We start from the raw sequence: 72,089 nt of genomic DNA on the forward strand, positions 1-72,089 counted from the left end.
TATGCTTGACATCTCTGTTATACAGATTATGACTCTGGCAAATCAGGACACCAAAATGCCCCAAGTACTGCTGAACAAGCTGCTTCTATAAATGTGGGTAATTAACAACTTGCAAGGGGTTTCACGTAAAGGTGATCAAGGGATGACAGGGACATTAGCTGCTCTGATTATACAGGATTTAAACCTCCCACTTCAAATACCACTTGCTTTTATTACGAATGCTCATAGGAAAACCCATTTAATTTGATGAACTGCTTTGGTAAGAGTTGAAAAAGTTCCAGGAAAAGACCCACTTCCCGCTTCCCACTTCCAAAAGCTTGGTAACGTGTCCTGGAATCACCCAGTGGTTCCTGCCAACAGCTGCCAAAGAGTCTTATTGAGTATCAGCAGCATAGTGAGAGTCAGAATACTTGGCTATGCAGACGGTACACTGCTTATGACGTCCATGAGGGTGGTGATAATGTGTGGCAATAACAGGAAGCTAATCCCCGCTCTCAAATTAACACATTTTAAAGTCCTTTGCTTCGTTCACACATCCACTAAGAGAATAATTCACTATGTACCCACCAAATGAGGATAGATTGAATATGAATGTCTAGATCTTTTTGTCTGAATTTGAAGAATCAAGGATACATCTGACTTCTTGAAATCTTTGAATAACATCCTAAGAAACACAAAGAGATAATTCAATATAGACTCAAATGCAAAACAATTATTAATTTATGGTATTTGTGGACCTCGTGTTTTTTTCATGTTATTGCAAAGTCCTGGTTTAGGCACATATGTTTTCCAATTTAGCTTAGCATAAGTTTGCTCTTCCCTATCTTTCTAGATGTGTCAATTGTATGCAGTCAACTTAAAAGTCCAGCATGTATGGTTAAGGATTTATTGGCAGAAATAGAGTATAATATTCATTAGTTTAAAATCAGCTGAGACTATTTGTTCTTAGAAAATATACATAGGAAGCAGGTCCTCTTCACATAGTCCGCCATGTTGGGCTGTTTCTGCAGTAGCTCAGAAGAGACAAACTAAACGCAGGCTCTTAAAAGGGCCTCTGTGTTTTACATTACCTGAAGGTCTTTGTAGGTTCAGTTAGGTACCAACAATCGTTAAGGAAAGGGTGAGTAATAATACATTCCAATTTGCAACCTCACTGGCACTAAAACCATCTCCCTGGTTCTTAAGTTTGCGCGGGGAACTTGTTAGCTCACACTATAGTGTCATATTATCACCTTGCTTCCCCCCTCAAAAGTGACAAAAATACCTGATTTTGCAGGCGTAACACAATCTGCCGCCTACAAATGAAAACTTGTCAGTGGAAAGTGTCCGTGTGGCCACGAGAGGACTTTGAGCAGGCACTCATAAATGAGAACACAAAATATTAGGCAGAGGATGTGGCAGTAATGGAGATTAACCCTTGATAAAAGCTAAGGTCGGTTTACACACTCACGCTTACATACGGAAATGATCTCATGATCCCCTGGCAGAGATCATTATGGCACACAGGGCTTTTGTTACTACAGCCTTACCTCTGGTATGACCAGCTTCTGGTGGTTAATATTAGATAACGTTCGTACACTTTATAAATATTGTTGTGGACATTACTGATTGAGTTAGCTTTATGGCACAAGTTGTCAGCACATAATAGCTGTTCCATTGTGACTCATGATTAGAAAAGGAGACATAGGTAGTCATGTTTTATTGGGGTTCTTGGGGATTTACCTTTCCTATAGTGTGCATTTTCTGCAAAGGCTAAATACTCAAAGTTCCCCCCCCCCCCCCCGCCCCCGCCCCCGCCTTAAACGCCTGCATTGGACTCCATTGTTTACTTCCGTGACATCACTGTGTAACACTTGAGCTTCTATTGTCTAGCGCTCTTGTGAAGCTGACAATTGAGCGGCCCGACCAAGTAAGGAGGCAGAGGCAGAACGTCCTGATACAACCCGGTGTGGGAATTTATTCATCGTTGGTACATGATAAACAACATCAATTTCCCCATATGACTGTCTCCAGCACTATCCCTTTTTCTCAATGAGCCTAACATGCCACCCTTTATAGGCCCAACAATTGGACTGCACCATCAAAAGGGGTGGTATATGCCGCTAAAACTGTGTAATATACCAGGCTGCTAAATGTGAAATGTGTAACTTTTTTTATTATAATTTCTGGTTTTTAATCTTTTATACTTTTTTTATGCATACTTTAAGTAACATTAGGCTGTCTTTGGCTCTTTTCTGCTGTAACAATGTAAATGTATTCTGATTCTGATCTAATTGATATGTTTTTGTCACAGTTTGTTTCCCTATATTGCAACACTTGTTTTGTTTAAGATTATTTCTCCTTTTTTTACAGACATCCCCAACCAGTGGCGGCGCCAGAGCATTTTTGTTGGGTAATCTATGGTAGGGCTAACCCATACAGTGGTGGTGCGCAAGTCAGTATTTGCAATGTAATTACATACACGCTATATCGCCCCCCTTGACAGTGAAACGCCACGCGTGAGGTTTAGATTATTTCCCTGTCTCAATCAAAATGGAACTGTATGAAATAAAACGGCACATTTGTCTTGAAGTAAATAAAAAGGGATCACTGTGAACGTGATGTATGATAGTACACGTTGAAGATCCAATGGGGATACTGAATGGCGGTTTCGATTGATCTCAATCAATAAGGCATGACGCAGATCCAACGTTGCGTTGCTCTGATTGGCTGTAGGTCTATTCAAATTGCATTCGGAGGCATTTTGATCTGACCGCGGCCGCGCTGATATTATAACGCCAGAGAATTTCCACACCTTTAGTGTATAAAAATCCCCCACTACTTAGACTATTCTTTGCACCCCTCTTCTAGCATAAGCCCGAATGGTCTCAACCATATTGTATCAGTAACGTGCACTTGTTGTTACAGCAGGATCAGTTTGTGTGCTGTGGACACGACCCGTATATTTTCGCAATCCGTGTTCTCAACATTTAGCATTTTGCTTATTATTTAATTGAATTTGCATTACTTTTCATGGTGGGGCTAAGGTGGGGCTAAGCCATTTCTTGGTATGGCTGTAGCCTACCCCAGCCATACCCTGACGCCGCCACTGTCCCCAACCATAGTGGAATGCTGTTGTAAAGGATTGCATTGATCCGTGCATCAATACCTTCACCCAGCTTTGAGGCCTCCAATGAATGAAATCATCTTGTGGCTGGGAAAAATGTGAAAAAATAAATCTCACAAAGAGTGACTTTCTGGTGTAATCATTATAATATCAAAGACAAGCACTTTTAGTAACAATATATAAAATCATTCAGCAGCAGAGGTTGGGGTGAAAACAGCATTTCTCATCACATCTCCTCTTCATCCCATCTCCTTTCATCATATCCAGATCTTCAGCATCATCACCAATGTCTAGACCCCGGGGGGTTCCCTATATGCTCACGGCTGCATTTCCCCCTTTAGATATACGATTTCAGGATCGGGGTCTAATCGCCAAAGACTTAACATTTATCATATGGCATGTGTCAATAAATGTTCTTTAAACAAAATGAAGTCTCTCCTGAATTAACTGTCTGGACCCCATCCTCAACTTTTTTTCAAACCATAACATGCCTTCAGAGGGCTTTCCTGTTGATCATGTTTGGTGGATTTTTTTAATAGAATCATTGTAATCAATATTATATTACCTTTTAATCTATATAAATTGTATTAAAAATTGTTGTCACTATTTTTTTTCTACTATGCCAGCCATCAGAGGTATACATTTTGTAACATCTCTTTTAGGTTTCATTTCTTATATTTGTGAATTTCTATATGAAATGCTAATTTCTACCTGAAATGCTTATGTATTTTTAATTACATTTCCGTAGAGCTTTGACTTTTTCAGCTGCATAAATATTATAACTCTAGATGGTTTTGTTCAGCATTGCCAGCTTCACTGTTGAGCTTTATGTTGTGCCCAGCATTCTCCTGTGCTCAGAAATCAAAATGTGGATAAGCATAAAACAACACTAAAATAAACACTACAATACAACTTGTTATTTGACATACACAAGGTTGTTCATTTGTGTGTATAAATATACAACACAGGCTATATACATATATATATATACATATACAAGTATAATTAATACAACTGTTAATTTGATTAGAGCTTTGACACATATATCTTTATTTATGTATAAGTATGACGACTTCCTCGGGCGATATCATATGGTATAGCTAATTCATCTGGGTCAAAACGTGTTGTGCCCACATGCAAAGGTTGTAAACTCTGGTTTATCCCTGCGTGGTATTATAGTAATAGCAAACAGCAACGTTCAACTCCTTTAATGGTATATTGCAAGTGCAATAAGAAGCTACAGGGACGTTAATCTACGTCGGTAGATCTACTCATGTAGTACTGAACACGTCACATCACATGAACGTGCCGGGCGGCGCGGTCCCGTGGGTTAGATGCACGTTCATAATGCAGAGGGAAATAACTCTCAGAATAACGTTATTAGCACATTTTTACAACTTGAGGAACGAATGTTTTTAATAAGGGCTATACAAGTGTTCATACTGGGTAGTTTATTTAGTTAAATTAAAATGATCCAACGATTTACAGACCACTCTTTCCCCATGTAAGTCAATGGGAAAAAGTGTTTCCGGGCGTGGCATTGTGGCAACCAAACGGAAGTGTAGTACCGCCGTTTGGCCACCACGAATATTTTCATCTGAGTCCGGCGCACTTCCTGGGGGCTTGCCGGAGACGGAAGAACAGGTGGAGGTGAGTGTTATGATGTTAACTACTGCAGGGATGATATGACAAATATATAACAGAAATGTATATTGCTTAGTCTAAACAGTTTATAAATTACTAGAATCGCTAATCACACTTTGTTCACCCATAGGTTGGCGCGCCAATCCAGCCCCCCGACATCAAGGATTAATGTGTTCTCATAATGACGTAATCACAACAGAGCTAGCAGCTAACCAATCAGAGTAGACTGTGCTCTGGTTTCAGACAGAGGGTGAATAGAGGTGCTGCAGCACAGGACGTATGAGGAAAATAAAGAGCTTTTTGAACATTAAAGCATGGAGACATGTCACATAACTGACAGTTTAAATAACTGTTTTTGAGCAGTGTTCTTCCTGTGTTCTATCACTGTGTTCTACAGTCTCTCACTCTAGTACTACAGTCCCCTATGATGCTGCATTTAAGCCATCCCTGGAAATGAAAGTGTCTTTTCTGTGAACTTTCAAACTCTATCTTGCTCTTACCCCAAGTTTACTGTACTTATAATCTTCCTACTATTTCCTCAAAATGTAATTCTTTATTCATCGGGTTTTACTCTTTCTGAGGAAAATCTCTGTTATACTGGGCTTTGTATAACTGGGTTTTGTTTGGAACGGTATATTTTTTACTGCTATGAAATCTTGTATCGTGTTACTATAATGATTAATATTAAAAAACGATTGTAATTGGAGTTTTGTCATACTTGGGTGAAGATTAACTCATATGCCTGTGGCTGTGAGCTTTCACGGGATTAAAAAGTGTACATGATGTACTCAGAAACACAATAATAATATATACATCCAGACTTAAGTTTAAACTCCTATAATCCAAACCGCTGATAGAAAGAGAACTATATTGTGCATCATATGACTACAATATATTGTCAATGATATATATAAAAAAAGCTATGGCATATTCCATTCACAAATCTTACATAAATTATGAAGGACAGCAGCCCGAATGGATTTCTGTGGCTGCTGGAATAGAACTCATCTGTTAGGATTTGATAGGAGATAATAAGACAACACATTTCCTTCCAGCTTTTCCTAAGCCTGGGAATCAGATGGATGTGAGCATCGTGAATGATCACTAAAGACAAAATCTAATAGTGTGCTCAGACACATTTTCTTGTTCCTCTGGACGTCACTGAACATGCACAGCTGCAGCCTTTGCATGATGGCATGATTATTGTCCACTTTACGAGATCATTTTATACCAAAGCACAGTGTGGCATCAGATCTCACGCAGCCGCACCAATCTAAAAAAACTAAAACATGCACCTAAAAGGAGCTTTTTGATTTGTGTAACAATATCCATGTCAAAACAGATTAAAAGCCTTAAAAGCCATTGCTTCTTTTTCCCCCCCACTTGAATACCTTTGGAGCATATGTTTAGAGTGTGACATAGTGCAGCCTAAGCTCTTGATAGACGCAGACTTCATTTGTGTTTCAGCGGCAACTTCCGTTTAAAGCTCCTAAGAGTGGAGTTTGCCGCTAAACAGATAGCCTCCAGGGATTAGTGTTCATAATCTGCCGTTCACTGATCCTTGAAATCATACTGTCTGGGTGCTCCGAGATCAGCTTACAGTGACAGTCGCTGCTGGGGAGTGCTTTTACGATTTGGTTCGCGTGCCACACAAGCTTTATGTACAGTAGGGTCAAATGAGAAAAAAAATACATTTGTTGAAGGAGTGTCGTTTCCAATCTGAACAAGTGTCTCCTAATGGGGCAGCAACATGACACGTGACGTTCTCTCACGTATGAACTGAGCATCACTAACCTTTGTGACCTGGATGTGAAAAATCCTGAGCAGTAGTTTCCAGTGGTGGAAGAACTGCTCGTATCTTGTACTTAAGTACAATTAGAAATACCAGTGTAGGAATACTGTTACAAGTCCAACATTGCACATGTTATTTTAGAACAATTATAAAAGTATTATAATCCATAATTAGCATCCAAATATACTTTAAAGTACCAAAAGTAAAAGCACTTATGCAGATTATAATATATAACATATTTTGATTTTAACTAGTGATGCATTAAAGGCTTTCTCACAGCTGGTAAAGGTGGATTTTAATGAATTTGTATAGTTCAGTGTAGCTTGTGCATTTACTCCAGGTGTAACTAAAGTCTGATTTAAGTGTTGATTGTATTTCACATCATTAATCCAAATCTGCAAAGAAAACTAGAGGTATGTAATAAATGTAGTGGAGTAAAAGTACACGACTTAACTCTGAATTGTAGTGGGGTAGAAGTATGAAGTAGCAAAAAACTAAAATACTGAAGAACTAATATCAAACTTAAATACTTGAGTAAATATACTTAGTTACTTCATACTACTGGTAGTTTCTAACCCTGTGAATATGCTTTGTGAATGTGCATGCTGGTGCAAGGACAGACACACAAACAATTAGTTTTCTGCCGACGGGGCTTTATAATGGATAGCATTTCAAATCCAGACAGGGTCTAAATCAAACAACTGTCGCCTTTTTATACAGTCTCACGGTGTATTAAAGTTTGATTACAAAGACACTTGGGAAATCATTGGGCGCAAAATACCAGATGGTGTCGAGTCGGGGATGAGAGGAATGAACTATAGAGCCACCCGTGAAAGTTAAAAATACATGGAAATGATGTTCGTCATTGACAACAGAGTCGGTGTGATTGACTCCCATTCCTCGGAACATTAATCCTCATTATTCAGAAGGAATTTTCTCGGAAAACACTTTCAATCCGGGAAGGATTTCCTATCAGTATGTCAAGTGATTAACAAGCCATCAATGTGAGCGTTTCTTAACCAGCGTCAGAAGGTACCATTATAATTTATTATTAAGAAAATTCTAGGCATATCATCTTTAGCTATAGACAAAGCAAAAACACATACAACAGCACCGTCAGCCGGGTGCAGCAGACACACATTTTTTGGGTCGAACAAACAAAGAGAAAACAAAAATATGAATTATCAGTCTAATCATTCTGCTTGTCAAATATAAAAAGAGAAATGGAGCATGTGATATTGCTTGCATGAGGACAGTGTGGAGCCGTTTCTCATAAATAACATGGAAATGAAAATGAGTAAAAATGTCTTTCAAGGAATGTGCTATTTCTTTCTGTTCGTTTTGTAGCGTGGATATGTCACATGTGACTCCGGAAAGGAAAAGCAAGCACATACAGTAGACTGTGGGTTTGTCTACTTTACAGAAACGGAGGAAATGTTGATGGATCCCTTAAATGGTGGAATAGAGACGTCTATGCTGAGCTGGAAACTGCCAGTTTTTTCAAGTGGTCCATGAAGACCTGCAAACTGACGTCATCGGTGAGGATCGGGGCTCCTGTCTCCTGCAGATAGAGAAAGAAGAAGAGTTATTAACGCACTTTCCAGATAGATCTTTTTGTGACAACTCTGATCCTGTGCTTGTTTAAACTAAGTAAATAGGTTTTTGGCTAAGATTAGCTCATGTAAGGCCTTGTTCTCTTGATAATCTGCGTTGTAGAACTTTCCGCAGTGTTTGTGAAACGGCAGGTTAGGGTTCAGCTCTCCCTTCACTTGGGAAATAAGAGATTAACGCTATTTTTAGCTTTCAATCTCCCACACTTAAAATCTGAGGTTAGCAAATCCAAGATCTGCGTTTGCTGACGGTTTGACAGACTGTTTTTCACCCGGGGGCTCAGACATTTGGGGTTTTTAGGTCTTGATTTGGACGTCAGAAGGAGATTTCTGAAACGTCTTAATGTTTTTTGATAGATGGTTATAAGGGTGCTGCACTTGTTTTTAACCCTTATATTGTTTCTGTGTCCTGGGGGATACAGTCATTTGACAGGCTGTGTCCATGTGTAAAATGGGTGTAATAACAAAGTAATTACGGTGGAATATTGGTGTTACAAGGGTGTGATATGGGTCGAACAACATTGTTAAATAGGTGTAATAACAGTAAAAAGAAGCAGTGAAATAAAAGTGTAACAATGTGTATAATACGGGTGTAATACAGGTGTCATACGGGTGTAATGGAGGGTGTACATTTATAATGCGGGTGTAATGACATTCTAATTACATGGGTGTGTATAATAAGGCTTAGTTACAGGTGTAATAAATGGTGTAACATGGAGGTCATGCGGGTCTGATGTTGGTATATATGGGTAATCAACTAATTTCCAAAATAGTAATATGTGTTTCCATTTAAGGGTTAAATAGCCTCAGCCGACTGAAGCGGCACGATGCATTTCTTTCCATATGCTCAGTTGAAAGCCATCTATTCCCAAGTTGAAAACACAGGCAGTTGTAGCGTATAACAGCGTACCTGTCCCCAGGCGTAGAGGTTGTTGTGGGTCTGCGACGGGTTGACCTTGGAGAGCAGGAAGCGGGCCTGCGAGCCGCCGTGCTCCGTGTCGACGTAGCGCGGCATGGGGAAGCGCGTCTGCAGGATCTCCTGGGCGTCGTCCAGGGGGGCCAGCAGCAGCTGCTTGAAGTTCTCATACTCCGCCATCTCCTGGTAGCCTGCCTTCCTCCACTGGGCTATGGTCTGGAAGTGAAGAGATAAAGGACTTCATTAAGAAATGTCTGCTGTATCACTTAATGTTATTTTCTAGAAAGACATTAAAGAGACGGTTTATCCCGAAAATCAAAACAACATATTTTGCCACGTATCTGTAGTATTGATTGTGGTAGAATTTTTAGATGGAACTATTTTTATTTCAACCAAACTACACCCGCCAATATACTATTGATAGGCTCAAGCTCACTCATATGACGGTATAGTTTGGTAAACACTTTTTGGAGATTAACCCTGGATAAAAGCTTGTTTAAAAGAAAATGTATTCCTCAATTGGGAAAGAGAAATTACTATAAAGTTGTTTTATTTATTTTTGTATGAGTGCCATATCGTTTTAATATATTTGAGAGAAGGTAAAGGCAATATAAAAAATGTTGGCAACTTTAATTTAGGGTGAACTGTCCCTTTAAGGAGGTAAATGACAGATGGGGACAGGTGTTTTTGATCTGCTGTCTCACCTCTCCATGGTAGATAACCAGCTGGAAGAAAGTGTCCATGAGCAGGATCCGGTCTTGCAGGATGCTGCTGCTGTCCAGGAGGACGGGCTGTGAAGAGACACACATCCAGTTGGAAACCATTCAAGCACCAAACACATCATTTCTCACAGACATTCTGAAGGAAAGGCCAACGCCTCTCCAACAGTGATGATACTAATGGTGTGGAGGGTGTGAGGCTGACCTCTGGTGGTCCGTGGAAGGAGTACGAGTAGAGGATGGGCTGCACCATGATCAGGGACTGGGTCAGGTCCTGCCTGACAAAGTGATGTCTGTAGTAGGAGGACTCATCGGGGCTGTTGTTGAACACCTGCAGGAAGGGCGACCGCCGCAGGTGGAACATGAACTGCAGGTGGAGGAGAGGAAATAAACGTTATATTAAAGCATATTCTAAACCAATAAAAGTGGGGACAGAGTTATAATGAGTAATCACATTTAAATCTGAGCTAGAAATAGGTGGAAAAGTCAATTTAGTCATTTCCATGTTTACCTGTGGGTAGAGGGACAGAGACTCTGACAGTTTGAATGACGTCGGATCATCTTTGTTGAACTGTCCGAACTTCTGACACTAAAAAAAGACAGAAGAAGGTTAAATTACTGAGCATACTTTAACCTATGATAACCTGGCACATCCTACGTGACAGATTGTGGAATGTATTTATAGCGCACAATCCTAAGAATGCCAAAGACGCATTGTTGTCACAGAGCCCAGGTATGGAGGTGTGTGAGCGTCACTCACCAGGCGGATGAGCTGCCGGTCGAGCCAGCGCAGCACGTCGGGCCCCTCCTCCGACTCGGCCCGGAACACGCCCAGGCGGGCCATGATCACCGCGGCCGCCTCCTGGTCGAATGACGACTCGATGTGCTGGATTTGAGTCTGCGCGTCAGCCCAGCTTGGGTAAAAAGGAAAGAAAAGGTGTTGCAGGTGAGCTTGGGCGTGCTGTTAAAAGACGCACATGCAAACAGGACTCTGAAGGCGTCGCCAGAAACTACAGGAATGTAAACATCCTTTTAGAGGAGGTTATATTTCATCCAGCAGTCTCTTTCTTTATTGTCAAGAGACAGTAGTAATGCACTAAAGATAAGCAATATACTGCTGTGGACGTGGCAGCAGCACAGCACATTTTACCCACCTAAAAATATCATTTTCAGTGTATAATATATTTATAATATTTTCACCTCTTTTCCATGCTGCCCTTTTCAAAGAGGAACGAGAGCCATTTTCAAAGCCACCAAACATTCATTTGACCTTACAGAACACGCAAGTAGCTTGTCCACCGCTGCCTCTATCCATTTCTTTGTTGTGTTATTGTGTGACTTTGGAGATTTGAAGGGTATGATGGACTCACCAAGTCACACAATAACACAAACAAACTAACGGATCAAGGAAGAGGAAGAGCAGCAACTCCTGTGCTGTTCAAGGGTCAAATGTGTTGTTTTTTTCCCCAATGGAGTCTGATGGATTTCAAAAGAACATTTCTTCGTATATGTTTTGCCACTAACTGTGTGCTTCCCCATACTGTGTGTAGCCAATCATCTACTGAAGGTAATAAAGACTACGGATAAGTACTTCATAAAAATGTACTTCAATACATCCAAATGTAAACCTTTTTTTATATTAATGTTCCAGGTACACATGTGATACTGTAATGTTTTAGGGTCTTCTTACTTCCTGGCGACGGTGGAGACCCGTATCCTCCTCTGTGTGCTGGAGTGCTGGTACTGGGTCACAAACTGGATCACCCCTCGGCCCCCCTGGGGCACGGGAGCATTGTGCTACACACACAAAAAACAGAAGACACAGTAAGACATCTCTCTTTCCATAAGTCTAACAAATGGCCTTCTTCTACGAGGAACAACAAGACCATTGTTCGAGGAGTTTCTCTAAACAAAGCCTTCATCACAATTAAATCACTTTTTTGATGTGATTAGAGACTTGTCATCAGTCTACAGTAATCCCTTCAGAGCGAACGAGATCAAATTCAAGGAAGTGTGTTGATTTACCTGATTCACCACTTCAAAGAATATGGCCAGAGTGGTGGAGGGGTTGAGTCCGCATATTTTCCACTGGCTCGTGCCCCCGGAACCCATCTCCTGCACAAAACAGAGGAGACATTGTGATGAATGCCAGTATGCGGCAACTCTCGGATTACAAGTGCATTGTGGGAAGGAAGGAATCTGACACTGAATGGGAGGAGGGGGGGGGGCAGGGACTCACATTCTCTGAGACGCTGGGACCCTTGGCGTTGAGTGAAACACTCGGTCCGATGGTGCCGCAAACCTTCACTTCCCTTGACGTCTATAAAGACAGAAAGACACACAACATGAGTACAGGAATGTAGAGCTATCAACGCTTTGAATGAAATGTAATAAAACATATCAAACGAGGATATTCATTGGTTAATAATGCCTAAATGACTCCTTTACCTTGACCTCCAAGACGCCTCCGAAGGCCATGCGGAAGTCTCCGTTGTAGTCTTTGCTGAAGACCCTCTGGAAGGTCTGCTTGAACAGTGAGGTGTTGAAGGCGTCGCCCATCACAATGTGCCCCCTGATCAAAGACATGACAATAAATCAGTTAGGATCTAAAGTATCTAATTCATATGTGAATCCCCACACATCCCTGACACTGAGGCGGACGTACCCGGTGAGGTTAGATAAGCACTTCATCTCCAGCAGCCCCGACTGGTCCAGGGCGCAGGCGTAGATATCGATGCAGTGGCCGTTTACTGCTGTGCGGTTGGCCATGGCTTCATAGTACTGTGGGACACAAATACACACACAGATTGTTGTCAGTGAACATGCTAATTGGATTTGCCTTTATTGCTTTTCTGGGGGAACGTCCAGTCTTGTTTTCGCCAACTTTCTAAATTGATCATTCCATTTTAACCTGCCTAAACAATAAAGTTGTTGTTCAAAATGTTGCAGCAAGATTGTTAACTGCATTAAACTAAATGTGTAAAAGGAGTATTCCACTCAAATACAAGTAGAGTTGAAAACACCTATGCAGTTGCTCACCTTGGTTGCCTTCTTCAAATGGCGAGCGTTGTCTTTCTGGATGTCGTGCCAGGAGCGGATGGGGAGTTTCAGCTCGTCTCCCACCACCATGCCGGGGCCCTGGGTGGGGGGCCCTCCGATGAACAGCATCACGCGAGCCCCGGTGTTGGGGTACGTACCCTGGAGATAAAGAGAGGAGGAAGTGGGTTATTGTTTTACAGTCCCCTCTGCTTAAGTTACAATTAAACTCCACAATGTTTCTGGACTAGGTCACATACTGTAGTTGTTATAACAGATTTCTGCCAATTGAAGTGCACAGTTTGCACTCATTTATATCCACATTCAAATCCATGTACTTGGGAAGTGGATGTGGATAATGACCACTAACGGATCAGTGACCTAGTTCTCGAATTTGCCGTTTAAAGAGAAGGTTTGAGGAAAATCTTCTAGCCTTATTTAAAGAATTATGATCACATGTGCAAGTACATCGACAGTAATCCAGAAAACAACCTTTTAAAGACATGTTATTTAAATTCAATATGGTTGGTTACTTCTTGTTTTATAGCGTTGCTAGGTAGGTTTCAAAGGAGAAAATAAACCTAAATTATATAATGAATACTCATTGCTTTATAAAGCTATTGGAAATGAATTTCCATTCAAATAATGCAGTTTTTTTTACATTTTATGACAAAAGTAGAAATCCAGGTCAACTTAAAGTGTGTTTAAGGGGTGTGAAAAGTCAGATTTAGCGCTTTGAGGGAATCAGTTTCAGCAGAAGGGGGATCTTTCAGCCAATACTCAACCAAGTCTAAAGTCCAGGAGTCTGGGAAAGTCGAGGCATTTGGAAGGAGGCCAGGAAGCCACAAAGCCACCGGAACAAGCTCTTATTGACCACATGTTCTACGTAAACAGTGATTCATTTATACAGGGCCAAAGTGTACTTATTCACGGAAAACAATCAAATAAATAAGCCAACAAATTGGGCATTTATTTTTGTTCGGCTTTACATGTGAAAGACCCATTCATCAAGCAAAACGCCTCTTGAACAAATCAGTGAATCTGAAAGAGCCAAATGTATTCCAATCAGGCCTCCTATCTGCTGAGGGAGAGGGGAGCGGGGAGAACGAATGTTATGTAACCGTGCTGATTAGCAGCAGGAGGAGAGTGGATAATGATGGTGAGGGGGAAAAGGCAAACATGGAACTAGCCTTTGAACTCACAAAGCACATGTACAGTTCCTGCAGCAGATAGTCATCAGACACCGTGTGCCTTTCTGAACCACTGCATGTGGCACTATCGTCTCCAAGAGGATAAAGTTCAGCTTTATAAAGTGAAGTGCCTCCAACAGAGTAACTTATTTATTTGAATCCAGACCATAAGCATACACTCGGGTATGGTCTGGAGTTGTTTTTTTGTTGTTGTTGTTTTAGACGTGTAAAGAACAGCATAGATATAGTTATTTGTATGCACTTAAGGAGGGATACTACAGGTGATAAGGGGACACACATTGACCCAATTGATATGATGACATTTAGTCGATTGACTTTAGCAAGACAATTATTTATATTGAAGATTATTGAGTTTTTATGTTTAAATATGCAAATATTGGCTAATATGCATCCATTTCCCGAACAAAACATTCACCATTAGTTAGAGCCAGGTTCAACATTCTTGTATATTTTGTTGACATTTTAAATTGATTTTTACGCAGGGAATTTTGGATATCTCTTTGTATCACTCTAAAATGACTGTTAAAAGCGGTATTTGTATACTAATAAAATAGTTTAAATGTTGTAAGATGAACACCTTAATGTGAATTTTGGGTCTTTTATTTCCTTTAAACTGACAGTAGACGTGTTATGGAGGGACAATAACCCCATGTTTCACCTTAATGTAATATTATCTGAATGTGTGTGTGTGTATATGTGTGTGTCGTACCTCCAACAGGCCCACAGCGACCGACAGTGCGACCCCAGTGGAGCGGAGGGGCCGTTTGCCCTGAGGGACGGGCCAGGGGTCTCTCTGAAGCTCACCGAGCAAGTCAGTCAGGTTCATGTCGACTCTGTGCACGGGCTGAAGGAACCTGCGAGGGAACACAAACACGCTTTAGGCAAAGACAAACTCTGTGTGTATTTAACCTTTAGAAACAGCTCCCATTAACTGTATTCAGACTAGAGGGGAAGGTGTGATGCTCCTACGTACTTGCAAGTGGCTTCAGCATCCTGAGCGGCCTGTGGGCGCCCTTGTTGTCCTGTTGCGGCGGGCTTTAGACCAAGCATCTCCTGAAAGACACACGCAAAAAAAAAAAAAATTGGCTTTTTTCTTTGATGCTTTCCCCAGAGTCAAAAATAAATATGAAGAAGCAGCATTCTGTTTTTATTCTCCCTACATCTGGAAACAAGTATTTTCTGTTTGCCTATGTTTTCTAATCCACTCTTTATGCCTCAGTTTCGCTGTACCCACCTGGATCTGTTTGGAGGTGAGGTCCTTGGTGCCCCTGAACACGTAGCTCTTGGCGATCCCCTCGCAGCTGAGCTCGTGGACCTGAACCATGCGTCCGAATGTGATGAGGCCCACCAGGGCGTTGGGGGGCAGCAGGCTCAGGGACATCTGCAGGGACTCCTTAAGGGCCTGGAGGTCCTCTTCCTCCAAACACGTGTCCACCACGTACAGCAAGATCAGAGGGGCCGTGGGTCCGCGCTGCAGAGAGGAGGGACACTCATGAGTTCCACACACTGAGGAGATGGCACTGTTAAATTAGATTTTTCTTTTTCTTGATGAAAAGCATATGCATTATTCATGAAGGCACACAACAATAGTAATGCAGCCCTCATTGGTTGCAAAGCCAAGGATGTGTTTGTATAACTACAATAACAAATATTTATAATAGCCAGGTATATGATTTGATTTGGAGATTTGTTTTTGTTTTTCGCCACCTACGTTCAGCTTTACGACACTCTCTTTTTTCTGTTCTCACGGTCATGGCCTTTCTCCATGGAGATATTTTCTTGCCAGTCATTTCCTTTACCTTAGTTGGAGCTATGGCATCTATAATCTTTTGAATTTTTGAATTAAAATGATCTACTAGCTCATTTACTGAGATGTTAGCAGGGGCAAGTGTGGAAGAAAAATTCTGAGTAAACATTTCCCTAGTATTTTCAGTTAAATATCGCTTTGTGGTTACCTCTTTCTGAACATTTTTGTGAACAGAAATAGAGCTCTCAAAGAAAACACAGGAATGATCAGAGAGTGCAACATCAGTCACCACAACCTTTGAGATATTCAGACCCTTTGATTTAATTAAGTCCAGAGTGTGCCCCTTATTGTGCGTGGGCTCCGCCACATGCTGAGTCAGTCCATAGTTATCAAGAACACAAAACAGTTCTTTAGCCCCTCTGTCCTGGGGGTTGTCAACATGGATGTTAAAATCACCAACAACGACTAGACGGTCAAAGTCAATACACACTATAGACAGCAGTTCAGTAAAGTCATGAAAAAAGCTTGCACAGTATTTGGGTGGTCTATAGATATTTAGGAACAGAGCTCGAGAGGAGCATTTCAGCTGAAGGGCCACATATTCAAAAGAAGCAAAGTTCCCATAAGATGTCTTCCTGCATTGAAGGGAATCATAGAACAAAATAGCAACTCCACCTCCTTTCTTATGCATTCTTTCCTGACTCATAAAACTAAAGTTGGGAGGGGTTGATTCGATAAGAACAGCTGCACTGTTATTTTGTTCAATCCAAGTTTCCGTTAAAAACATAAAATCGAGATTGTGCTCAGTGATAAAATCATTGATTAAAAATGTTTTCCTGCCAAAGACCTGACATTTAATAAAGCTAGTTTAAGTTTGTTAAATACACTATCAGTCAGATTTTTTGTGACAAGCTGTGGCTGACATGGAATCACTTCTAAATTTGATAAACTCACACAAACGTTTGAGTGCATCCTGTTTCTAAGCTGATTCACCGCTCTTAATCTATTACCTATCAACACAGATATCGGCAAAGCTACTGGCAGGCAGGGCCCCGGCATGTCCTGGAAAGAGTTGAGAGTGCCATATGCCCTTGAGCCTGGACCCAGCACATATCAGTAAGAGTTTGCTGCGTTTTGTACACACACATTCTTATCAGGCTTTGGTGACCGCAGATGGTGTCTTGAAGGGGGGGGAGGTGGTTGTCATAAAATAAAACTCTTCACGTAGAGAGACCAATATCAGAAATCGTTATTATTCCCCTTGGCACGGAACACCTGGAGAACACACAATCTCCATGCATGGGTCAGAGTGCAGACATGTGTAATATTTACCTGCACTATGTACTCGATGGTAGAGAACTGTGGCATGAGTTCAGCCGGCTGGTTCACGTCTGATATTCCTGCATAAGAGGGAGGGAACTGCGGAGACAAAGACAGAACCACATGAATAAAAGGAATGCAGCTAGTCCACATTACTCTATGTTACTATGTTACGCAGAGTTATGGAAACAATTGTTATCGGATTCAAATAGGCTGTGGACGTCAGCACTTACTGGGTTCCTTTGAAAGCAGAAGTTGCACGCCCATATTTTGGCTCTGAAGTCAACTTGGCTGTGAAGGAGAGAACAAAACAGTTTAGGGCTTGCATCCAATTGGCAGGAGTGCAGCTGTGAATGATATTAAGTAAATACTGAAGGTGTATTTGCAGTACCACGCCTAGAATTTGTAACACATCAGCATTTGGAAACGCTGATGTGGTAAAATATATTCAAAGTTTCAAACACCTAATTCATATCCCTGCAACCCATTTTCTTTTACTTAATTAATACTACAATGAAAAAAACATAGTGTTCACTAGACTAAGGCTACAACTGAAGATTGTTTTCATTATCCAATACTTGGCCCAACATTCTTCTAGATTCAATTATTACATTAAATGTATTCCCAAGGTTCGCTTGGCTTGGTCTATGTAATGTCAGAAAATGAAAAAGAAAAATCCATTCCCAAATTCTACTAATCCAAATTGATGTTTTTCAATGTTTTGTTTTATAAGTGCAAAACCCAAACATTTTCAGGTTAATAAAAAATGTTAGAAAATGAAAATAGCAGTCTCTGATTTTGCAAGAAACATTACAATTATAATTTTTTTCTGTTGATCAATAATAAATGAATGTACTTAAAGTTACAGAGCTACAAAAGGCAGTGGCGCAGTAGGTTAAACACCATTTTCATTTATTAAAGAAAGCTACATCTACAAATTAAAGGTTGATAATCATAAAGAATTAAATAGAATATAACATCTTTATTATACACAATGCGGTTTGTATAAAGACCGTTTTTTATGCTTGGCAGCAGAAACAAACATTGAAAAAGTTCCCATCTGTTGCAATGTTTTCCATTTCACTCACCATAGGGGGTTGAGCACGGCCTTGCAGTTGGCCCGGCTGCACAGCACCGGCTCGTACTGGACCGGCGGTAAATCGGGCCTCTCCTTTAGCGGTGTGAAGAGGCAGGAGACGGGCACCACGAGCCTGGTGGCCTCCAGGCGGCTGGAGGGCCACAGGTTCCAGCTGAATCTCACCCCATCCCTGTCCTCGTTCTGTTGGATGAACTCCTGGTAGGTCGCCATCGCAGAGCTTCAGTAGGGAAAGAGCCCAATAGATCACAGTCAGCTGTAAGTCCAATAGAGAAACTCTCAGTAGTCCCAGTGACACTTGTTTTGAGTGTCTGCAGTGTGTGAGCAGCTCTTTACAGGTGATCTTTCTGCTAGTCTAACCTCTTGCTACAGTGAGCCACTTTTTATACAGGTACTCCTTTCCCTCCCATGCTAAAATAAGACGCAGATTCAAGATAGCATGACGCAGAAGTGTAACGTGTGTCATCAGCAATCTTGACAAGCGTGTTTGTTCGTGAGATGTAAAATAGCGCAGAGGAATCTCAAAGATATTTTTAGGCTACACCTTTGTTGGCGTGTGTCAGTGAAATATCGATGACGCCTTTAGAGAAGCGTCACCAAGAAGCTGCTGTAGTGACTGTCGACTCGCCCTCTTTCTCACTGTTGTCAGAGGAACTTTGTGTTCCCTGGGCAAAACAAGAGCATTTCAGCTACTTTTCAAGGGGGAAAACAAAAGTTCCAATCTTTTAAGTCTCTCAAGAACTCTTAAGATTTCAGAACATATAATATGATCTATATTTCTGTAGGTTACACAACTGTGTACTAGGCAAGGCTGCAAAGTGAATGCAGATATGCTTTTCAAATTGTATATTGTTTTTTGTAAATTAATTTTTCTTGTTTACCTTTTTTTGATTTTAGAAATATTTTTACATAATATTTCTCCTTATTTTTTCTAAGCGTGTTTGCAACATTTTACCATAAAGCTACTATATTATATGTGAAAACCTACTTGGCAATAAACCAAATTCTGATTCTAAAATATTTCTAAAAGGATCTATTGAACCACCAATTATCTCCCCATTGTTAATTCTATAGATGTCCAATGTGACGTCTTCAAAGCATTTGTTTTGTTTAATCAACAGTCCAATGACAGATAACATTGAATGTACTACCACACAAGACGGAACTGGGACACTTTTCAGTGTTCCCTTGATAAAGACTTGGCAATCTAACTTGATAATCTCTGTTACGTAATCAACTGGTTTGCTTTCAGTTAGACTACGAAACCAGATTATATAATATAACATTAAGTTATTGCAGGTCACCTAAGATAAGAGACGAATTAATGTCACATTAGCTTTAAAGACCATTGCCATAAATGCATCCACAGTGTTTTGTATTAGCCCTGTAATATAATAATCAAGGCCAAAAATGTACTGTTTCAACTTCTCCATTTGAGAGAGTTTTGATGTTCATTTTAGACTTATGGTCAGACAAAGACCCTCAACATATCACAATATAATCATAATAGATCAACAACTACAGTCAGTTTCCCTATATTCAATGTTTTTCTTAGAGAATGTGAGCTTTGCCCTGCCATATCTGTTGCACGTTGACGTTGTCAGGGGGTATTTGGCAATTTGTCATTACACTTTCTAGGGATAGGTAGAGGCAAACCTTGACATTTCATTACATCTTAGAAATTATTGATATTTTTTTAACGTTTTTTTTTTTTTAATAGTAATTACCTTAATGCAATAACATAGGCTACAGGCCACGTATAATCACAAATGAGGTTGGTCTCTTTCGTGTAGAATATCCACTCAAACATCGTTTACGCTGTTTCTGACATAATTTATAGTATTGTAACCGTGGTGTTATCGAAACCACATGAATATAACGGTAACCGTTAATGTCTAACATTATTAAGTTGCTCTGTCAGTCAAACAAGCTAACGTTTCGTTGCTTGGGCTAGCTAACGGAATGTAGCATTAGCCCACTTCCTGTCCCTTCATGAATGGCAGCCGAAACGGGTGGCCTACTTTCGAGCAAATGTAAGTCAAAAGCTTACCTTTTATGTTAGGTTGGCCTCAGGTCTAGATACGAGCAAAGCAAACAGTTGTTTTCGGTGAAAATTACAGCATTTGGAGATAAAAGCAGACGGATGTAAATGACAGAAAGACGATGGTGAGGGGATCACTCCCTGTCAGCCGGCTCCTGCTGCACTTTACTAGAATGACGTGTTACTCCAAATTCAGGCGATTCCTATTGGCTGTTCTCTCCGTGACGTGATTAGGGCGTGCTCTGCGTGCCCATGGGAAGAGGGGAATTGTGGGAAATTGAGTTTAAAGTATTCGCTTACGGAAACGATCGTATTTGCAAGTCTATGGTCTAATCACGCCTTATCAACAATGATAACTTCAACAAGCTCTGTTGAAGTTATCATTGTTGATAAGGCGTGATTAGACCATTGTGATAGTTATTTTACTTTTTGCTATCTCACCTCTTGGTTACGTGTAGGCTACTAGATAGGTGATTAATCCCAAACGACCACAAGGCTACAGATTGAAGTTAATTATTCACTGTGTAAATAGGCTTCACATAAATCTATCTTGTAGCCTTTTTTAGCTGCATACTTGATATTGTCTATTTCTACTCTCTAGGCCCTTAGAAGAGAATATCATACTCATACGTTTTACTCTAAAGCAATCATTTGAATGTTACTGAAATAGAACATAAAGAAACTTTACTACAACTAATTTTTCTTTTCTTTTACAAGAGGCTTCATGCTAAACCCTTCTTTAGTGTATGGTTTAATTAAGTGGCATACTTAATAATAAAGCTTCACTGCACATAACTCTGCACAACTCATTAATTAATCGATATCATCATCTTAAAAAATATGATACGCTTTGTGATTTGCACTTGTTGCTTAACAAAAGTAAACACACAGTACTTTGACAAACTCACATATAATTGTTTCACACAGTTGAGGCACGTTTAAATCTTTCACTAAACAGGGGTTGTATCACTACTCCTATCAGCCTTAACAATTATTGCTCACCCTTGCTCCCAGTAATAACATCCCTTCAGAAAAAGGTAACAAATGGTAACCTACACATACACACTGCTGTGTGTTGTTAACAGAATTACTGTGTGTATATATCTGAAGGCCAAAGCCTTGTTGCTCCCATTAACAGCTGTCCATGGTGCTGGAGTTAACTGCTGGAAACTGAGGTTGTGCTGCGTTCAAGGCTTGGCTCACTAACTGGGACTTTGGTGTGTGTGCACCAAAACCACTTTTTAAACAGAATATCTTGCCTATTATATATTTATGGCTAAATCTATCGTTTGAACTTTAAAAACTATAAAACATTGTAACACTGTTAGACAACAACTGAAATGTACTTTATCCTACAATCTGGGAATGGGTATTAGCCTAGTTTATTAAAAAAAACACAAAAACGAAATATGCTATGAAATTAAAGTTAAAGTCTGTATGCACCTACGTTTTTAAAGTCTTGGTTTATACTATAAGTGTTTCCCTGGTCAACACATTACAACAATACTGCATTTTCCCACTGCACTTAAAACAGCCTACAGAGTGAAAGTGAACTCAGCATTTCGCACAGCTTGTTTAGAGTGTCTGTGAACATTAAGTGGCGCTGTAACCAAGCTGTACTTTTGGTGGAGCATAAACCCCTGGAGGGAGAGAGCTAGAGAGAGGGAGTGAGAAGGGGGAGAGCTCTTCCCTCTCTTCTTTCTCTCTGTATGTTTCTATCGTGCACAGCAGACTCTCCCCTCTCTCCCTCGCAGTGTGCTGGACCTACAGGCGGCAGGTGTGTGCATCCACTGTCCGCGGAAGCTTTTCTCACTTATTTGGGACCGATTTTGGATACAAAACCGAGACGATAACTCAAACTGTAAGCACTGTAGCACTGTAATGTGGCTGTGAGGATGTTGCAGTGATAGACAGCAGAGCAGCTTTCCCACTGTATCGCGCTCAGCCGGCATCGTCAGCTGTTGCTCTAGCCGAGAGTGGAAGTGTCGCGAGCGAACTGAACAAAAAAGGCCAAACTATGCGACTGACTTTCTGCCGGTAACCGTTTTACACCTCAAGTCGACCAGGGAGCGGATGCGAGCAGAGGTTGCCAACGAGCCTCGGACTATTTTCTTCTCTTTGTCGGTGCCGGAGGAGCCGTGCCAATGGAGAAAGCAACTCCGCCGCCCCAGCCCCAGCCCCAGCTCCAGCTGTCGATAGCGAAGACGGAAAGTCCGGCGGAGGACGTCTCCGGCCTGACCGACGAGGAGCTGCTCAAGTGGGGCAAGGAGGATCTGGTGCGGCGGCTGAGGCGGTCCGAGGCCGACAAGATGAGCGTGATTCTGGACCACGGGAATCTCATCCGAGAGGTCAATCGCAGCCTCCAGCTGCACTTGAACGAGATCAGGGGGCTGAAGGTGAGGAGGGGGCGCGCATCGGTGAAAGATGAGATCATAGGTTTGGAGCACACCTGAGAGCGCGCATGGCAGGACGGATGCTCTGCTTTTTAGTGAACATGGTGTGAGAATAGATGGTATTATTGAAGTTCATCGTGCCATTGTGCAGGCCTGCATGAGAGTGTGATGTGGGTGAATGAACACTCTGTGTGCACACATACTTTATGGTATGCTTAAGGAGGGTTTATAGATTATATTTAACTTCCTGGAAATACATGAAGATCAAAAACAGTTAAATTAACAAAGAAAGGTAAATCATTTACAAAATGTATCTCTAAACTAAAGGCTTGACGATATGGCCAAAATACTATTAAAATGATATCTCAATAACGATACATCACAATACTATATATTTTTCTAGTATTTCAATAAATAAACCATTAATTAAATACTTAAAAAATCTCAGTATTTTGTCATTTTGGGAACTTAAGTGCAAAATAAACTGTTTTATGTGAAATCATAGTGAAAACAAAAACAAAATGTAGCAAAATGTAATACACAATTGAGTTTTTGAATAATTTTAACGATGCATATAACCACATCACACAGCCTTACCCTCAGCTTATAGAACAACAAAGCAAGTTAAAGTGCTGAAAAGGCCAATGAAATAGAAGTCCATCCTTCTTATGCTCAAGTGAAGATCACGTCTCTCTGTTCATATGCCAATGCTCAAATCTGGAGTCCAGATTTCTTTCTGTCTGAGCTACACACACCTCACATTCCCAGACAATCCCTGCATGTCAATCTACAGCATGTGCACTACAATTTGCCTTTAGAACAACGTGGCATTTGCTTCGAAAGTCTATGCAAGCATTCTCCTTTTCCATAACCTTTGTACTGCCTTCATTTTCCGCACTGCTAACAAGAGGGTTGTGGAACAGTGTCCACAATATTTGCAGTTAAAGCTGAGACCCAGCCTGAGGTAGCCTCAGATGAAACACATGGGGATCATTTGCCTTTCTTTCAGAGACCTCGTCACCTCTCCACCCTTCCAAGCTGCTTAATTACACAGGAAAGAGCTGGAGGGTGTGAGAGGGAGGGAGCGGGAGAGCAAGGGTAGGAAAGAAGGAGCTCTTGGGAAGGTGAAGGGGAGATGTTTAAGTAAACGTTGCTAGGTGTGAAATGTATGGGGCGTGAGATTTCACTGCTTTCAGTTTTATGTAAGGCCCTCTCCAATCTCTTGCAGTCTACATTAAATACTTCACGTTGAATGGCACATAGTGAGGGAGTGCTTTTGAGGGAAAAGATAGAGTGGATTAGGATTTCATTTCATTATGATTGCATACAGCGTACTGAAATCTATAAAAGAGCAGTGAAATGGATTGAAATTGGACAATTGTTGTAGCGATTTAGTCAGAGTTAAATCAATAGAAAACAAATTCATTAGTTTTATACCAAATCCAAATCACATTTGGTTTCTATCTGCTCCCTAATGCCAGTTAAACTCATTTGTCTATTGTGCTTTCCTTCCCATTCCCTCAGGATATTAACCAGAAGCTGCAGGAGGACAACCGCGAGCTGCGGGACTTGTGCTGCTTCCTGGATGATGACCGCCAGAAAGGCAAGCGTGTATCCAGGGAGTGGCAGCGCTTAGGACGCTACAGCGCCAGCATCATGCGCAAAGAGGTGTCCCTCTACCTCCAGAAACTCAAGGAGCTGGAGCTTCGGCAGGAGGAGGTCATCCGGGAGAATTTGGAGCTGAAGGAGCTCTGCCTGCTGCTTGACGAGGAGAAGGGGGTGGTAGGTGGAGGAAGTGGCGGTGGCGGAGGAGGAAGCATAGGGGGAGGGAGTGTAGGGATGGGAGGGTGCCGCAACTCCATCGACAGCCAGAGTAGTCTGCTGCTGGTGCCCGGGCAGGGGCTCCTGATGAGAGACGTGGGGGACGGGAGCAGCACCTCCAGCGCAGGAAGTGCTGACAGCTCGGATCACCTTCACCACAAGCAGCCTCACCTGGCTCCAGGGGTGGGTGGGGTTGGGAGCGGTGGAGAGAAAGGGAGCCCGGAGCTGGTGCACAAACCCAGGTGTAGCAGCATCAGTGGAATAGGAGGCGGGGGAGACAGAGATATGTCCAGCCCTGAGCACCCTGCAGGACGCCACAGGAGTACCAGCCTGGAGTACCCGTACACCCTGCCCCAGCTCTGTCGCCCCCGCTGCGGCTCCATATCCGTGCCTGACCACAGTCGAGTCATGCGGGGCCTCAGCCCGGAAAAATACGGGCGGAACGTGGGCCGACGCAGTCCGGAGCAGCACCCCAAGCACCACACCTCTGACCTGCTCCTGGGCCAGAGGCAGCACTTCCTGGGTCAGGGGGGCAGCGGGGAGCTCTATCAGAGGCACCACAGGAGCAGCATCAGCAGTTTGGGCTGCGGGAGCCCCGAGCCCAGGCAGGCACATTTAGGGGCCCCAGAGCACCACGAAAAGGGATGCGTGGTCCAGGGGGGCAGCCCTGAAACTCATAGGCACCAGTACAGTCTGAGCCCCGACCAAGTGAAGTTCGGCAGCCCGGTGAGAGACGGGCAGAGGAGGCCGGCTGGAGATGAGCTGTCGCCAAACCATCGGGGCATCTACAATGGCATGAACGGTAGGTGTGTGTGTGAGTGCATGGGGTCAATCTATGTCTCAATTTTCAAATGTATTCAGAAACGTTCTCATGCGCACATACCCTTATACACGCAATTTTAGTTTTTTAACTGCATCTAGGAATCTCTCGATTAAAACAATATCCAACGACAACGTTTGGTTACTTTGTGATGAAACCTGGGATCATGGGAGTTGTTGTCTTCACCAAAAGGTCATTGCAGTTAGCTTCTCTGGGGTTAGGATTCGTTCAGTGTTCATTGTTCGAAAGGTTTGAAAGGGGAGCCGAATTATCCACAGCGTTCTCCTCCTTTCCATAACAAACAGAGCACCTTCAAGTACAAAATATGTGTTTCCCCGAGTAACACAGGGGCTGTGAGCTAATTGCTAAAATGTAGTCAGCTTGTTTTTATGATTAGATCCAGAAGTCAGATGATCTTGTTAAAATGTAAAGTTGGAAACATTCCAGATCTAAATCATTTATCGTAAAAATGTGGCTTGAAACTAGATAAGATCCAATTTATAACAGCTTCTAGCTAAAGTTTGCCAAATTGTATAAGTATAAAGATATTTCTAATTGTGTTCAGCCATTTTAATGCAGAAATGTTACATGTTATACCTTTAAATTCACCAGATGACATTTTGAATAATCTTATACAGTCAAAGTCTTACATGAACTCAAGACACGATCTCTGTAAAAACTGTTAAAAATAAATAAATAAGGAAAATCAACAAAAGTGTTAAAGGCGATTTCAGTAGAACACATTTATTTTATTGAGAAAACACAGATACTCTTCCTCGTTCTGACTGTTGCAAAATGTACAGCATTATTGATTTTTTCTGGCGTCTCGAGAGGAATGTGGGTTGGCTTGGTGGATGAGAGAGAAAGTAAAGGGAACAGATTATTTGATTATTTTTAACGTTCTATAAGTTGAACATATTGGACTCAAATGAACCATGCTCAGATATCAGTGTGCGATAGCGTTGCAACACACGTGCACCTCTTAAGACGACGAATTACCTCCAAATCTTTCCCGTCTCGCTGATCTGTTCCCAGTGAGATCAGGGAGAGTTAAGGGTGTCAGAGAGAAGGAGGAATATCAAAGTACCAACTTGGCTGCTGTTTAAATACCCCACAGTGGCTGATAATGATTTCTGTAGTCTAGGGGAAAAAAAGTGCTGAGTGGCACAGAGCTGGCAGAAGCTAAAGGACAAATTCCTCAAGGTGAAATATCTGCCTGCCTTGGCAATACGATGCTGAAAATACAAGAGAAACAGTGTACACAGAGCAGAGTGATTCCTGGAAGAAGTTCAATAACCTCTCATGTAGTAAGGCCAATAGTTAGTTATGTGATATTATGTGCAATTGTTATGGAACAGTGAGTCATTTTTGCTTATTGATTATTATGTCTCCTTGTAAAAAAGACAATTGCAAATCAATGCGTGCTATCTTTGCTAACATTAGCATGACTTTAAAGGGGCACTCTACATATTTTTCGCATGAAAATGAGTTTACTAGTTACTTGGAGTATTTATTGTAAAAACGGTTGTGTGTCACCTGTAGCTTTGGGGCTGATTTACGGAGTCTGACAAATGATGATGTAATTTTTAGGTCATCTGGGTTTTTTCCCCTTGTTGGTTTGAAGAGTAAAAATACATTTCTTGACAAAACTAATCAAACAGAAGTTGTAGAAAATGAAGAAATTGTTTTTATTTGCCAGACGTCAATGGTCTAAAGGACAATTTTGAGCTGCATTATGGGAAATTATTTGTGTTTTTGGACTCAACCCATACTGGAGACCAATGTTACTTTACAGGAACTTGGAAATGTAAGATTTGTTCGACCTCTTATTAAAATCTTACTTAAAAAGCTGTTTTATGATGTCACACAACAATAGCAGTACCACTCGAGTTGCACACTCCAAATAACAGAGCATCAACCGAAAGTAGTGTCGCCAATGCTATTAGACCCTGATTATATGATAGAAACAAAAGATGCAAAAAAAGTTATTTTGGGCATTACAATTTTTTTCAAAAAATGTAGCTAGCAGCTACCGAGTAACACATGTTTATTAACTTAAAACAGCTATCTATCTTTTGTTTTTTCATAAAGAGCCAGAAGTCCTGTTGCAGAAGCATAACTCCTTCGCAGAAAGGAAGGAATAGAATTAGGGTTATGGTACAAAACAGCCATTGCAGCCTTAGAAATTACAGTCTAGTAGTAAACATGCTCTCTCTAGCCATTTTGCAATCTCCAAAGATTGCGCCGGATTAATGCAAAGACACAACTTTGACTTGGATCATCATTCTGTTTATATTTTATCTGTGTGCTCTGTAGCTCAATAAGTTATTTGAATCTTGATGTAACCTGAAACCCGTATGATGTCTGCAAAAAGGTCTCACCACGGTAATGCCTCGCAAATCCTTAATTGGAAATTGTTGTGAGTGCACACGGGAAGTCACTGGCCCTTGAGTCTAGTGGTTTGCCCCACTGTAGCACGAGTGTTGTGAACTCCAAGTGAAATGCATGCAACAAATCGCCTTAAACCATGTTCACAAAGACTTAATTGAGCCTTTGTGTGAGAAAAGAGTGAGTGTGTGTGTTGCTATGGAGTAATATTGGTGTATCATTATAGTTATCTGTCAGAATGGCTGTTCATCACTATAACGGATGTCCCCACAGGGCGCTTATTCCTCTACTGACCTCACAAGGCCACCAACCTCAAGTGTCACAACACAGTATAAAAGTGACAAGGCATACAATAATAGACAAGGTGCACATACTGAATGTATTGCGTCTAAATACAGTGAAGAAAATAAAGAGTATTAATAGAGCAACAAGTCCTCCAACTCATACGACCAAATAGGTTGATTGTTCAGCAGCTTATTACGACCTATAGTCACGTTTTAAAGTTTAGCACCTCTAGTGGTCGTGTAAGAAACAACAATTTGCGGCAATTGCAAATGCTCCGGAGGGTCGTATATTCACAAATAACCCTCTCTGGAAAATCCTAAATTGTAGAATAGTTTGGCCATTAAAATGCTTTTTGATTAGATTTCTAGCGAGAAGTGTATATTGTACTTTTAGAATCCACGTCCAGTGGATGTGTAGGATCTATAGTTTGATAGATATTACGAAGATTATTTGAGGTCTCGCCAGGAGAACGTGTATGTCTTTGCCCCTACTGTATGTAAAGTTAGCGTCAACCCTCACCGGGTGAAAACAGTATTTCCGGTCTCGAAGTTTTCATAATAAAACCGTATTCCCCTCACTGTCAAATGATTTCACAGTGATATCTGCCGTACTCATCCACTAAAACACATCAGTTTATCCTTGTTAATTACACAACATTAAAGGTGGGGTAGGTAAGTTTGAGAAACCGGCTCGAGATCGCTAGAATTTGAAAATACACAACCGGAGAAAATCTGCCACTTCCTTATAGAGCCCCTCCTCCAACACACACGAACGCGCACATGACCAATGAGGGCACGAGATAAGTTTGTGCACAGATGGAAGGCTGACAGGCAGGTAGGCCATCCAGTTATTTTAGCCGGGCCGGCTAAAATGATTGGTCGTGCTTTTTACAGTATTACGGCTTCCACAGATGAAATTTTTTTAGGGATTTTTTGTCAAAGCACTTAAGATATTCATTGCTATCGGGATGTTAAGAGCATTCCATGGAATATAACAAAAAGTGTATCTCGAGCCGGTTTCTCAAACTTACCTACCCTACCTTTAATTGGTTTAAATTGTGTAGATTGCTTTTGTGTTTTTCCCATAGATTTTTCCCTTTAGATTCTGAGAGACACATTTCTTTTTTCAGAGGTTTTTAAAAACATCGAACTACCCATAATCCTCAGCTATCGTTGAAGCTCGGTGATTGGATGTTTTAGCAGCAATGCACGTTGGGATATGGTGTTTATGCGATGTGAAATCCGAAAAACATAACAAATGTAAAAAAGAATAATACTTTATTCCGAGTGTGCTTGCTTTTCTCTTTGAAAGTCATCACATAACGGCATTGTAATACACGGTTCGGCTGCATTAAATATTACACATCTGCCGTAGTTCTCTATTTATAGAGCCCTGATTAAGACCTTTGGACAAACTGGAAGAAATACCGCCAAAACTGAATATGTGAAGTGGATCATAAATATATCAGCAATTAAACAACATCTTCAATTTCTCTTCGCACAATACGTCTCCTTGTATCAATAGTAATTCGGCTGACTTTTATATTTGATACAATTGGTAGATAGGCTATATTTACACCATAGCTTATAGAAAGGGACTTGTCGTTTTTAAAGATATTACTGATTTTCTTTGAATTAAAGAATGTAAATACTGAGTTGAGAGAATACTCAGGGGTTTTGGGTGATGGGAGACATATCTATGGAATCAGAATTTCAATAGCTTACCATTAAATGATGGATATACCTCAGATATGAATGTGTAGAACTACAATATGTGAAATAATATAGCAATATCCTGTAGAATTATGTGAAAACATGAATAAAACTACACATCTTCAGATGTTATACATACATAAGTGTCACTAATAATACAAAGTTATTATGGCATTGTATGCTGTGTGTTATTTGTAACATCTTCATAAAGTATAATTTATTGTGTTAACACTGTAAACTTGACCGTTTTTTAACCCGCACCGCCTAGTGGTTAAAGCACGTTATTGAATTTTTGTATTGAATATGTTATATTTGATGAAAACATTTAAATATTAAGAGTAGCCTACTTACAAAATAGGGGGAAAGTAGAAGGTCATTGATAGAAATATAGAATAGAAAATATCAAGAAGATACTGTAGTGATCTCTACAATAAAACAGTTTAGTGCAGGACGTCCAAAGATATTAACAGGAGGATGTGCAAAACAGACAAACTAATAAGGCTTTATTTAAACATTAAAGAATACTTTAGGTTAAGGTCTTCTTTTGAATAAGAAAAACACTTTGGGGGTATCTAGAGATAAATATTAAGCCTGACAAAGTACTTAACGTCTAATATATTGCATAGTTTATTTTGGCACTTGACAATCACTGTAACTAAAGTCTGCTTTAAGGGTTGTATATATTTCACATCATTAATCAGAATCTGCAAAGTAACTAAAATAAATGTAGTGAAAGTAAAAATACCAGGTTAACCTCTGAATTGTAGTGGAGTCGAACAAAGTAGTACATGTTGCTGTAACAAAAACATTTCCCAACTTGGGATCAATAAAGTATATCTTATCTTATCTTATCTTAAGATGATCGATGGCTACTGCCATATTTGAAAAATGTGCCTCTGAACCTTGACAAGTGCATGTTTCAGGCTTATCAATGAACAACAGGAGGGTTGACGCCAACTTTACATGGACGCTGCCGTCAATAGAAATGAATAGGGGAATAGTATTGTAAAGTAGGAGAAGTAAAGAGTGCAGCTTTGTGGCCGTGTCCATGTGTCATCCTCTGACCCATCCTGACTGCCATGTCCATTTTTGGACGAAGAGGGAATTGAATGCCTATGACGATGTAGTACACTCTACTCACTTGGATTATCCTCTAAGCCCTTTGAACAGTATTATTTCATTTTTTATCTACTTGCGTGTGTGCGCGTGCGTGTGTGTGTGTATGTGTGTGTGTGTGTGTGTGTGTGTGAATTGTATGGATGTGCCAGAGTGTCCCATCCAGGGTCACTGTAGTGTTTTATCCAAACAAATAAAAGTATCATGTTCCCGGGCCACTCGACAGCTCAGGCCGTTTAAATTCCTGACAAAATCCAAAATGAAAGCAAAACAATACTCTGACCTCTACGGCCTTTTACTACACACTGCTTCTGCATGTTTTGGGAAGCTCATCACACGTTTACCCCTTTCACACTACATTAGCGCATATATGCAGGGTTTTAAGCACATGATAAGCCGCTAAAAATAGGCAATAGACTGCTTACCTAAACTGTGGCCTCCATTACATTTCATTCATTGTGCACAAACAGAAGTAATAATAATAATAATAGTACTATTTGGCTGGGTGTCAGCAGGTCCTTTTTTCCCCTCAGTAAATGTCAAATCAACAACTTTATGCAATTGCTGTAATGCGTAGATGTTTATCAATTTGCAGGAGTTCTGCAAAACCTTGACAAACAGGACAGCATTTGTGAATCATGACAAATTGCATCTAATTCTGGGACGTCTTGTGACCTTTACGTGATAACTGTAGAGTAATTTGTCCGGGGAATCAATGCCGATTGTAAGTTTTCCAACTTGAGACTAAAGGCCAATGTTAGTGGGTTGTTTGTCTGGTGGGAAAGGGACTATATTGTGTGATGTTTAAAACTGGGAGTAGGATATGACCCCCCCCAAACTATAATACAAATATTAGAAATAAGCCTTCCATCCAACAAAATACATGAACCAGTAAATAACACTGGCGTACCTGAAAAGGCGTTAAGACTAGGGAGTATAAAGTGAATATATTAATTGAATGGTCCTGAATAATTCCTGAATAGCAACTAATGTTATCCTGGCCATGTAAAATGATGGGGCAGTAAAGCCTGTTTACTCTGTTAAACCTTCAGTTCAGTTTTGACCCAGAACAAATATGTCCATCTCTTCATGTGATAGACTTTCCCTTGGTAAAAGATAATCAGCCATGAACACTGTAGTCTCCTGACCCAGACTGTTCGCTAAGCCTATAGGATCTCTGCGCTGCAGAGGGTCTTTTTCAAAAAGACGAGAGACTTAATCATGTTTTCTGCTTTAGCAATCACAAGTTCTGCATATTAGCCTAAGCCACTCAGATGATGGGGGATGGGGGGGGAAATGGGCTGCATGGGAGAAAAAAGATACTACAGTGGGTGAGAGAACCTCTGCCCTTGCCATACACACACACACACTAACACACACACACACACACACACACACACACACACACACACACACACACACACACACACACACACACACACACACACACACACACACACACACACACACACACACACAGTACAATTATGCAATTGACCGTCAAAGTTCAGCTTCCTTTAGATACTGTTGCTACGATACATAGACGTATTACGCTTTATATACATGAAAAGCAGTATGAAAACAGTTCCAGGTTAACCACTCACACTGAAAGTTACTACATTTCACACTGAGGTAAAGCCACAATGGCTTATCATCTCAAGCCAGCAATAACTTACTTTTTCACCTGAAATAACTATCTTTAGCTAATGTTTGGTCGTGTCTACATGGTATCCCTCGATTTAGATGCCCGCTTTAAATATAAACAACTTTTTCTATCACCAACAACCTGCAAGCTTTTCGTTTTCCTCAGAGGCTAGCAAGTACCAACAACACCGGACACTCTGTATTTGGTTTTAAACAGCAACTCTGGTTGTTATATTGTTTCCCAATTCCTCTTATGATAGCAACTGCAGAGTTTTCATTCTTCTATAACCTCTGTAGCCATTCTGCAATCAACATTTACTTCATTATAGAGCAAACATATTGGTCATTGCCACTTATGTTATGGTAGCTTTTAAATGGAAGAAAGCTCAAACATTTCTAATGGAAATCCAACTTCAAACACTCGATATTCCACAAACGACAAGCGTGTAGTGTCTCAGCAGTGTTATTTATGCCTCCCTGGAAACAATTGACCTTTTTCTGAAAAGCAGTGCAGCTTTCATCAAATTGGTGAGGTATTTTCATTTGCTTGTGTTGTGTCTATTTGCATATGTTTTCTTAATTTTGAGTGCATCAAGCTTTCTGTGCCACCATCATATTAACTTAATAAGAACTGACAAACACTGGCAGCACAGTAGCATTTTTCCTGCTATTTTATCTGATCGAATTAGCAAAGAACATCCGAGTGTCTCATTCATTCTCCTTCTATTAATTGCATCAGCTGAGACGATCCAGCTCCTCTGGCTGTTATTAAGAAGTGCTGCTGCCTGTTTGCAACAGGAAATCATCGCTGAAGCTGTGGCCTCAGATAATGTTCTCCCTCTCCACTGTCACTATGAAAGCCAGGATATCTCTCTTTCTCCCTCCTTCCATCCTAATTGGCTGCCAGTGTGAACAACCAGCTGTCGGACACAGAGAAAACTCTGATTTCAAAGCCCTCTTTCTGGAGGAGTCCGGAGGATGTGCTGTTTGCCAAGCTTGGCTGTGGAAATAGGGTTGAGGAAGTATTTGAGTGGATTACTGGATGTTTTCTTCCTCTCCCTCTCGGTCCCTCTCCATTTTCCTCTCTGCAACACATCTTCTCTTCTTCCTCTGATTCCACCCTTCGGTCCTCTTCTCGCTCGCTCGTCTGCCAGGGCGATGGATGGAAAGCATCCCCTTGACAAATTGTGAAGTCTCACAGCCTAAGCGACATTTGAAGAAACTCAAATGTTTGTCACAGCTGCATGGCATGAAAGGATTTAGGGAGAGTTAGGCTGCTGTAATTCAAATGGATTAGTATTATTACCAGACAACCTTCATCTTTATTGCTTCCATCCCAGTTTTTCCTTTCTGCATGAGTTCAGCTCACCAAAGTAGCGTGGTGTTGTGTCGGTTGACTTGTTCAGACTACGAGGGTCAGGATACCAGAAATGTAGTTCTCAATAAAACCTGGAACATCTTGATAAAGCTTTACTTTACCTTGGCCCAATAGTCTTTTCATTCTTACTGAATAGAGCTTGAGTTATTCATAATGTAACTCAATGCTTTTTAGCTGTTAGTTCCGTTTTTAGTTAAGCAGGATTGTGAAGCTCCCCGCATGCTAACAGGAAACAGCTAACGTTAACTTGCTCTTCTCCTGCCGTTTTCATCAGGATTTGTTATTTAAATCTCTAGTGACTAAAGGTTGTCAAATGTTCTAAAACTATTAAAACTTATTTTCCCTTTCCATTCATCTGACTGAGCCAAGAATGGCAGTGATGCTGCGAATTGGAGTGGGGGGCTTATAGAAAAAACAAGTGCAGATACGGGTACTTTTTGAATCTACAGTCGCTCCATTTTCATTCGCCACTGAGCAACTCTCATAGGAATGAACGGGGTCCCGCCTCCAACGCTGTATCCAGTTCTCTTTATACATCCATGTCTCATAATCCTTAGTTTCTATCACTGCAGACTTTATATAAAACCTTAATAATTTTCTACAAATATCTCTCATTCACACTTGAGTAGGTATTCTCTGCTTTAAACCAGTGAAGGAATGAGAGCAGGTTAAAAGCTCCAGCAGTCTTTAAAATCCAACAGAGACATTTGTTTCTCTCGGTGGATGTCTTTTTCACATCTCTTTTAAATGCTATCATGGCATTTGAATTTTGAATCACACCTGAGACCAATTATCCCAAACACCCTTGCCTATAGGCCATCAGTGCAGCCATTAACCAGGGAGTGCATGATTAGGCATTTTGTTTATCTACCTCTCGTGCATATCATTGTCATTCCTAATCAAGCCGCCCTCAGCTTCGTCTCTTTTATAGCTTGCTTCTCCTCAATAGAGCAAAGAGAGTTATTTTGCCTGTTTGCCGTGTGATACTCAAATAATGCGCGCTACTTTTTGGTCTTATATCTGCAATACCAGCTAAATCTTCCTAACAACAGTAATGTCAATGGGAAATGGAGTGTGAAATGTCTCTAACAAGAGAACAAAACATATTTTTGGCAAGCTAAATTATATATTAGGAGGAAGCAAGGACAATGATTATACGCTACAGATTTAACCATGATGAACATGTGTGTCATGCATTTTGGCACTCTGGTGGATGTAACTGTTATGATTTGTCGTTAAAACTGATTTAAACAGATCATTAAAGCGGTATTTATGAACATGTCGAGCAGTTGGCTGTTTTAGGAAGCATCCAAACATTTCCCTGCACCAGCAGCTCCACGGCTAAGTAGCTGTGTGAGTTATGAAGGAGCCTGCTTGGCGTGTACTAGGGTCGCTCCGGCCCAAACCCCAGAGGTATGTGACAAATGTTCCACAGAAGCCCCAGTCATCCGGTAGACACGCAAACCCAGTGGAATGGGGAGCAGTCTTTGTCCTCTCAGGTCGTGCCAACGGGGAACGGCCCACTGAGCTAAGAGGAAATTAGCTTGCGAGGCCAGGTAATTAACTGGAAGTTGAGTGGCTGCCATGCACGAGGGCAGCGCCGGGCCTCAGGGAACCTCTGTCAGTCCCAAAGTCACCAGCAGTAACCACATTTAGCTTTTGTGCCATTTACTTCAGCTGTGCTTCATGAAGAGAGCTGGCAGTCTGAGGGTATCAGGTGGGAGTGAAGGAGGTGGGGGGGGGGGGCGGTGACGGACAGATGTAGCTAAGTGCACAAGGTGCTCAGAGTTATGTTTGGCTCCTATCAAGATACAAGGAAGATCTGATGATAAATACAGTGTAAAAAGAGTGAGTTTGCTAAAGAGCATTAAGAGAATATTGGCCACCATTTTGGGATAATGTCTGATAAACTGCTTCATTCTACCAACCTTTTGGGTAAAATGACCAGTCAGGGACCAGTTGGGCTGTAATTACCAATTATTTTCAGTATCTATTGAACTGCAGAGTATTTTCTGGATTCATTGATTTGCAAAGTCAAGGTTGATGTCTTCAAATGTGTCCCTAATAATTAATAATCTGCTATGCACAAACAAAATCAGTTGAATCAGTATATTGAAACACGTATCACTGTACATAAATGAGCCAATTTTGAGAACTTGAAGAGAGGACAGCATCCAAGCTAAATATGTTTAAATTAAATGCTTCCCAATCCTCTAACATTACAAAATAAGTGGCAGAACTCTGATCAACATTTTTACCTTTATGAGGGGATTTACTGTTATGGAGGCGAGTGTCCCTTATGTACATGGTGGTCATTAACAAACACATTAACGGCCATGTACTTTAAAAAAACAAAACATTATCCATCATGCAGTTTGTAAGAGAAATTAGAACACTTTTCTTCCTTCACATTTAACTCATTGACGTTCTTCATCAGCTTTTGCCAAATACCAAGCGTGCATTGTCTTATTAAACCATCAGTAACACATGTATCCAGATAAAAACCACAATGTTATGTCTTCCATATCTGACAAAGGGACTAACGTTAGCTGACATTAGCCCCCAGAAGCTGCCAGACAAGATGTGGTGATATTGGTAAAACAGACGAGTTCATTAAATCGAGCAACAGTGCTTTTATGAATCTGTAAAAGAAAGTGTGTTTCTTCTTTAAAAGGCTGATTAATGGCGCTTTAATGCACAGCTAGCTTGTCTATCTGTTGTGCATTTTTATCTCTGATCAAGCAGCGGTGATGAGCTGCTTTGCTGCTGCCATCGCTCTGATGGTTTTTACAGCCTCGCCATCTGCTACAATTGTTAAAACAGGGATAGAACGTGAGATAACATATCGGGAACGTAACGTGTCAAAACCTCTGCAGCTGACAACATTATTATCCCTCCCTTTCACAACACCCAGGATCTAGTTATCCATTTCCTGGGGCATAAATCTCCTGCCCATAATGTGCATTATGTGCATTTGATGTAACGTTATTCCTGACGGGAATGACAGACAGGAACGTGCGCGGCTCCCATTATCTCGGATGGATGGGCTGATCCCAGGTGGAATGATTGGCACCACCGTCATTATATTTATATCATTATCCCTTCTCTTTCAGACAGATCTTTTGGTCTGTGAGATTTCCTCCCAGAGATATTTAAATCAATTCCATTACCCCCAACTGCTCCAGACAGACTGGCTCGTTTCCTTTACTGTTACAGAAAGAAATTACCTCTTTCATCCGACTTTGCTTTAGCTGCAGGTAAGAAATGTAATTGAAGGAATTCTTGTGTTGCTTTCAACTGCAGTAGACGGTAATTTTCTGAGCTGGTATGTTAATTGTTCTTAATAGTTTCTATAAATGTGGGCTGCTGATTTACTGAATAATATGCCATGAAACTTTGTATTGGTGTTTCTTAATATTCTAGAGCTTAAGAGAGCTAAGACTATTATTCTCACTTCTTTAAAGAAATAGTTCACCTGTTGTTTCTGAAACAATTACTCCCCCTGCTCTGAATTCTTAAACAAAACAGTAAAACAAGTTTATTTTTTTTAATGAATTGAAGTTAATAGAGGCTGCATTGAACAACAGCAACACATTATAAAAATGTCTGTTTAGAAACTCACCCACATCTCGTCTGTTTATGACATGATTGAATTAGTAATTGCGAATTTCGAAAGTTAATTATTCGACAATTTACAAATGTTTTGGGTTCTTCATTTACCTTGAAGTCAGAAATATATATATATATATATATATATATGTACAAATACAAACCAAAATAAATACTAGAAGACTAGTGCTGAATATAATTTTTTCTTAAACTAGAAGAATGTAAATTCTTATCCGCACCTTCATTGAACCCTGAAGGCGCTACATAGGCGCTAATGTCAGCTCATCCCTGAGGCGTGAAAATTGGATGAAATACTAACAGCATTTTATATTTCAATGCATTATTCTATGATACACTACATTATTTTCTGTCTGGATTGAAGGATTAGTTGTTTTCACCAGGGAGACGAGAGCCAAAAACAGTGTCAGAGAGTGTAAACAAGTTTTGGCCTCAGGACATGGGTCATGGAGGTCCGAAGGCTTGTGAGAGTTGAGGGGAGAGAAGCCATTAAATGCAGATCCTCGGCGCTGGAGGAAGCAGCAAAGAATCCTGGGATAATTGAAATCTTAACATCATTCACAGCTGGGGAAATAATGCATCTTAACCACACCCATCTCCCACACACATACATCAGAATCTCTCATAATCCCAGCCTGTTGTATTATTTAACAGCACTGAGGAGTGATGGGTGGTGACATGTTGAAATGGGACAACATCAGTTTATCTTGCAAATGTCCGCTTAAATATTTAATTTACCTTTGAGAGTCATAGGAGGATGTGTACAACATCAATGCGGTTGACAACATGAGCCTTTGGAAAACATGATGTGGGGGTTTGAACATGGAGGACAAAAGCAACAAAGAAGAGTTAAAGGCTGACGTTGTGACGACATCTATACATCTTTCAGATGGCATTCTGTTTATTCCTGATCTGCTGATCTCTTTTGATTAAATATGAAATGTCATAATAGTTGACTTTACAATGTTGCTTTCAAATTCCTGCGTATATACACAATGTTACTCCTATACACCTGAAACCGATAGAACAGCTGTACAAGAGAGCTATCAAGGTGTTTGACAGAAAGCCTTATTCATACCACCACTGTACCATCCTAGAAAAACACAATTTCTTGAGTTTTGACAATTTTAAGTCTTTTAAAAGTATGTGTTTTATTTATAAATGTTTACATGGACTGGCCCCCCCTCCCCTAGGGGAATTCATCCACAGAAAACACACTGGACGCTGCACTAGGTCAGAAACCAGAGTAGACTGTGAAGTCCACCGTAGACGGACCACTTTTGGACAAAATGTCCTCTCCGTTAAAGGCAGCTCATTGTGGAACAGCCTCCCGACTGAGATACGGGATTGTCCCACTCTCAATAGTTTTAAAGGTCAACTCAGGGAATGGTTAAGAGACAAACAGACGTGCAATCACCGCTAAATGCACTTTAACACAGGGGTATCTCCTCTTGCACTTTATGTAGCACTTTTATCTTTTCTTGCACTTTATATGTCGTTGCTGCTATATTGTACTGCCATGTGGTAAATACTTGTGTATGCTGCTCTTGCTCTTTTGCACTTTTTGCATATCATGTATTTTGTTTTTACCATGTTTGTAAAATGTAATTTTCTTAAATGTTTAATGTGAGGGACTGCGGATGGAAACTAGCTCAAAGCTAAATCGGGCACTGTTACGCTTGACACATTTGAATGTTTTAAGTGTTCATTACTGTGCATTGTCCCGGCCAAATAAACGATTAAATAAATAAATAAACACCATGCATGACTTTGCACGTGGTTGCACGAGTTAGCTCTCCCTTTTAAAATAGATGTGTGTAGATCCATTTGACTCTCCCTGGGATCACAAAGGCAAAATAACAATCACACAGACACACAGACACAGACACACGCACGCACGCACACACTCACGCACGCACGCGCGCACACACACACACACACACACACACACACACACACACACACACACACACACACACACACACACACACACACACACACACACACACACACACACACACACACTAGCCCTGATCAGCCTGCCGGGCTCCAATTATCCAGCTGTCCTCCAGTGGGTTTGGTGCTCTCCTCTCTCCACAGTGAACTTCAGCCTCACAGTCAGACAAACTGCAGAAGCCCCGGCTTCCAATACTTGGTCGTTCCTACCTGCTGCCATCACTCACTTCATCATAGTTCTTACACAGTAGTCAGAAGACACTTACCATAAAATAAAGCAGCATGACTTTTCTCTCTTATTACCTTATTTTCATACTCTACTTAGTCTTATATGACAGCTAATGTGAGCTTAAATATTAACAATGTAAAATTAAACAGTAGGAGAGCAGCCATTGATTTAGGGGAAATTTGCCTGTAAATCACCAAATGGGCAAAATGGCAATGTTCCGTAGACTATAAGAAGTCCAGCTTGTTCCATATCCTGGGAAAGGTTTTTATTATTGTTGTTGCAGAGAGTTGAACTTCAAAAGGTTAACTTTTAAGTTAAGTTAATTAAAGATAATTGTTTACAGATTAAAGCAATTAATTCATTATATCATTAGTGATATATAGAGGTTCAAGTATACAGATTTGTGAATTTTAGACAGAAAGCTATCTGTTTCTTGCTGCCTTTATTCTTAACGTTGAGCTAAGCTAATGGCCTCCTTACTCAAAAAAAGCAAATCAGTGTATATCCAAACATGTGCAACGATTCCTTTAAAACAAAAGACCCAACTTGTGTTGTCCCTCTTTAGTATATTAATTTGGTGTTCTTTAGTGAGTCAATGCATCATTTTCTATTATCATAAATTGGCTTAAAGGGGCCCTATTGTGCTTTTTTGTGATTCTCCCTTTCCTTTAGTGTGTTAAATAGGTTTCTGTGTATGTAAATAGTCCTTTGAATACTACATTTCCCAAGTTCCCTCCAGAGAGAGTTTCTCTCACTCGCGCTTCACATTGATATGCGAAGGGGCGGGACAGCTCTAAGCAGTTGACCAATCACAACAGAGCCAGCCAGCTAACCAATCAGAGCAGACTGGGCTCTGGTTTCAGACAGAGGGTGAAAAGAGGTTCTGCAGCACAGGCAGTATGAGAAAAATAAAGACCGTTTTGAGGCACAAAATTCAAATATGAACCTGGAAATAAGCACATTAGGGCACCCTTTAATAACATCTGCCATTTTAAGCTAATTTGTAGTAGTACACCTGTTGTTGAAGTCATGCAGTTATATATATATTTTTCGACAACTTCAGGGCAGCCATTATGTCCATGAATTTCAAAATGCCAGCCTTGAAAATGCCAACTTAAAGTTTTAATTTCTTTATACAAAGTTACTCACCCTTTAATTGATTCAAAAAAGAAAGACAAGCCACAAGGGTATATCTCCATCAAGGACTGACAGCTTATGCCTCCATGACTGACTACCAGTGTAGCCAATCAGCATATCGGTTCTAAAATCTAGTGCGGCAGAAACGACCAAAGCGATGAAATTCCCCAGGGGCTGAAGTGGTTTATCGACTAGAAGTCTGGACTCTCAAGACTGGGGCCCTTCCGTGCGGCTGACCAAACATTGACTTGAATCCTTAACTATCCTGCGTGCTTTCCTCTTGGTGTTCTGTGCACTCTGTATTATGCATTCAGAGACTCGTGCTGGAAGAGTTGCATGTAACAGCACTGACTGTAGCCGCCCGAGGGACGTCAAGACAAGAAGCTCTCCTACATGGCCGCCTCCCTGACTGACTGACTGACTGTCTCCCTGATTGTCTGACTGACTGCTAGCTAAACGGAAGGTCACTGATCTACCATGCATCTCCACAGGCTTCACTGCGCAGCCCGGCTGAATAATTTATATGGCAGATTTTTAGGAGATCTGAGGGAATGGCCATGTGAAATTACCTTGCATTGATCCTGTTAGTTGAGAGAAGAAGAAGGAAGGAGTGAGGGGGGGTTGACAGATCATAGAGGATTGAGAGATGAATATCTGTGAGGAGAGAAAGTTTATGTGTTTATTGGCTCGATTCAGACATCAATAACAATGCGATTACTGGTTCGGCTGAAGAATACGGATACATTCATTCACATTTTTTGTCAGAGCTGATTTTGATCACAGGTTCCTTTTGAATCAAACTTATTGCACCAATCTTCATAGAACTTGAATTTGCAGGATTATGAGTTAATAATTGGTGGCTGGCTCCAGAGGGAGAAGTGTTCCTCACCCGGAGCAGTGATTTATGCAGCGTGGGAGCAGCTTCTCCCCGGCCAATCTCCCAGATCTCTTTGTGGGAACATTTAGAGCCTTTCACTCGAGCTCTGGTGTACAGAGGTGACATTTAAAGGAGCTTAGGCTCTACATTATTCTCGAGTAATCACATTATCTATAGCCTCGACTCTTGCTCTGACCCACACAGACTCCTCTTCCCTTTTACACATCTCTCACATCCTGTTAAATCCAATTTTGGTTTTAACTCCCTTCTCATAACTAAATCAACAAACACGGGCCAAATGTGCTGTATGTTTCTCCTTGACGGGGTCACATGACAAGTTTTATCAGACATTGATCACTTTGTGCGTGTTAACAGGAATGCTCCATCACAAGACAGCAGATTGTAATCTTGTGACCTGTGTGTGTGTCTTTGTGTGTTTGTGTGTGACTAGAGACCTTGAGACAGCAAATCCATTTAGACTAATTGTTATTGTGCTTGAGAGTGAGATCTCCGACCCAGAAGGGAGATAGCTTGATACGTGGAACAAAAAACTGAATTTGTCTTGCGTATATTTACTGAATACGTTTGTTGTAGTGATTTCCATGTTTTCTTAGGAGTTGTATTTTTGATTGTATCGAAGGCTAATTGCTAACATTGCAGTTGTATCTACTTTGTTGTACAGGTAAATAAAAGATTATGCAATGACAGGAAAATATCGTGCAAGTTTGAAACTGATCTGGACGTCCCGACAAGATAATGAGCTCAGGAACAGGGGGGGGGGGGCAACCTTCATACGGCAAAGTTAATACAATGCCTTGCAGACATGTGATTATTGTGAAAAATCCTCAGGAACACATCTGGACCTAATCACTTACCTAATATTTATTTTGCCCCAATAAAACCAACATGAATCCATGTTTCAGGACTCCAGCATCCATCCAAAAACATGTTCAGAAACTGCTTGGATGTCATTGCTCGGCTCTTTTATGTTTTAAAAAATCTAGCAGAGCATATCCAAACAAAAACAATTTTACCATTTAAATAGCTAACCGCTAAACTTCCTGTGGACTTTGTTTGTGTTTGAGAAGGAAGTGAGATGGGATCATGTATTAACCGCTCTCTAACCAGTCTATGAGCTCCGCTTTAGCCGTGAAATCAATTCCATTCTTCACACCCTGACCTCCATACGAAAAACACCCTCCAGCCCACCTCTGCATCCCCCGACACTTTAAAGGAGTTTTGATATCTCGCTGTGCAGTTTTGCAACCCCCCTCTTCACTCCAAAGATTAACAAAGCAAGGAAAAGGGCAGGGGACTTAAGCAAGGTGGCTACTGGAACAGAACTCGGCGGACGCGAGCGTTATGAATCTTTAATGAGAAGTGTAAGCGCGCCAAGGAGAGGAAATGTGGTGAAAACATGATTATGGGCTCATGGGGAGGAAATGGTTGGTGGAGAGAGAAAGAGCGAAAGCATTATCAAGCATGGGGGGGATAATAGAATTGTTTTGAAGGACAAAGGAGGTATAAAGGGATAACATTTTCCTTTTAAAGCTTGCTCTGCTTAAGGCAAAGGCATTTTTCGACCGTTTAACTGTACCAAGCTCTGAACAGAACCTCACAGTAAGTTTGAGGGCCAATACTGTGTATCCTATACTTTAAAACAGCTTTAGATTAACACCATTTACTTTGACATTTTTCTTGGAAAGATGATTTAAAGCAGCACAAGAGTTTTTGGTCCAGATGTCAAGATAGAGTCCATAGCCTGTCTTGTGTTTAAGGATAATAATGTTTATAGCGATAGTGTGATGTCTTACACTTGTCACTGTGAGATACCGCAAATACAATTTTAAAGCCCTGATTCGATCTCCCGTGTTCAGCCCCCATTTGTCTCCTGCTATTGTTCCATGTTATCTCCTCGTCTTAAATTTGATACACTTTGAGATTAAGGTCTAGATAAATCAGTCAGCCCGTAGGTGTGCATGTGTGTGTACATTATGACTCACATTTTCTTCGAAGGTTGTTGCTGTCGCTTGCACCATTGCAGCAGAGATTGAAACAAACGAGACGAGGGTGTGGAAAAGTTGTAAATGCTGCTCTAAACAACACCATTTAAAGAACAAGGCCGTGAACCGTCTGAGTGAGCGATGTCTTTCAGTGAATTTTAAAAGCTCTTCCTCCCTGGCATCTAAATTGTAAAGTTTGTATCAAAATGCTTTGAGCTTTCAAATCAAATCAAATCAAATCAAGTTTTATTTATATAACACATTTTTAAAACGATTTTTGGTCGAGCCAAAGTGCTGTACATACAATAAATATACTTTACAATAAAAACACTTTACAACAAATACAACAGCACAAATCAAAAATAACACACAGGGAAATGTCAGGAGTCGTGCTCCGCTCAGACTAGAAGGCCAGAGACAAGAAGTGAGTTTTAAGTGTAGATTTAAAAAGGGGTCTGGGCCGACCTCACATGGAGGGGCAGAGTGTTCCAGAGCCTAGGGCCAGCTGCTGCGAAGGCTCGGTGCCCTCTGGTTTTGAGCCTGGTCTTGGGCACTACCAGCAGCAGCTGGTCAGCCAACCTTAAAGCTCTGGCTGGGGTGTAGCGCTGGAGGAGTTCTGCTATATAAGCCGGAGCCAGCCCATTTAGTGCTTTAAAAACAAATAAAAGGAGTTTAAAATTCTGAACCGAATTGGAAGCCAGTGCAGTGAGGCCAGAATTGGGGTGATGTGGTGACGCTTTTTGTGGCCAGTGAGAAGACGTGCAGCTGCGTTCTGCACTAGCTGCGTTCTGCACTAGCGTCTAATTGACGCCTGGTCCATACCCACATACAGAGCGTTGTAGTAATCCAGTCTCGAGGTAACAAAGGTGTTAATAACCCTTTCTAGGTCTTTAAAAGATAAAAACAACTTGGTCTTGGCCAATAGTCGTATTTTAAAAAAGCAGGTCTTGACTACGGTGCTGACCTGCTTATCAAATTTAAAAGCGCTATTGAAGGTCACTCCAAGGTTCATGACAGAGGGGAGGATGTTTTTATTGAGGGAGCCCAGAATTTCAACCGGGGAGGCTGGAGGTTGGGGTCCAAAAAAGATGACCTCGGTCTTGCTCTCGTTGAGGTTGAGGAAATGTTGGCTCAGCCAGGATCTCTGTTAAGCAGTTCATCAACTGCTGTAGTGAGTTGACATTGGAATTGAGAGGCAGATCTGTACATCATCGGCGTAACAATGGAAGGGGATGTTGTGTTTTGTGAGAATTGAACCTAGGGGCAGTATGTACAGTAGAAAAAGGATGGGGCCCAGAATCGAGCCTTGGGGAACCCCACAGGTAAGAGGGGCTTTAGCAGAGGAGAAGGTACCTAGCTGCACTGAGAAGCTATGGTATGTCAGGTAGGACCTGAACCATGCAAGGGCAGAGCCTGTGATGCCTGCGGACTGTTCAAGCCGTGACAACAGGATGCTATGGTCCACAGTGTCAAAGGCAGCTGTCAGGTCTAACAGCACCAGGACAGCTGGGCTACCTGAGTCGGCGGCTAGGAGCAGATCATTAAAAACTCTTAAAAGGGCTGTTTCAGTGCTGTGCATAGGTTTGAAGCCAGACTGAAACTTTTCATGAATGCAATGCGTGGTTAAGAACGACTGTAGCTGGAAATAGACTACTCGCTCCAGGGCTTTAAATAAAAAAGGTAGCTGGGAGATGGGCCTAAAATTTGCGAGAATGGAGGGGTCGAGATTTTTCTTTTTAAGTAGTGGCTTGACCACGGCATGTTTGAAGGCAGCTGGGACACATCCTGAGCTAAGAGAGGTGTTTATAAGTAATACAATACTTGCTCCAACTGATTCGAAAACATCTCTGAGAAGGCGAGAGGGAATGCTGTCTGAGGTGCTGTTTGTCGGCCGCAGGTGCTTGACTACATTCGAGAGAGAAGAGAGGGATACAGGCTCAAAGTGGTCGAGGACAGCAGGGCACAGAAAAGGAGCAGGATCTGGGGTAGCACTAGTGTGGGCTAGTGTCCTTTTTCGTGTGTTGGGCCAGCCACGGATTGAATGAGACCGAAAGAATCGAGGAGATTTAAAAAGTCCCTAACCAGAGGTTTAGACTCGCAACACACATGGACATTGAAGTCTCCGCAAATGAAAACACGATCATATTTCACCATGATCCCGGACAGAAAGTCAGAAAAGTCATTGATGAAATCCTTATTGCACTTTGGCGGACGATACACGACTGCGCAGAGCACAGGCGAGGCCGGGTTCAGTTCAAAAAGCTGCAACTCAAAGCTAGCGTAGCTAGTTACAGGGTGAAGCAATCGGCATTGGAGGCTAGCTCTAAACACTGAAGCTATGCCCCCACCATGGCCGGTGGTGCGGGGGGAGCTAAAGAATGTACAGTCGGGAGGAAGAAGTTCAGAGAACGGTGTATACTCGCCAGCGTGGACCCAGGTCTCCGTGAGAAACATCAAATCCAGTTCACGAGAGGTGAAGAAGTAATTTAACAGGAACGTCTTGTTTGCTATTGACCTAGCATTTAGCAAAGCCATGCAAAGTTTTCTCTCCGGGCTGGCCGAAGGTGTAGTGCGTCTCAGCGTGTTGAACGCCGCGCGGGCCGGGAGCAGTCAGTCGGGCAGCTTTGTCACTCATTCTTAGCAATAACAATTGATAACACATTACACAAGTAAAAAAATGGTAGCAACCCATCCATGGATAAAAGTTGGACAATGCTGTCTGTACAACTGATCCAATGACATACAAATAAGCCAGAAGTGCTAATAAACAGAATTAATAAATGTTTCGCTGAATTGATGTAATAGTTTAGTGAGGTTCTCCCAACTTTCCAGGTCAGAAATCCGACTTCAGGGGGGTTTCAGTGGACATTTCGGATTGGAAATTCGGACTTCCCGGTACAAATTGAACACCCAATTAGATTAAAATATGGAGCCCACTCTGTTATTAGCCTAGCTTAGCATTAAGACTAAAACCAAGATAGCCAGATCTCAGCTCTGTCCAAAGTAAACAAATAACCAGACAGCAACTCTAAAGCTCACTAATTAACACGTTATATACTTTACGTCACAAGCAAAACCTTAAAAACTGTCATCTGAGTCTTTGGAAATTTCAGGATTTGGCAAATTCTTAGTCGAACAGCTATTCATCAGGGGGTTCCGGCTTGTGTTACAGAAGTTCTGGGCACAAATATAAAGAGTTTTGGCTAAGAAATAGTTATACCACGTAGCTGAACTTGAAACGGAGTCATGCTAGCTGTTTCCCTGTGTTTGCAGTCTTTTTTTTGCTAAGTTTAGCTAATCGCTTCTTGACTGTAGCTACTTACTCAATCAAGAATCAATCTTCTCATTGTTCTCTGATTATTGAGGCACTCTTATCCTGTCAAAACAACACATTGACATCTCGTCTCTTCCTTTTTCTTTGTTACAGCTTTGATATCAGCCGGCTGCTGCACCAACAACTGTAGAAATGTCAAGCTATGGGACAGGTAAGAACCTCTCTCGACTTTGTCTCTTTTTTTTCATTTTGCGTTAATTAAAGTCTTTGGAAGAAGAACAGCCATTGAAGGTCATTAGCCGCGTTCACACCGGAGTACTTTTCCCCGTAGTTTTTGCGTTCGGTCCATTAGTACCCCTTATGTGAGTGCCGGGAACTTTTACCCCCATTTTTAGTGCCTGCTGAGAGATGGTACTTTCCTGGGGGAAAAAAGTGCCCCAGTTCTGATTGGTTGGGCGAATTGCAAACCACGCCCCGTAAGACTCTGAAATGTTTTGTAGAGCCGCCATTTTATTATCCTCGCATTAGCATTATTAGCATTAGCATTCGCCCAGCGCACAAATGCAGAGAGACTAACTTATGGCAACACAAAATAAAACATGGGAGCAGTGGAGATGAGGAGGTGTCGGCGTTCTGGCGATTTACTCGGAAGGCTTCAGTAGAAGCTGCTGGGAGTCCCAGCAGCTTCTACTGAAGCCAGTCCCCAACTCCGGGGACTTCTGGCCGGGGACTCCGGGTGGCAGTATACGCCGTGAAGTTGTTTGCGGCCTGCCAGTAAACCCAAAGCAGAAGAAGACGAAGTGACGTCAGCGGCTCATTTGCGCAATCTTCCCTCAGGGAACTTATTCCGGTGTGAACTCGATCTGTACTTAGTGCCCTGGGGTAATAAGTGCCGGGGAACTGAGTGCCGGCACTAAGTACGGCAAAGTACTTGGTGTGAACGCGGCTATTGTGTTTGCCACAATGACCACAAGGGCCCCTAATCCTGTAATTAGCTCCAATGATTCTATTTTAACATACAGAACTCTTCCTTTATACAAAATCTTTAAACATATTTACATTTAGCAGTTGGGTTTTAGGGTATTTGTGATCAGAATAAGAAGTCTCTGAGTCAGGACCATACAAAATAATAAAAATATTTTCACTCTGTTCTTCTGCTAATCATTAGGTGATCAACACAATATCTCGATTTATATTCTGTTGTGATCCCATGCCACTGCAGGGTCAGTCCTTGTGTTAGCCGAGCGTCCCAGCTCCAGATGAGTAATGAGTTCGCAAGCTTGTTCTGGCCCAATTTTAATCATAGTGGCTTTACAGTGGGACTACGGAGCTAGAGGTGACCCAATCCTATCCCCGTGCACCATCCTACATCTTCAATCAGGTCCCAGTGGGAGGGCGAGATGGTCGTGTTAATATTTAATGACTGCAAGACAAGACATACCTCCCTGCTAGCACATAGCCGCACCCCCCCTAGCCAGAACACACGCACATACAAATGTGCATAATTCACACACATGCTCATGGTGGTTCTCCCATATATGGTGACCCTTTCTCCTTAAGGTTGAAGTCTTCCTTCTTTTCTTTCTCATTCACATCCTCGTTGCTTCTGTGCCTCATAAAAAAATATCAATGACTCAGGTGAGGAGCAGATGAAAGTTTACTTTATGTCAGTAGATTTGCGAGCAGAAAAGAAAAGCAAAAAAAGGATGTGCTAACAATGCAGAGTAAAAGCCGGGGCCCGTGGCTGTCCCTGGGCTCTCTGCTGTGGAGGAGACAGACCCAGGATCTGTCACTGATAAGCAACACAAAAGCCTGCAGTGACGTACATCTTATTCACTTAGAATCACTTGCTTTCATAGGATTTCTGCTCTATCTATCTATCTATCTATCTATCTATCTATCTATCTATCTATCTATCTATCTATCTATCTATCTATCTATCTATCTATCTATCTATCTTTATTTCTATCTATCTATCTATCTATCTATCTATCTATCTATCTATCTATCTATCTATCTATCTATCTATCTATCTATCTATCTATCTATCTATCTATCTATCTATCTATCTATCTATCTATCTATCTATCTATCTATCTATCTATCTATCTGTCTGAGACATTGTGACTGATGGCTTTATTTATGGTTAAATAATCATATTCTAATGCTTTATATTTCAGGGACAATCAAAGACCATATCATAGGGTAGCCAGATTGTGAAAGATCCCTTTGGCAAATGGCAAAATCCATTTCTTAACAAGCTATTACCATTAGCATTTGATGGATTATTGTAAGAATTGAATGTTGCCTTCAAGGTTGAATTCAGTATATGTGTTGGAGAGGTTGGTGACAGCCTCAGTAAGGCCTGATAGGAACTCCCAAAGGCTACCGTTGTAAAACCAAAACATACATTTTTTTAGCAGATTATTCATATAAGAATGTAGCACACACATTGCACTAAATTCATTTTGTATTAATGAGCAATTTTTCGTTTGAATCAGCAGGGGGAGATGGGTATAACCAGCTGTTCCCTTTGTCTCACTGACTCTCCCTTTGCTTTCCTTCTTTGAGTTGGAAAATGGGGGGGAACAGCAGGAAGGAAGTTGTAATTAGAATGAGGAAAAGCTAGCAGGCTAACACACATTATTTTAGAATCAGTCAACTATTGGCAGGAGGTAACCAATCAGATTCGACTATGTCAATTCGTAGTCCGCGACAACCCTAACCCTAAAATGTAATGACATTTTTGTGTTATTCCAAGCATCAATAACAAACAATTGAAAATGAATTTCCACTGTCTATGAAATCCTGTTTCTACCGGTAACCTAACTACTTCTTCTTTCCATAAGGCCCCACAAAAGTTACACATTATTAAAAACATATGTTCTTTTTGTTCTTGTTCTACAGCTTTGATGCATCCTCTTGACCCACACCTGACCAGCTAGGCTCCTCATACGGAGGGGGGGTCACAGTGGTCCAGCCCTCCTGCGTCTCTGGCCTTGATAGAAACGAGGACCGCCGGACGCCTTCCTCCAGGACTGAGAACGGTCCGTCCTCCATGGCCTCTTCCATGCCCTGAAACTGACTGCCTCCATGTTTTCATTTCTACATATCGAGAGTTTGAGAGACACGGGGGGAGTTTTGGTGGAAATGCTATTAGTACGGTTGGTAAAACTCACGAAGACTGTCGCAGCTAAATGGATTAAAGTGGATATCTCTCCCTTCCAACTGTGACACGGCTACCTCCTGGAGAGTACCCAGAAAAAGGGGAGAGACGCTGGGGTTGGGTGAGAGAAGATGTAGAAGACCACTGTTTGTGCCACTACCCACTGTTTGTGCCACGACCCTCTGTTTACAAATGTTACACCATTGGTGGAGAAGCACATAAATGAAACTTTCTATACCCTGCCGGAGTCATTTCCCCTCCCTGTTTATCCGCTCTCTGCCTCCCCTCCTTCATCTTCAGAGTGTGTAATGGGACTGGTGTAATCTAATGTTCTGTCTCTTGGTCTCCACATACAGCGGATCACGTGATTGCCAACGTCTTTGACGTTTTCAGCCATTTCAACTGAATTTAAAAACAAAAGCATATTTGTCAAAGATGTTCTAGCAAAGAAAAGAAAAAAACCTCTTCCTGTGTCTTAAACCGAGATGGTCATCATTACTAGCTGCTGACAGATGTTCTAGTTCTATAAGATGCAATGTTCAGGTGTAACTTTTCTTTTTTGTATTATCTTCTTTACTCCCTTGAAGCGCTATATTGAAGCTGGGGAGAAGATTATACGTATCTCCATGTTGTTTTTTACAAGGAAGTAAAGTCCAAGTAAAAAGTAGATTATTGGATTAGTTTTCTATATATCTATATATATAATAAAATATAATATGATTATTATTTTTTGACTTACTGGTATTAGAACTATTATATGAAAATGCATATGATATATCTATCAAATAATAAACAGACTTCTTTATGTAAAAGTGTATCACTTGTTTAAGGTTTTATTTCAGTGAACTAAAATGACTCGAGTGTGTGCAGCGTTGACCCTGCAGCCAAAGGTCTCATTGGAGTGGTGTAAAGCCCATACAAAAATCTATAAATCAACCACAATGACAAAAAAAGGTGAAGAATAAGTTGTTTATCAGTTGTTTCAATATCTGTGCTGAAGAATAAACCAATTTCACGAAGTGCTATTAAAAAACACGAGATTCTGATGAAGTTAAACATTAAAGCTCGAGCAGAAACACATCCTGACCACCACATGGTAAACATCACATGTTGCCGTGTCTCATCCTGTCAGTTGGGAGACAATAGAGTCAAACAGGAAAACATTTCCTGTTAAGTCACGGGGACTTCCTGTTCGCCCGTCACCTTCCCTCACATCCTGACCAACAGGCTAAATCCAGTTGTGCTCCAACATCTGCTACGCTACTAAGGACTTCCGACACACCGTGTGTGTGTTTAGTATTTGGTCAAATGGCAACACTGAAAATGTATTTTCCACCAAAATCAATGCGCTAGTTAATTTCTTTACTTTAAAAATCCACAATCACACCCATTTCGCTGGCACCAAATGTATTTATTCCTAATGAATACGTTAATCTTTACAAACAGGTAATACATATTATGTTTATTTTTAAATAATGACTGAATCATTTCCGTAAAAAGCTGGGCACTGTTATGTTTTGAAAACAATACTACAAGAGTAACTAGCGCATTCATTGGGGACTATTTCCAGCTGCGGATTAATGCACATTGGGTATTTATTTGGTCTATTTGCTTGATTTGAAATTAACTATAGTTCCCATGTTTCTTTTTAATAATGAGAGAACATGTAACGCAGTGCAACAGTGTGGCTTTTTTGTTTGTATGTTTAAGCACAAAAACAGAGCTCTGCAGCACAGAGCAGTAAGATTCAGGCTTTGGCAGGCAATACTTGTTAGCAGGATCTATACGTTGTTGGTTTGGTCTTTTCATTGGATTGTTGACAAAGGGAGAAATATACAACACCACCATACTTTTTCATGGTTATAGTATTGAAGTAACGTGTGTAGTTTTTATGGATATGGTTCTGTATGGGAACGCCCCCAAGAAATAAATGAATGTCAGCACAAGGTCGTCGCAAATACCAACGTGCATTAGGTCGTCCACTGGGCTGAAGTATTGACTGAGGCTGATCTGGTTTGATCTGATTGCACAGAGTGATTAGGGTTTACTCTTTTGCCCCGGAAAATCTCTTTAATGAGGGTCTGTGCAGTGCTGCTATTTAAATCAGATATCTTGGCACTGCTGTATATTGTCCTCCTATGGGAAGAGTGATCCCCTTATCTGTAAAGCAGTGACTTGCAGTGCAAAGAAAGAAAGAAAAACATTGAAGATTAATATGTGTGTGCCTGTGTGATAAGGAGACGTTGCTTAGATGCAGAGGAAAAGAAAAGTTAATTTTGGTGCTGTTGTGGTAGATTATGTACAGTAGTAAGAAAAAAACACTGAGGCAAAAATGTGTCATTCCATTTATATGGAGTGTTTTTAACTTTATTAAATGGATGTTTATACATAATCTATTTTGTTAAACTGCATTTGGACAGTTTATATAATTTCTATGTACTAGCAGGCTTTCCACATCTCTGTAAACTGTGTGTGTGTGAATCTTTTCTTTCTGGTTGTGAGCATCTTTGAAGGGGTGTGGAGGTAAATGTGGGGGAGCACGTGCTTGTTTACGTGCTGCTAAATATGCGGAGTCATGTGGGTGGTGTGTGTATTTCAGCCAGCCAGACAGCAGCAGGTTGATGAAGACACACCCTCGCCTGCTCATCCAGAAGGCAGTGTGTGTGTGTGTGTGTGTGTGTGTGTGTGCGTGTGTGTGTGTGTGTGTGTGTGTGTGTGTGTGTGTGTGTGTGTGTGTGTGTGTGTGTGTGTGTTAGTTACTATTGATTTGTGTGCATCTACACAGTACACATTTGGCTGTTTAAAGGTCCAGTAAGTGTGTGTTGTGTTGTTCAGCCTCAGTTTATGTTTGAGTGTGTGTGTGTGTGTGTGTGTGTGTGTGTGTGTGTGTGTGTGTGTGTGTGTGTGTGTGTGTGTGAGTGTGTGGGTGAGAGCATGCAGTGCCTCTGATCTGCTCTGCTGCATTGCAGCACGTCCCGCCCATCCCGAGGTCGCCGTCGTCCTCCGCCAGGGCACTCTTCCAAGGTCGCAGCAGGTCAATCCTCCCCATCTGCATACCCAGCTGATGCAAGGGTAAATCTATAAACACCACACCAAATCTGTCGGCTGCGAGAGCAACGGGACACCAGTCAGAACCAGAGCTGGAGATAACCATACTCAGGCTGCAGGGTCGCTAATCTATCAACGTGCAGATCAGACATGTAATCTACCCAGATGACCGGTCGATCAACCGGAGAAAACCTGTCAACACAAGATGAACTACTGCAGCAGCACACATTCCACATGCAAATACATTCAGCTGAAGTCCGATATACTGTAGTGACACTTCGACTTCAGAGCGTGGGGTCTCCGGTGGTATTTACTGTCAATCTGCTCAAGATAATAACTTTTATTTGAGCCGTCAATAGGCATATGTTGTCAAGGCTTTATGACCAAAATGTTCTTAATCCATCATTGAACAAGAAGATTATAACATCATATGTCACTGACAGAGATAATGAGTAGAGAACATGGAGATAGATGTTATTAAGTGCATTAAAAAGAACACAAAAGAAACAGACACTTCAGGGTTTGAATGGAAGTGCCAAAGTGAATACAACAATCCTTGACAGATTGACTCTTTTACTGAAAAGTAAAGTAAAGTTCAATGGCAGAAGAAAACATTTCAGCTGCCATGGATACAAGCAATTGGGAAATGAAAGCATAGAAGCCCTGGCAGCTCCTTAACATTACACATATTGTGAAGGTAAACCCCCCAAAAAGGTCTTCGAGGATAAAGTCAGTACTGGTGGAAGTATGAAAACCATGGGTTCAGTCATACTGTTTGTATTCTTAGCAATATAAAGCAAACAAACATAAACATGAGTTATACTTCCAGAGTGATGCATTCCCAGTAGAGATTTATTGTCATCCTATCATCGGCTGTCGTCATTTTCAGCATCCAAACTCAACATTTGAGACTGGAGCCCTTCTCCAAGGCCTGAAAGGGAACAGCATTCCCTTCAACTGCATCAAAAATGAAGCTTGTTTTTTTCGACTAGACTCAGTCCCTGTGGCTCACCAGTCTTAACAAAAGCTTTGTCAGAACTCAGTGTTCCTCCTTCTGTGAAGAGCACTTCAGGGCATTGTAGCTTCATAGAGTACTTGGTGTTCACCCTGGAGCCTTCCTAGGAATCTGTGCCCTTCAGGTAAAAGTCAAGGTATCACTCTTTTTCACTCCCCCAGCAGACATATGCACCAAACACCAGCTGCAAACCTTTAGTGGCAACTTTAATTATGTCATAATAACTTCAATAGAAACCCTTTACGTACATTTTTCAGACCGAAGCAGCTTCTGTCGTCTCGAATAACGAGGTGACTTTGATAAGTACTCATGTCTGTCTGCTAAACACTTTTACTTAACATTGCATGTTTAGCTGAAGCTTTTATCCAAAGCAACCTACAAACACTTCAATACTGTAGACTACCAACAATTTGGGGTTCAGTGTACTGCACAAGGACACTTCGGCATGTTGACTGCAGAAGGTGGGACCTCTTGATTTGAAAATGAGCGCACCAGACACAGATGTTTCAGTTTCTCAGACTAAGAGAGGAAAGGGTTGAAAGTCCTCTGGCATTGATCACGCTACTTCTCACATGCTAAGCGAGCGTTCTACCATTTGAGCTAATTCCCCTCTACTTTTCTCGAACACATCAACTGACCCAAAGAAACTGAATTACATTTTGTGTGTTTCTTACCTTGTCAGACTGTTGTTGAGTTCAGAGATCTCAGCATTTGGTAATTGGTGAATGCAATACTATAATTGCCGACTGGAAATACATCCTTAACAATAAAAATAAGACCTAAATTCTAATAAGCAAAACTTTAAAAGTTGTAATAAAATGGAGTTACCCTTTAACCGAGAGAGGTAGTCCTGAGTTTGTCAAGTTAACCTGAGACTATAAGTCAATATAGGTTCATAAATACAGAAGTCAATTGAATTCCTCCTTCACAAATAATCATCATTAAAAAGTATACTGTTACTTCCAGAAGAAAATGTCTTCGTTCTTCATCAAACTGCTTATTTGAGCTGGATTGAGTCTCTTCCTTGTCTTTCAGAGGATTGTATTCCCTGTCTGTTGTATTTATATTTACATGAATTTGTAACTTTTGTAGTGTCTTGGACAAGTCTCCAAAGAAATGAGATTTTAATTTCAAGGGACTTCTTGGTTAAATTAACTTAAAGGTGGGGCATGTAATTTTGGAGAAACCAGCTCGAGTGCGCTAGAATTTGAAACTACGCAGCCGAAAAAAATCTGCCTCTTCCTTCAGACTTCCTTACAGAGCCCCTCCTCAAACACACACGAATGACCAATGAGGGAACGAGATAAGTTTGTGCACAGATGGAAGGCTGACAGGCAGGTAGGCCATCCAGTTATTTTAGCCGGGCCGGCTAAAATGATTGGTCGTGCTTTTTACAGCGCCACGGCTTCCACAGATGAAATTTTGTTATGTATTTATTGTCAAAGCATTTAATATATTCATTGCTATCGGGATGTTAAGAGCATTCCATGGAATATAACAAAAAGTGTTTCTGAAATAAATGACATACCCCACCTTTAAACAATACAACTTAAGAAAATGACAATTGGCCATAATCAAACAAAAAGCACCTTTTCGAGATACAGCTTTTGACAGCTGCTTGAATCCCTTTGTGACCACGTCTCATGTGGCTTCAGGGAGCTGTTTGACAACGTGTGGCTTGTTGCAAAAATACTCAGCCTCAGCTGCTCTGCCAGGATGTTTGGGGTTTTATTACATTTATACAGCAGCAAGGATTTCAATGGGGCTTTCAATGATTGATCATCTAGATACAACGGAAACAAACAAACACATCCTCCCTTTATGATTTACAGTAACACTGCAAAGTCTCAAATTTCTCCTACATGAAATAACCTCATTCATTTATGTAATACATTTACAACATTTATGTAATAAATGAATATCTGTGACTCACAAAAGCTCTCCGTAAAGTGATGAATGATTTCGCATAAGAAATGAAGAAACAATGTGCCTCATCTGCATGCTGTAGGTGAACATGAAAAAAACCTAACTCCAGCGTGATCACAGGCTTTGCGTCACAACACAGCCTGGCAGTCTCACAACAAAGCGTGTTTAACGTCTCACCTCATGTAGGTCACCACCAAATAACGTCAACGCTACACGCGTCTAAGACTCTTGGCTAATGACCCATCTCTAGTACAATAGGAGTTAATTACATCCTCTGATGACTTCACACAGTAAGGCTAATGGCCACGGAGAGATAACAGATCTCTCATTACTCGTGCTATATCTTTGCTGGAATGGAGGGGCTTATTAAACAAACTTCAGTGTGGGGACACATTTATACGGCTCCTTCTAGACAGGGACACTGACACTTTCATCTGTCATGTAGTGCTGGTGTCATCACAAAACAATATTTTCTAGTTGATGTAATTTAGCTTTTGATAACCAGCACTGGGGTTGCATTGTAAGACAGCCATGCATTTGTCCTGACAAATCTGCAAATATCCCTATTAGGCTTTTTGGGACTTTCCCTTTCCTCTAGTGTGTGATATAGATTTGTGTGCATGTAAATGGTCTGACAAAAAGAACACCCTTCAGGCTCATGAAGATCCCTCCGCTTCCCGTCGGGCTCCATGATCAGCCTGTCGGGTCTTCTTTTCCTCATAATGACGCCTCGCTGCACATTATCCCTTACGTAAACACCAGGTTTACTAATCTACCCGCACAATGTTTCTCTGGTGTCGGAATGTCTCGCGATGTTGGTGAATTCTTAAAAAACAAAACACCATTTGATTTCGGGTTAAAATGTGTTGTAACTGCGTTACTGAGAATTGTAATGGGTAGTATATTACCCACATTTCATTAGTAATGCGTTACCTTCACTTACAGCAAAAAGTAATACATTACTGTAACTCTGTTACTTTTGTAACGTGTTACACCCAACACTGGTGTAGAGGTGTGTGTGGTTAAAACGTAGCAGCCCGGTCACTCTTTAGCCGTTCTAATGAAGGTAAACACAGTGTGGCGGTGCGTAAAAGCTCTTTGCGCGCTGGTGCTGCTCTTTCAAAGTCTGAGTTACACGTTCTGCTATGAAGGGCCGTGTAGGCCAACATTCAAACTCACCTCGCACACACACTACTGAAAACATCTGGCCTTGCACACACACAACTGAAATACTCTCACATACACACTACTGAAAATGTACCTCACACACACACTATTGAAATCCTCTCATATTCACTACTGAACACCTCACACACACACAACTGAAAATTAACCTCACACACACACAACTGAAAATTAACCTCACACACACACACTATTGAAATACTCTCACATTCACTGGTGAACCAACCCAGTCTCACGGCATTTCGTGTTATTAGTCACGAAATTAATTTAATCTATTGATTCGTGTTCACCAACACGATTTTCACCTTTTTTTCGTGTCACACAGAACGATTTTAAATGCAATGTATTTCTATTGGTAGTATGTTTCGTGCCTGCAACACGTCTTTTTGTCCGGTCGGGTCTTGGAAGACCAGAAGCTGTGTGGTTCATAAAAACATGTTCTTACTCAATATCTTACCCTAAGCCTAACCCTATCCCTTTTATTTTAAATTGTATAATGTCTGAGTTTTTTTGCCGTCCGCGAGGAAAAGAAATGGGGCAAAGAGCCTCAGAATACTGAAATCTGTATTTTATGTCATCTTTTTTTCCTTCTAATTTGTTATTATTTGGTGCAGGCACGAAACATACTACCAATATAAATACATTGCTTCTAAAATCGTTCTGTGTCAGAATACTTAAATCTGTATTTTTTTAAATGTCTTTTTCCTTCTAATTTGTTATTATTTACATTGCTTTTAAAATCGTTCTGTGTGACACGAAAAAAATGGCGAAATCGTGTTGGTGAACACGAATCAATAGATTAATTTCGTGACTATAATACGAAATGCCGTGAGACTGGGTTGGGTGAACACCTCGCATACACAACTGAAAATTAAACCTCACACATGCAACTATAAATTAACCTCACGCACATACTATTGAAATACTCTCACATTCACTACTCTGCTAGCTCCATTAGCCCCATTAGCTCCAGGCTGCTACAGGGGCTCAGCTGATACAGAGAACACAACTTGAACTCGGACGTGTTTGTTGTGTTGATGCCTGGTGGAGTATTCTTCATTGAAATATCACACTTATCTTATGGCTCTGCGGTTCAAACAGACCGTCCATGAATGCAGTTTCTTCGGTAAGTGAAATTCAAGCACTTTATTTCTTACTGATCTTTTTATTCAGCTAACGAGCAAGACGCTGTGCTAACGATGCTATCCGTAGCATATATATTTTAATGTTGATTAACTGCAGACTGTTCATTCATAATCTGATTATCTTTGTAGTACAAAGTGATGAATTTAAAAAACACATTAAAATAAAAAGATATATTATTTCTACAGCCGCTTAATAAACAAACACACCTCTTTCATAAATAACACACTTGCTCTGCAATAATGTCATATGTTTCTTGTCATTTCTGTTAGGAAAGGACATACCTGAAGGACACAACTGCCTCACCGTTTTCTCCGAGGGGCCAGAAGAAAATGAAAAGCTGATATGACATTAAAGACCAATACAGGACATTCACTAAGAAACTACACTTTTATTGTGAACACAAAGTCAAACAGGACCATCATTTGTTTGTGACAGCTGTGCCCAGTATGGGCTCACAGATGCAGAAGGTGGTTTCTTCATCAGGCCTGGTCCTCCTCCCAGGGAAAGACCGCTCCACCTCAGTCCTCTCCAGCCAAACCCACAGACAGGACATCCGTCACACTGAGGTTTCTCCCAAAGTCTCTGCAGCTCTCTGGACACCACGCTGTCTCAATTGATCCACACTGTGAATATGAGAGGGGAAAATGTGTGTAATAAATGCTTTAGACAAAAATAAATATGAGTTAACTGTAAGGAGTGGCTCAGTTTTTTAAAATAAACAATACTATTACTGTATTTTAATATCTCACGTCTGAAAGTTTAATTTAAAAGAAGATGCCCCAAAAATAAAGATTGGTATATCAATAAATGTAGTTGATTTTGTCTTTTTAATTGTTTAAAGTAAAGTAGATAGAACTGGTAGTTAAGAGTTTTAATACAGTCTGGTTGCGGAAGAGGCACACAGGTAAGAGCACTAGCTACCATCACATGTAACTAAGCTTGCCTTGAATTTATTAAAAGTATAATTAAGTAACAGCAAAAAATCAATAACTAAAATCATGCAAAAATGTGAATCTTTGCTGGATCCACTGTTGAATTTACCACATTATATATTTTAGAAACCTGAAGGCATTTATAGATTTGTATGCAAGTATTATCCAAAAAACTCAATACCTTAGATTATTATTGAAAGTTTTGCTGAATAGTTTCATGTTCACTTACCTTAAGCAACGTAAAACGTGCAGACCGGGAGCAACAGACGTAGGATAGCCTTATTTGGATCAGGCTGGAGTAAATCGGTTACCCCTATATTTACTTACTGTTAAGTAACTAATGCTAACATAACTGTTGGCTAGAAGTACACAGCTTAATCAACCATATTTAACTGGCCGTTGTCTTCTCAGCCTGAAATATCAATCACTTCAATAAATGGTAAAACTAAAAAGGAAAGGTTCTGGATCAATTTCGGTTTAGTTAGCTTGTTAGCTTATTGTAGCTGTGCATGTTGCTAGCGGGTTGCTAGGCCACCTCACGAGCTGCGCCAGGTGATGTAAACAAGAACACCTCCATAGACCAGACCGTCTCAGTTTGTAGACTGCTCGGTCCAGGCTCCAGCCTACGGCTGCGGTGCTGTTTCAAATCAAATCAAATCAAATCAGGTTTTATTTATAAAGCACATTTTAAAACGATTTTTGGTCGAGCCAAAGTGCTGTACATGCAAATAATAAATAACACATTACTACAATCGCAAAACAGAAGACAATAAATTACAACAGCAAATATAAAAATCAAACACAGGGAAATGTCAGGAGACGTGCTCCGCTCTGACTAGAAGGCCAGGGAGAAGAAGTGTGTCTTTAGTGTTGATTTAAAAATCAAATCATACAGCATCTACGTACTGTACAACACGCACACCTACACACTGTACCACACACACACCTACACACTGTACCACACACACCTACAGCTCCTAAAGCATAATCAGGCTACACCCGTTGTGTATTTTATTATGTGAAGCACTAAATGATCTTAGAAAAATATCGACTCTTTGTTTGTAGATATCTACTAAACTACAGCATACAAATACAGAGAGTAATGTAGACCTGTTATCTGAGTGATATATATTTTACACACTGCTCTGCTTTCTGCACGGACATCACAGTTGTTCTCACTGTAAATATCGCCTCGCGATGAAAGCAGTTACTAAAATAATATCCAGGGGATGCATGCAGAGCTGTCATTGGCTGAGATAAGTCCGGCCGTGCGTCACGCCTCCACCGTTCCCGGAAATGCATCCGCGGAGGAGCCGTGGAGGACCCATCAGTGTATCCTCGGTTATAGCTCCTCCAGAGAGCCTCCTCGATGCTCGGTCCTCGATGTGCATTTAGAGAAATGAGATGTCCTTCAACATTGGGGGGCTGAAATCCATTTCCGGGTCACTACCGGAGGACCGAGGAGTCGAGGAGTCGAGGAGTCGAGGAGGGGAAATTAGAGTATTGAGAAGCCTCTATAGACTTCCGTTACAGCAAGAATCCCCCTCACACACATAGGTGAAACACATGGACATTCCCTACTTTCAGTAAAATGTTTTCAGTTGCGTGTGTGTGAGGTTAATTTTCAGTAGTGTGTGTGCGAGGTGTTCAGTAGTGAATGTGAGAGTATTTCAGTAGTGTGTGTGCAAGGCCAGATGTTTTCAGTAGTGTGTGTGCGAGGTTAGTTTGAATTTTGGCCTACACGGCCCCTCATATCCCGCTGCCTCCTGGAGTGACCGCAGGCTGCTACGTTTTAACCACACACCCCTGGCCGAAATGTCCGTAAAATTAAGTCTGAGTTCGAAATATATCTCAAATAATGTATGCACAAATAAAATAAGAAATCATAGCCTGGGGGTAAAAAAAACCAGAACTTTACTTACATATCCACGTGTTGCAGTGTATTAACTAATGCAATATATATTTAATCAGATTTTATATATATACAGATATGAAAGCTATACAGTATATAAGTACTTGTGATTTAAGCCCAGAATCATAATATCATTACATGCAGCATACACTTTGAAGAGACATTGCCTTAAATTGGACCTTTTCCCAAGAAACCAAAACAGTGACTTGGATGAGGAGATAAAGCATATCTCCAAGTTCCATTCTCATACACCTCCTCAATACTGTCAATGTGTTTTCTCCTGGCTCTGTATTTGATTTATTTTCGTACCGTACAAAGGCCTTAATTCCGTCACAGTTTGAGTTTAATTTGGATCAATATTTCACTGTACAAGTAAAAATGTTTACAATGTTCTGCAGTGTGGGTGCTGTGTATGGTTTATCCAGCTTGCAGTGCACCTAAAGGAAACATTTCCACAGATGTAATAAAGCTCTGCCCCCAGTTGTTGGCACATTAAGACTTCCTGAGAAGAATTGCCCTGGATCTTACACACAGTATTTTTTGCACTAAGTGTTACATCTACTGTCTTCTAGGTAGGGCACCAAGCTGCAGGAAGTACTGTCTGACGTTCAATAAAACGATCCAACCAATAAAGCATACCGAGGCAATGAGGCGCTACGCTAACTCGTGTTAAGGGCTTTCGAGGCTCGATTATGCTAACTGATGGACAGATGAGTTGATTGATGTGCAAAGAAAGCTATTCATTCCATTTGCAGTCGCAATCTGTGTGTAATTACCATCTGATTTAATGTATCTAATTAAGCAATCAGCCACTGCCTGCTTTCTATGAGCATTCTGCCACTGAAGGAGAACTTAAAAGGTGGTAGAGTTTAGTGAAAAACGGCTCCTTTTTTCCTATTTCCCCAGAGACGTTTTGTCACATTGTCGGCTCACAGTGAGATTTTGGTGTATAAAAGTTAATTAGATTTTTCCTTTCACACAAATATGACTGCACAATCCGAAACAGGCTTTTTTGGAGGTGGAGAGTTTCCCACAGAAAATCCTCTCTGCAGTGAACCGTTGTAGATTCTCCATTACAACACAATGATGTATAATTATGTACTGTTATACCTTATAAACAACATGTTATTTTGTTTTGATCTCATCTTATCTATGATGATCCGGTCACTGATTGTATTTGTTGTTTCTTTCTATATTTTCTCTGACTTCTGAGTGGGTGAGCAGAGTCAGGAATGGTGGAGTGAGATTTTTAACATTAACTCAATGCTGATATGAAGTGACAGCCGCGGAGGCAGGCGGAGGTGGGAGCTGAACTCAGAGACAGAAACCCAGGACTGACTCATCGAGACAAGGGTGAGAACAAAAGACCGGACCCTGACGCCAACCTCCCACATGAAACTGCTCCGACTTCTGTGACCTCTTGTCCAAATCCTTTCTACTGCTGTTTTCATTTCATTTCGTTTTGGAGCTATACGCAATCGAGTGTTCAAACTCTCTTCTTCCAAAAAGGTCTATCATTTCTCAATCATTTTCTATATATCGATATGTCAATGTTGGGATTATCGAGCCTTACGCCATCCTCTCACATGAATTGCCCAGCTTCTGTGACCTCTTGTCTGACTCCTTTTCTACTGCGGTATTTCCGTTTTCTTTTCTTTCTTTTTTTTGGAGTTTGCTAACCAATCAAGATTTCTAACTGTCTTTCTCTAAGGAAGTGGTATATCTTGGTCTATCATTATCCATTCATTTTCTTTAACAGCGTAATTTGGTGTTAGCCACTTAGATATAATTACTAATGACTGCTCTGTTGTAGCTAATGTAACTATGTTAATAGTCGACATAGAATGTGTTCAAAATAAATGTTTGTCTTTTTGTGGTGCTTTGTCCTTTTTCCTGCTGTTAGTGCCGTTAATGGTTGTTGGTGATTGTTAGTCTTTAACAAACAATGACTATGCATAAAAAACATATTTTTTCTCAAAAGAGAAGAGATTTATGCCACATTTAGCTATAAGCTAACTGCTAAGAATGTACAGTAAATACATAAATACCAACAAACACCTAAAACATTACATAGTCTATCTATATTATAGACTATGTAATCTATATCACAATAACAATATACAGACTGATTAACTTCATTATATAACAATGAGGTTTTTTTTTTTTTAAAGCAATGATTTCTTTATTTTTTAACCTGAAATACAGTAAATCAACTTGAATGCTCTATTTGTTGATTGGCTGCAGACGTAACATGAACAATGTTAAAAAATGTCATCTTTCCATTTTATTAAAGCTGGCAAAAAAGCATTTTGTGATCAAGGCTAGCCATTTCCACAGCAGACCATCTATTTACCTACCGCCTTAATTCCTGCTCATAAAACATAGTGACAGAGCTAGGAGTAATTTGGACTTCCATCAGCAGGTGGGCCCAGAACAACTCTAAATGAATGATAATGTTTCTCAGTATAAAGTGATGATATGTAAATGTTGGGTTTATGGGCCGTTTCCTCCAAGGGGGCAAACAAATCCAGCAATGCAGCTTCAAAAGACCAAAACTGACCCATAATTGTTTCTGCCATGCATTTTTCAAAGTTATAACCTGGAAGGAGCAGATTCTCTAAACAATATAAAGGAGTTGCAGTGGAAAATCAACATTGTTCTTTTACAATTTAATTATATATTTTTACAGCAATAGAGCTAAATTGGAAAGCAGCAAAGTTCCTTTATAATGAAATGTAATTATGATTCATATTGCATTTAGCAGAATTGCATACACTTTGTATGGTATTTAGTAAAAACCTTGTAGAGGCAAGTATGCAGAAGAATATACAGTACTACAGCAGATTAGAGAGCACACACGTAATTACTTTGGGTAAAATGTCCACCCCTGCTGGATAATAGTTACCTTGTTGCAGTGTAAATCAACATCACTATGAACAGAATACAATATTGTGTGTGTTGCCAACATACAGATATTCAGATATTCATACCTGTAAGAATGTGTACACTCCATATCTACAATGAAGAGACAACCGGGGCACCAGAGAAAAACCCACATTCAAACCGCATCATCATTATTGGTACCACTTCTTTTTCCAGACTCTACTGTAACTAGGACAGAGCATGCAGAGAGAGTCTCAGCTGGACGTAAAGCTACTGAAAGAAGTGGATTTGAATTCACTGCACTGCTGGGAGGTGTTTAACATGTATTGGATGCACAAACAGCACCTTGTACTAGGACACATTTATATCCTCTGATAAAGGAAAGAGTGCCTTGGGTTGATGATTTTGCTGCTTAATCGCCTGCTGATCTTTCAGATATTGCAGCAAAAACACATCAGAAAATGTGAATTTCTAATGTCTGACATTATGACTTCCAATCCATCTTTGTCAAAGATCAAATTAAAAGAATCCTGTCTCTACATGAGCAATGACACCAGCAAGAGGCTCTCTAACCGAGCCACACATACACACACAAGCAATTTAATTATAATTTGACCAAATATTACAAGAATATTGGAAAGCTAAGCTGCAGCTTAATGTGTCCAAGTTTCACTCTTAAGAGATGACAGATGCTTTGGTTGGCTTCATATAATGGTAACTGTCTCTGTGACTAATGATTGGCTTATATTAGTTTGAATGACCTCATACAATTCAGACATTCAGCATTTGACAACCGCTTTGAAAGATAGCAGCCCATTAGGCAGCCGTCATTAGTCATTATCTGTGTCATATTTAAGAGTTAGAAAGAGCCTTCTATGCGTATTAGTAGGTTTAGAACGACGTTATAATGTATTCAAAGGGTTTCTCACCGATAAGAATGGAAGAGGGCGTTAACCTCTAGTGGCTGTACGAATTATATCGAGAAAACAGTAGGAAGGTATAATGACCAATAAAGAACACTGGGTTAAAAAATCCTGGGGCCTTTTTTTAAGATATGTTTTGGGCCAAAGAGTGCCTTTAGTGATAGATTCAGTTTTGAAAAGGGGGGGACAGAGGGGGGGACATGGCCTGACAGTTCCGTGAACCAGTCAAACTCATGAACTGGGCATTGGACTCTTCAGGGCTGCCAGCTCTCACCATGGAGTATGGAGTTCATGTCCTGTGGGTTACCAAAAGTAAACTTTGAGTTATTTTACCTGATGTAGCCTATAGGCTACGTACGTACATTTAGGGTGGTCCTTAGTGCCATGTACATTTTCGAATTCATTTATTTTAAGCTCCAACCACCGAAATTCGTGATGATAGTCAAGAAAACTCTCCTGGTGAATTTTTTCCTCAATCTGACAACATTTACCCCTCCCTCGTCGACCTGGGCTGCCACACCAGCAGCCACGGTGCTGCAACTGAGGCTAAACCTCAAGGTTGATGAGGGAGGGGTAAATGTTGTCAGATTGAGGAAAAAATTCACCAGGAGAGTTTTCTTGACCAAGAATTAATTCTGGGGGTTGGAGCTTAGACTTTCCGACTTTCAATTTTAAGGACCACCCTAACGTAAATTGCAGAATGTTGCATGACATAACAAATGTAAGCATTCTTAGTTACCCAAATCCTTATTTTTACCTTTAATGATAGATTTTGTGTTTAAAGCAAGGAGATAGAGGGGAGGATATTGCCTGATAGTTCAATGCATAACTTCTGTGACTTCACAAATGTATCAAACTTAACCCTATAATCACATATGTTGGTACCTAAACCTCACTTAGCTAACAGTGAAACCCAACAAAAGTGTGGCTCTTTCATAACATTGGATATTCACCTTATGGCCTACAAGTGTGTTCAGCTTGACCTTCATGAAACATTACATTAGTAGTAAATACAACTGACAATAGTCATTAAATGGGCAGAAAACATTCGCAAAAGTGCATGTGAAGGCTAAGTAACACAATGAGATGTCAGAGTATATCTTGTTTCCGTGGTGTGCCATTGTGTGAGGTTAGCAGTTTAGAGTTTCATCTTCTCCATAGAGGGAATATATGGACAAAATACTAAAACCAATGGCGCACCATTTTAGCACTTCTTCTCACAATGATCAGGCACAGGAGTGCACTCATGCACAACGAGCACACCCAAACACACACACTCAGATGAGGGTGAGAAATAAAGGGCCGTCTTAGACCGTTTCACTGTGTTAGTTTAGCTACGGGGCTTGAAATAAAGGATGAGATGACTCCTTGGGGATATTTTCATGACTTTGTCCCCTCCTGTTCTTTACACCACTGACATTACCCACAAGTCCCCTTTTTCCTGTGGTTTTATTATCGCTTTAAAAATAGCCAAGCCCCAACACCCATCTGCAATATGCTCCCTCACGAAGGTGATGTGTTTGCAAGAGCAGATATATTGAAGTGAGAATGGATTTAACATCCATGAATGTTACACATATAGAATGTACATCATTTTATTCATTGATAATAACAAAAAAAAGATTAAATAGTTAAATGACTGTGTAAACTCTACGAATTAGGTTTTTACAGATTTGTAATATATTATGTGCAACAAGTCCTCCAACTCATACGACCAAATAGGTCGATTGTTCAGCAGCTTATTACGACCCATAGTCACGTTTTAAAGTTTAGCACCTCTAGTGGTCGTGTAAGAAACAACAATTTGCAGCAATTGCAAACGCTCCGGAGGGTCGTATATTCACAAATAACCCTCTCTGGAAAATCCTAAATTGTAGAATAGTTTGGCCATTAAAATTATTTTTGATTAGATTTCTAGCGAGAAGTGTATATTGTACTTTTAGAATCCACGTCCAGTGGATGTGTAGGATCTATAGTTTGATAGATATTATGAAGATTATTTGAGGTCTCGCCAGGAGATCATGTAACGGCAGCGTCCATGTAAAGTTAGCGTCAACCCTCACGGGGTGAAAACAGTATTTCCGGTCTCGAAGTTTTCATAATAAAACCGTATTCCCCTCACTGACAAATTATTTCACCGTGATATCTGCCGTACTCATCCACTAAAACACATCAGTTTATCCTTGTTAATTACACGACATTAATTGCATTTCAATGGCCAAACTATTCTACAATTTAGGATTTTCCAGAGAGGGTTATTTGTGAATATACGACCCTCCGGAGCGTTTGCAATTGCCTCAAATTGTTGTTTCTTACACGACCACTAGAGGTGCTAAACTTTAAAACGTGACTATGGGTCGTAATAAGCTGCTGAACAATCAACCTATTTGGTCGTTTTTTGGAGGAGGACAGGCTGATTATGTGCTGATTCAGTCCACAATGAATCAAAGGGTCTTAATAGTAAACTCCCCTCATGCTGGTGGTATAGCTCATGCTAATTTTTCACCAGTTTAAGGGCAAAAGGACAAGTTTAGATTCCTTCTGAGTGATCCAAAATGATAAAAGACACTCTGAAGTTGGATTAGAAAATACACTGAGAGTAGTGTGCACTCTTTACCCAGCATACACACACAAATACAATAATCTGTTCATCTGCGCGCACGTCAATATGCCATTAGTGTCGTTTGAAATGAGAGGGAATAGGTATCATTCCTATGAGACCAACGGCCCGGCAAAGGCTTTCAACAGATTTGTTTGGGCTTATCCCTCCTGATGATGGAGAGACTCTGAGACGGAAAAGAAAAAAGTGTTGGAGTGAATGAATAATGGGCACAAAGGAGACACAAACAGACTGAAGGAGTTGGAGTTTGGATAAGGGAAAAAGGGCAGGTGCTGGTCAGGAATACATTGCAACACTTGAGTGAGCCTGTCTGTCTGTCAGTCAGCAGGATTACAGAAAAAAACATACTGGCCCCGATCTACATGATCTACATGCATTGGTCAGAAAATAAAACTGTTTCTTTTTGGACAGATGTAGATCAGGGGGCCGATACACAAATTATGTTTCCCTTTTGACGCTAACTTTACATGGACGCTGTGGGGAAAGACATACACGATCTCCTGGCGAGACCTCAAATAATCGTAATATCTATCATACTATAGATCCTACCATGGGCGTAGGAAGCATCCTGAATGTGGGGGGGACATTTTTAACGGGGGTGTGGGGGCGAAAAAAAATATAGATTTCCTGTATTCTGGTGCATTTTAACAGGTGGTTTGATACTTTTATGTGGCTATACTAGCATGAGGAAAATGATGGGTACATTTTGTAATTTCAGTAGTAAAGAAAGGAAACATATTTGATTATTAATTCAGAGCTGTCTTTGAATTAATAAAAAGCAGTTTAAATGCCCATTTTTTGTACATTTATATACAACAATAAATATTTGTGAGTGCATTGAGAGATATTGTTGTGGAGAGTCATTTATATATAAATCACAAAATACATTTGTGAATCCTTCTGTGAGCATTTATTAATATTGAGACTGATCTGACTCCATACGGATGTTAAGTTCACCTAGGAATGGTATCATTGACTTAAATGTTCAAATAAATGTTGCTCTTCTGTCTATATTGGTCATATGATGCCCCTTGACTGAAATGTTTCCTGTTCAAGATCCCCACTGATTTCCTTAAAATCCTGGGATGAGAGTCCACATCACAATTTACTCTCAACTGTCATTTCCCTTTCATCACTCACCTCAGCAATGGACCTCTCTCCACTGTCCCTGTATTCTGCCTCTGACTCACTCTCAAGTGCCTAGATGTCAAGAGAGGTGGTGAAGTGATAATAAATACTGATAAATACTAGTAACCTGGCATGTCGATGCCTTTTCTCATCTAAACTATTCAGTATTTGTATCTCTCTATCATGACATAAAGACGAAACTCCTCTCCAGAAGTGAGACACCGCCATCACTGTTAACTGATTAACTGCTACCAGCTGATGACTTACTTTCCTCTTCTTTGAAAAAAATGTTCTTATGTCCATGTTGTCTGGGGGAGAAAACAGATCAAACCAAGAGATCGTCAGCTTTGATTTTCGCTGTATTAACCATTTCCTGAACATTTGGTGTGTGTGCCTTACCTCCGCTACCGGCATCGCTTCATACAACAGATCTGAGCTGTCCAACTATGACATCACTCCTTGAACATGCGCGCGCTATGTGAGAATCTGCCTTGGTACAAAGTAGCAGTGAAAACATGGAACGGAGTTTCATTGATTTGGGCATTCTCTCAATAAGCAAGTGGAATGGATTTCATTTGATAGTGAAGCACTGACACAGCGCTCTACAAAGTGCAGCGAGTGGATAGACCGATTCACGGACTTTCCGCATAGTAAAAGTGGGGGGGTCTAAACTAATCATTTGAAAAAGTGGGGGGGACTTGTCCCACCCTCATATAATGGCTGCGACGCCCATGGATCCTACACATCCACTGGACGTGGATTCTAAAAGTACAATATACACTTCTCGCTAGAAATCTAATCAAAAATGATAATTCACATGACACCTATCAAGTTAGAAGAACTCAGATACAGATGATAACATATTGTCTAAACACTTAATACTATATAACCCCACATGTTCTTTGCAGTGTCCATGTTATTATTATGGCTAAAAGTCCATTAACACACCAATGTAGAAAAACAAAGAGTTAGCACCTCAGGAAGTGGGACAATCCGAGGAGAATTTAAATGCACCATTGGCCTTTGTGGAAGTCTGCACTCAGTGATTGCCACTTTAGTTGAAGTAATACATTATTTTGTACCTTTGTTAAACCTACCATACTGCAATCATTGCCGCAAGATGTTAACTCCATTTGCTAACTTCTGGCCAGACACTTCTGTAAACCATCTAGAGAAATCTGCAATCACTAAACAAAACAATCTGCCCGTCGGTTAGGGTTCGGGATAGCAAAAACATTTCTTTAAAACTAGCTTAACAATGCTAATATTCTACAGGCGTGCTCAGGTGGCTCAGGGAGGCAACGGAGACATAGCACTGGATGACACAATTAATGGCAATGGCAATTAATGCTGCAGTTGTATTTATAATAAATCCATGTCAATTATTTTCCTGTCCAGTCTAATCAGGTCTGTTAATTTGTGGCTACTTTGAAGAACCAATGCTGGGGGGAAATATTGCAGAGTGTAAAACCATGAGGATGGTGTGAAACAGTGGAGGATGTGTGAGGAGCTTTGGGACAAGAATCAGAGAGCCATGACAGGCGTCCTGCTGCCCGGCAGGCCTCAGCCTCATTAGAATCAGCTGCAGTCTGGTTCTGATTGTGTGAGTGCTCGCTCTAGCTGGGGGGCCCAGTGGGCAGCAGCAGATGCTCCATTCTTACACTCACCCACCATCGTGTGTTATCTCTGTCTGAGTTAGACTTTTTAGCTTGGGTCTTCTTTTTCTTTTTTCAGCTAACACTTGTTCTTTTAACCTCTTACACATCTGTCTTAACACTGGTGGTTGTGCTACAAATAAACATAAATAAAATGTCCCCCCTAAAGCTCACCTTTTATGCTATATTTGAACAATATATTATAGGGCCTTATCTATACAAAACATGCCTCTGAAGTAGTCTTATTTCTGAAACAGTATGGAGCTCAAACTCGTGCTCTCTCGCGGGTTTACCACAAGGTGAGTTCCTTTTATCTCTGGCTTCTTTACACATATTCACTCCAGTGGGCTACAGCGTTACCTTTGAGTGTTAGCGATGCTTGCTAATGTAAACACAGACCATATTTCTTCCAAAACAAGTCACGCATTGTTTCTGATACAGCATATAGCTTGACTTTTATTCAGTGTTTTTATGTATAGAAGACATCAAAAAGTGCATTTTGCACAGTAGGTGACTTTTAATGTGTTTCTACGTCCGTATCAATAATAAACTGCAGATTATTGACGTCTGACTTCACGAGAATGAGTGAAAGCTAAATAGAAAGTGTATCACTCTCCTCATCCAGATTACATTCTACTACTGGTGTATATTCAATTTTAGCTTAGTTTTTTCACTTCTTTAGCAACTATTATTTCAGAAACACAATTCCATGGTGTACCATTGCATGCCATGCTATGCCCCACTCATCTGTATTTAGCCCGGATCTTCTCAGCACAGGGTTACGCGCTGACCCATGATAGTATGGCCGTGCTCCCAAGCAGAACCAACCAGCGATGATCCCTGCCCTTCGGGCGCAGACATTACAGCTACCTCAGCGAGTGTGGTCATGCGGTTGACAAGAGACAAGGTGCTGTTTTTTTAAAGATCAGCATTAAGTCATTTTAAACTGCTTTGTGTTTGTTTGGACATTTCTTAGTTTTATCATAGGAGTTTCACAGCTTTCTTGATCATTCAGTTATAAACACTATCAATGCAACCAAAACGCATCTTAAAGCTGCTTCTGTAGGTTCACCCCTTTGATACAGACTGACATATCTCATTGTCTGAATAATTACAACTTTGAGTGGGCTTGTTAGTGAAATTGAAATCATGTTGTGAAACTGGAAGAAAACAAATATACAAACAAACAAAAATAATTTCCTTATTTGTACCTTATTACAAATGTTTAGCTTCATTTACATGAAAACTCGACAGACCATTCTATTTGGTAACCAATGCTGAAATCAGTAGACAGTTAAGAAGAAATAAGAGACGTTGTTCATGAGCAGATTACAAACCTTTGTTGTGTGACCCTGGTGTTATTCGTGCCATGTCTAAGGCTAAAGGCATAGCAGCGGAGATCCACGCATCGCCGGCTGGCTTCAGACGAGGCAAGCTAGCTGAACAGCTAGCTCTGCCGGAGGATTGTGGGTCCGCGCCGATGGCTAGCAGCCTAGCAACAGAGAACCACAAACCAACAGCTAGCTCTGTCTGCTCCACTATCAACAACAGCACCGAGGTAAAGCCTAGAAATCCGGTATTTAAAAAACACCGTTACACAAAAATGTTTCAAACAGTGTATCAAGCAAAAATTGTGTGGGATCCTTGGTGCA

The 72,089-nt window shown here is 40.8% G+C and overlaps 2 protein-coding genes across 4 annotated transcripts; one reads left to right on the forward strand and one right to left on the reverse strand.

Annotated features, from left to right (window-relative positions):
- Positions 1–7,174: 7,174 nt before the first annotated feature.
- Positions 7,175–20,411, reverse strand: sec23b (SEC23 homolog B, coat complex II component). 2 transcript variants are annotated; one of them, XM_034120625.1, is made up of 19 exons: positions 20,248–20,411; positions 18,190–18,417; positions 17,335–17,392; positions 17,114–17,200; positions 15,269–15,505; positions 15,008–15,087; positions 14,744–14,888; positions 12,827–12,985; positions 12,453–12,568; positions 12,236–12,359; positions 12,027–12,107; positions 11,813–11,902; positions 11,478–11,584; positions 10,548–10,701; positions 10,299–10,376; positions 9,993–10,154; positions 9,773–9,859; positions 9,063–9,284; positions 7,175–8,103 (listed from the first exon to the last, which is right to left on the reverse strand). In XM_034120625.1, exons 2-19 carry the CDS (start codon positions 18,408–18,410, stop codon positions 8,014–8,016), a joined length of 2,298 nt encoding a protein of 765 aa, XP_033976516.1. In that variant the 5' UTR covers positions 18,411–18,417; positions 20,248–20,411; the 3' UTR covers positions 7,175–8,013. The 2 variants fall into 2 exon arrangements, with proteins under 2 accessions (XP_033976516.1, XP_033976517.1); XM_034120626.1 differs by having other exon boundaries at positions 18,190–18,453.
- A 1,562-nt stretch (positions 20,412–21,973) lies between these two features.
- Positions 21,974–50,852, forward strand: ccdc85al (coiled-coil domain containing 85A, like). Of its 2 annotated transcripts, XM_034120381.1 has the most exons (4): positions 21,974–22,634; positions 24,156–25,254; positions 47,052–47,109; positions 49,806–50,852. In XM_034120381.1, the coding sequence occupies exons 1-4, from the start codon at positions 22,383–22,385 to the stop codon at positions 49,822–49,824; spliced, it is 1,428 nt and encodes a 475-aa protein (XP_033976272.1). In that variant the 5' UTR covers positions 21,974–22,382; the 3' UTR covers positions 49,825–50,852. The 2 variants fall into 2 exon arrangements, with proteins under 2 accessions (XP_033976272.1, XP_033976273.1); XM_034120382.1 differs by lacking the exon at positions 47,052–47,109.
- Positions 50,853–72,089: the final 21,237 nt, after the last annotated feature.

The sequence above is a fragment of the Trematomus bernacchii genome, unplaced genomic scaffold (assembly GCF_902827165.1).
Source record: "Trematomus bernacchii unplaced genomic scaffold, fTreBer1.1, whole genome shotgun sequence".
NCBI classification, from domain to species: domain Eukaryota; kingdom Metazoa; phylum Chordata; class Actinopteri; order Perciformes; family Nototheniidae; genus Trematomus; species Trematomus bernacchii.

What these genes read in the sequence shown, in the direction of transcription:
- sec23b (XM_034120625.1), bottom strand. Translation starts at nt 18,410, where the DNA reads ATGGCGACCTACCAGGAGTTCATCCAACAGAACGAGGACAGGGATGGG. An exon ending in TCGCTGTGGGCCTGTTGGAG is followed by an intron (nt 12,986 to 14,743) that starts GTACGACACACA and finishes CTTTATCTCCAG; the next exon opens with GGTACGTACCCCAACACCGG. An exon ending in GAGGCGTCTTGGAGGTCAAG is followed by an intron (nt 12,108 to 12,235) that starts GTAAAGGAGTCA and finishes CTGTCTTTATAG; the next exon opens with ACGTCAAGGGAAGTGAAGGT.
- ccdc85al (XM_034120381.1), top strand. Translation starts at nt 22,383, where the DNA reads ATGGAGAAAGCAACTCCGCCGCCCCAGCCCCAGCCCCAGCTCCAGCTG. An exon ending in ACGAGATCAGGGGGCTGAAG is followed by an intron (nt 22,635 to 24,155) that starts GTGAGGAGGGGG and finishes CCATTCCCTCAG; the next exon opens with GATATTAACCAGAAGCTGCA. An exon ending in CATCTACAATGGCATGAACG is followed by an intron (nt 25,255 to 47,051) that starts GTAGGTGTGTGT and finishes TCTTTGTTACAG; the next exon opens with CTTTGATATCAGCCGGCTGC.